This window comes from Durio zibethinus, chromosome 9 (assembly GCF_047325235.1).
Source record: "Durio zibethinus cultivar Kanyao isolate XHJ-2024 chromosome 9, ASM4732523v1, whole genome shotgun sequence".
Classification (NCBI taxonomy): Eukaryota; Viridiplantae; Streptophyta; class Magnoliopsida; order Malvales; family Malvaceae; genus Durio; species Durio zibethinus.
This window is the reverse complement of record NC_143170.1, coordinates 10,987,274-11,059,362: the sequence shown is the minus strand read 5'-3', so window position 1 is coordinate 11,059,362 and position 72,089 is coordinate 10,987,274. Positions and strand designations below refer to the sequence as shown.

Genomic DNA, 72,089 nt, shown 5'->3' with positions numbered 1-72,089 from the left:
CTCTTTTAACCAGGAGCTATGGCACTTGAAAAAGAAATTCTAAAAGTTCTTATAAATTATGCCTATAGTTTTTATAAATTATGCCTATAGGTCTTACAAATCATACCTAATTTTGAAAGAGTCCTCTATAAATAAGCTCTTAAAATTTAAAAACTCCTCTAACCAAAAGCTATAACACTTTGAGAAAAACTCCTTTAACTAGAGACTATAAAACTTTAAATAACTCTTCTAACCAAAGGTTATGACACTTTAAATAATTCATCTAACCAGAGGTTATGACACTTTGAATTTGAAATTTCACAGATCTTATAAATTAGTCCCTTTAGTCTTACAAATCATATCTAATTTTGAAAGAGCCCTCTAACTAGAGGCTTTTAAAGTTAAAAAGCTCCTCTAACCAAATTCTATGACACTTTAAATAACTCATCTAACCAAAGGCTATGACACTTTAAATAACACCTTTAACTAAAAGTTATAAAACCTTTTTAATAAAATCCTCTAACCAAAGGCAATGTTAGTTGAAGGATTCCTCTAAATAGAGACAATGGTATTTGAAATATTCCTCTAAACAAAGGTAATAGTATTTGAAAGATTCTTCTAAACAGAGGCAATGGCATTTGGAGTATTCCTCTAACCAAAAGTGATTTTTTTGAAAGGTTCCTCTAACAAGAGTTTATGGTATTTGAAAGATTCCTTTAAATAGAAGCAATGGTATTTGGAGTATTCCTCTAACCAAAGGTGATTATTTTGAAAGGTTTATCTAATAAGAGGTCATGGTATTTGAATGATTCTCTAAACAAAGGCAATGGTTTGTAGTATTCCTCTAACCAGAGGTGATTTTTTTAAAGGTTCTTCTAACAATAGGTGGTGTGTTTTTTTTTTTTTGAAATGTTGCACGGAGGTATTTTAAATCATGCCTAAAGGTATTTAAGATGATGCTTGAAAGACATTGAGAGTTTTGATATGATGGCCAGAGGACTTTCGAGTGATGCCAGAAGGACTTTTGAATGGTGTCCAAAAAACTTTAGAATAATGCCTAAAAGACTTTGAAATGATGCTTAGAGGACTTTAATATGATGCCTTGAGGACTTTTGAATGATACTTGAAGATCTTTAACATGATATCCAAAAAACTTCAATATGATGCCTGAAGAACTTTTAAGATTATGTTTAGAGGTCTTATAAATCTCGACACTTAAATGCTTATCTAAACAGAGGCTTCACAATTTTAAAAATTTAAACATTCTTCCTAAAGAACTTATGAATCTTTTCTAAAAATCCTCTTTTTCAAAAAAGAATGTTCAAATTTTAAAATTTCTTGAAACTTGGATGTTACCACAGAAAAATGAGATGACTTCGAATATTACCATTAAAGGAAAACTTGACGTCTTTGACTATCACCACAAAAAGACTTTGATAAAATTTTAGATATTACCATCGAGAATATGAAATCCAGGTTTTAATACTCAGCTGTTAACACCGAATGATTTAAAAAAGGCTTAAATATCACCATCAAGAATTTAATCTTGATTTTTCTTTAATTGGTGTCAACTTCCTTAACAATCTCATCTTGGTGCCAGCCAAACTAGCTTAGGTGCCAACTAATCTAGGTTTAAAATCTCATCAATGCTAGCTAAGTAGGGCTTGGGTGCCAACCAATCTAGGTTTAAAATCTCATTAGTGCTAGTTATTCTTGATTTGGGTGCTAGTTACTCTGGGCTTGAATATAAGCTAATATGGGCTTAAAACCTCATCAATGCTAGCTAAACCGAGCTTAGGTACGAGTCAATCTAGGTTTAAAATCTCATCAGTGCTAGCTGGGCTTAGGTGTTAGCTAATATGGGCTGAAAACCTCATCTCGAATGAATATAACCTTAAAAAAATCTCATCTCTTTTTTTTTTTGTCAAAAATTTTCAAATATTTTTCTTTTCAGAGAATCTTTTTTCATATTTTTGGATATTAACTTCATTTTTTCCCTTAAGCAAACTCTTTTCTTTTCACTTTATTAATATTTTCCTTTTTTTCTTTTTTTTTTCTCTTTTTTATTTGTTTTTTTTTCTCTTGATAGACTCTTCCTTTTCTCTCTTTTTTATTTTTATGAAACTTTTTCCTTAAAATTTCCTCTCATTTCTTGCTTTTATTTTCTTTTAAGACTCAAAATATTGTTTTATATCTCTTCATTTTCCTTAATATTTTCAAAATTGATGAATGTAATTATGATGCAAATTTTGATCTCAAGATAAATGAGGAAAATGTGAATAAATCTACACTAATACAAATGATTACTAATGCAAAATGTTTTTCTAGAATGTACCTATCAAAAGTATTTAACAAAGATGGGAATGTAATGATATAGATGCCAATACCTTTTTCATGTAGTTGCCCCTACAAATACTTTTCAATGATGCAAATGCAATGATACAAATGCCTTTATTATAATGCATATGCAATTATGCAAATATGAATGCCTTTATTATGATGTAAATGCAATGATGTAAATGTGAATGCCTTTCTCTTGGTGCAAATACAGGAGATGCAGATCCGAATGCCTTTCTCATGGTGTAGATGTAAAAAAAATACAAATACAAGTGATACAAATGTGAATGTTTTTCTTATGATGTAAATGCAATAATGCAAATGTGAAATCTATTTTTTTTCTTTTGAATTTTTCTATGATGCAGATCATTACCATAAAATCACTGCAAGGACTTTTATTTTTCAAAAAAGAAGTCTTTATTCAAATTTTCATAGTTTAAAATTTTATTTATCATAAAAAAATACCAAAAATATTTACAAAACTACGACACATAATTTCCTAATCAATAAAATATCCCAAGTGCATTAACTTTTGAGTTCCTTGAAAATTGGTGATTACTATTTGAAATAATCGTGGATGGGGTGATTGATAATTCAAGTCTTTTCATTGGAAGGGAGATTTCAATGAGGACTTGATAAAGGTTATAGTGAAAAAGTGATTATTGCTTCTTCCCTCTTTTGATAGGGTTTACAAAAGAAATAATTTTTCTAAAACACTTTTCTTTTCTTGAAAATCAAGCATAGCTTCGCACTTTTTCAGTTCCTTAACATGATACTTCAATGTGTGTCAAAACTAACCATTATTCTTTCACAAAGATTTGGAAGAGAAATAAAATTGGCTTTTGATTTTCACTATTTTGGGATATGTAAAGTCTTTAATAGGTGTTGACCTCTCAAAAGGATTTTCATCATGAATTTCTCTTTTTAGATAGAACCTTAGAAACTCTAGAATTCTTTTAAGGCATCAAGAATGATTATTCTAGCTCTAAATTGCACTTTTAAGGTTTTCATCATAGAGTTGCATTTTTTTCATTTGTCAATGGTTCCATCATGCACTCTAATACTCAACAGATTCACACCATCAAAAGTTTCTAACAAAAAGGAACTTGGTAACATCGTTGTAGTCAATAACAAGTATATACCAATTTTTAAATATATAACTCTTCAATTCAAATGTCCATATTTGATCCAAATAGACTTTTCAAGGTATGTAATGTAAGCCAAGGTTTAGGATTCTAAAAGAATAGATAAATAGGCCCAAAATATGTTTATAAGGATAATTAGACCAAAGATCATTTCATGTTTATGAAGCATTACTTCTGGATGAAAATACAAGTGTCTCTTTCTTTCTTTGGATTTTTTTTTTTTACTTTAACTTCAGTATTCTATTTTTTTGAATTTGATCTCCTTTCATTTGAAATTCATACTTGAACCTTAATTCATTCACTTTTTGCCCTAAATTTCATCTCTGTTGTGCATATCAAAATATCTCAATATATGATGTTTTTCCTTTAAACTAAGCCTTTATTGCTTATGATCTTTGAGGATATTCTTATTTTGCCCTTTGATGTAAATGATGATCCTTAATTAGGGTTTATTTTGAAAAAAAAAATTTAATAGGCTTAAATAGAAAGCAAGTGGATAGTTTTCTATATGTGAAGGATAGAGAAAGATAGCCATTCATTATTTCAAACAAGATCACTTGGATTAAAGAGTAAGTCATTGAAGAAGGGGAAGTCATTTAAAAAGTGATAAAAAAGGCTTTTTTTTTATTTTTTTTAAAGTTTTTTTCGTGTTAGAATCATTTGAATATTTCAACTACATGGTGTAACCATCAATAATTTTTTTTTTTTGCATAAATGATGCCCCATCTTATTTGCTACTTAAGGTTCCTACAACAATGAAAGTCATGTTGTGTGTGGTGTCCCAAATTTCATTGCAAAGTTCATAAAAGATTCATTTTGGCTCCAAATTGTTTAGCATATTTTCAAAAAATAAGGGAAAAAAGCATCATGGCATGAAACAAATTATCTTGGGCGACAAGGAAGTTTGTTTCTTTTAGTCAATGTGCTGTAAAATGAGAAACAAAAGTTGCTTAAGAAAGAAAGTTTAAGCATTTTTCGTGTCTATGGTTATCAAAAGGATTTGGATGGTTCAATCATTCAGCAAAATTTTGACACAAATTAAATTACCAATTAAAGAGTTTAAAATAGTATAATGCTTGATTTCCAAAACTCAAAATGAATTGTCAAAATTAATCTCTTTTGTTTCATTGCCTCTAAAAGCTTGGTTTTTGGTTATCATGGAAATTAGGTTTATGAAACTCAAATTCATACCCCTCAAGGTATTAGACACATTTAGGATCAAAATTTGAAAGCATTTAATGATGGCTGAGGTAAATTCATTTCCAATAATGATCACCAATTATTTGGGGACTCGTAAGATATTTTTCTTTATTCTCATGATCCAAAAATTAAATTATATGAAACTTTTATTCCAAACAATCTTTTTTTTTTATAAACAATCATTTTATTATAAAAAATTTATTTATACAATGTTAAAATCTAATGTTAAATATATATAATCTAAATTAAACAAAAAAAGCCTCTTTCATAAGTGTCAAAATTTAAATTTTATGTATCAACAGTGGAAATGTCCTTAAAAAACCAAAGGTGTATAAGGAAAGCAAAACTTTAGTCTTTCAAAATTTTCTTAATGTTTTTTTTTTTAAAAGTACTCTTTAAAGCATACATTGACAAGTGTACCCTTCTTCATTATGATCAAATGCAACAATATTCACAAAAACAAAACAAGAATGTATGCCTAGTTGATGATGTACATGAAACATAACAAGCTTTTTGGTGATGAGTCATGTGTATGCATGATTGATGGTGTACATGAAATGCCCATATATATTATATGCAAGATTGGTGGTTCACATAAAATACAACAAATTTTACAATGATGGTGCAAACATTTGCGAGATTTGTGGTGCACATAAATACAACAATATTTACAATGACAATCTAAACGTATGAAAGATAGATGGTGCACATAAAATATAACAATATTTATAACAATGTCTTCATACAACATGCAACATATCTGCAATATAAGCATGATGAAATCATTTTTTAGAGGAAAAAAATCATGTTATTTACAAATGTAAAGGTTATCTGAAAATAAATTGTACATTATGAAAATAAAAAATCTCAAATTCAAAAATTTATTTTTCTTGTTTTTATCTTATGCTATTTCTATACCCTTTTTTCTTAGATCACCTGTGCAAGGATTTTTTTAAAAATGAAATAGAAGTAAAAAAAAATTGTCTTTTTTTTTTTTTTTACAATTTAGCATTATTTTAAAACAAGCCTTGAAAATACTAGAATTAAAAAAGCAAAGGCAACTTGGATTAAACCTTAAAAAAATCATAAAAAAATTATTTCAATATCAATTTTTTAATCAAAGAAAAAATCTACTCTTCTTTAGAAAATGGAATGAAAAAAAGTAATTTTTTTCATTTTTTTAGCAAGAAAAATTACTTTTTTTTATTTTTTTAATTTTTGGAAATGTAATATGATAAAAAAATGATAAGACAATACAATTTTTTAAAAAAGAAACTTTACACATCCAAAAATTAATTCTACAACATAGACAAGAAAATATAGATAATTTTTTTATTACCTTTATTGACAATCTTTATGTTATGATACAAATCAAAATTTCCCTTATGTGTCCTAATTTAAGGTATAATCTACAAAAATGGTATGGCTCTATTTAAGGTTAGTTTCTTAAAGTTCACTATATGCATGATTTTGGGATTTAACAAAGGCTAAAAGGTTCCAAAATTGATCCTTACTATCATCCACTCTAGACTAGCAAGGTCCCCAATCTTCACCCATAATGAGCTACCAATGGAAAGGGTTCAATTTGAGTGGAAGTATTTTGCTAGTCTAAGCGGAGGCATTATAACCTTAAAAAAGCATAGGTACTCTACTCCCTCCTATATGGATAGATTTGGGAGCCCGGATATAAATTTCGTGCATGAATACAAATGTATACATGTGTGAGGTAACGTAATAATCGTTAATTAAAATAAAATCCACAATCCAAACATTTTATAATCTATTAATAGTAATAGAAATTAAATAGACAAAGTAACATAATATAACAAAACAAGATAATTAAAATTAAATATAAAAAAAACCATAAAAACAAAGTTTGGATAATATACACTTAATTTTTGGTTTGACTCTCACATATCCCCAATGGCATCGCCAAGTTGTCATAACGATTTTTTGTCTAGAAGGACTTGATCGTTAGACTTGATGAAGGATTTCGAAGTCGCCACCAATCTTTTTTAGAAGGTGTGATTGGCCAACCAAAAAATCATCTTTTAATAAACATCTTAAAATTAATTAAGATTTACTAAAAGACTATGAAAATTAGGACTGAGTTCAAGAATGTGGTTACAAGTGAGGAAGGTATTGGCATCCTCACGTTGCCCATTCAAAAAATGGTACCAATTAAGTATGTATCATCCTTTAATATTGATGATATGGTATGTTTAAATATTTGAAATTAATTCTTTTAAAATTTTCTTTATGAAAAATATTTTTTTAATTTTGAGAAATTATTTTTATTTTTACATTATATAAATTCTCCAATATTTTGACAAAATTTATAGAAAATATTTTTATTTAGAAAAAATTTTGACAAATTGACCATTCACAAAATTCCCTAAATTTCATCATAAGATATTTTATTTATTTATTAAAATTAATTTTAAGATTATCTCGACTTTTTGGCAAAATCTCAAAAAAATCATATTTTCTAGTAATAATTAAGAAAAATAAAACTTTTTAAATTTTCCATAAAATTCTTACTTAAGGGATTTTATTAAACATTTAATTAATTTTTATTGTTATGGTTATTGTTTTTTTTTTTTGTTTTTTGTTATTATTTTCATCTTTTTTATTATTTAAATAAATCTTAATTTAGTAAAAATAGCTTTTTGGATTATCCCAAATTTTTGGTCAAATCAAAAAATATATTTTTTGTAATAATTACGAGATTCATTTAAAATTTTATTTATTTATTATTATTTAAATAAATCTTTATTTAGTAAAAATAAAATTTAGATTATCCTAACTCATTAACAAAATTCAAAAAATATTTTACTTGCATTAATTAAAGAAAACTGAACTTTTTCAATTTTCTTAAAAAATCACGTTTTAAAATGTTTATCAAAATAATCAATTATATATTAATATTTTATTTTTTTAGCAAAAATAATTTTTTGAATTATTCCAACACTTTGACGAAATTCAAGAAATATTTTTAGTTGTAAGATTATAAGAAAATAGAACTTTTTCCATTTTCCTTCATAAAATTTTTAAAGATTTAATAATTTTTATTTTAGATTAAAAGTTACTTTTTACTTTTTATTTTATATTTTTCTATTAAAATTATTACTCATAATAATCCTTTTTTTTAATTTTCTTGTTAAAAATGATTGTAAAAATCTTAACAAAAAATAAATTAAAATAAAATCAAAATCAAAAAATAAAAAATAAAAAATGAAAAAAAAAACTTACTATTTAATACGAGTCGAGCACAAGTCAGATGTCCAAAACGACATATTTTTGGCCATACTATTTAAGGCCTTTTCTAATTTTCTGCTTATTTCTCTTTGCTCCATCGTTTTTTGCCCTCACTCTTTTTTAAATACTTTCCCTCTCTGTCAAATTTTCAACCGGCCAAAAGAAGAACCTAAAAATTGAGGATCAGCTACCAAGGAGGCCGCCGTCTACAGTTGTTGAATTTGGTTCCAAAATGCATAAAAAATTTCCTCTCTTTCTCCTGATCTGTATTTTCTAGCTAGTTTTGCCCAAAACTCACCCTAATGTCCTAGATTTGAGCCTAAAGTTTTGGACAAAAAACAACCCAAAACTTAAACGCCATCACTCCAATAGCCTTGATCTTTCAATATATTGTTCTTCTCCCTAAGGTCATCCTCTCCTCTGAAAACGCAGCCATAAAACCCCTATAAGAACCCAAAACTGAAGTCAACTTTTTTGTATGTTTGTTTTTGTTTTTGCTTTCTCTTTTTTATTTGGTGCTGATACTCCTTACCAAGGGATATTTGATAATGTTTGTTTTGTTGTTTTTGGCTTTTACGGGAGCTGTGGGTCTCAGGTAGTTTAGGCTTTTTTGGTTTTTTTTTTTTTTTTTTGTTTCATTGGCTAAGAAATGTTTGGTGCTAGGTTGTGGTGGGTTTGGAGCTAGGTTGTTGTCATTGGTGTGAGGGGTTTTTATGAGGATTCGACCCTGCTTAGTTTTTTGGGTTCACTCATTGGTGGTGATTTTAGTATTGGGTGTTAATAGTATTGATCGATGATGGACGGTGGTTTGTTGAATGGGTTATTCTTGGTGGTTGATGGGGGATTAATTTTTTTGTAGTCGATTTTTTGTTAGTAAGTAGGCATTGAGATCCTTTTCCTATATCTGATCCCCCCCTTTGTGTCATGAATTGCTTGGCTTTTATGAAGCTAATTTAGACTTCAAACCCCAAAAAATATTGGATTTAAAAAGACTTTTATAACCCTTTAATTTGTGTTGCAGAATTAGGTCTATGGCAGGATGAGAATTAGGTTTAATCAATGCATCGATTCTAGGAGAAGAAAAAAATTATTATGGCAGCTTGATTTCAATTGTCAAATTGAAATCAATCTTTGACCATTTTTTTTAAAAGATTAATCAATAATAATAATAATAACAATTAAAAATGACAATAACCAAAAAAAAATCTAAAATGACCCAATATAAAAATAATCCAATAAATTCAATTAAAGACTTTATCATATTGAAAATTGATTAAGACATATCTTGACACAAAATTTGATTTTTTGGACAAAATAAGTGTGTACAAAATTATATTAAAAATAATAAAAAAAGATAATGTATAACGGTGAGCAAGCCAATCGGGTCGATATAAAAAATTGATAATCTAACTAACCTATATTCTTTTTAAAAATAACAAAATCAATTGAAAATATTGATAGAACTAATTTCGGTTCGATTAGGTAACCTTCTTTGTAACTATTTTACTTGCTTCATTCCACTTAAAAGTATAAAATTTGGGAAAATTTGAGTTTGATAATTTATCCTAAATTATTACTGTTAGCATAACTTCTTTTTTTAGGGGATTTTAAGCCTGTTTTAAGTATAACGTTATTCCTCACGGAAAAGACTATAGGGAGAGAATCTAAAAAGCTTGGCTCAAGTTGGCAAGAGCACGTCAAAGTCACAACAAGTGGGAGCCCCATTCAACTAGAAAACTACTAAATGAATTTTACGAATGCATTTTACCCCAACTAATCAAAATAAAGGTAAGAACAATATTTTTTGTTGAAAGGATTAAATAGAAAATATTGCAAGAAAGCCAAAAGGTTTTCATTGGGAAGTTTCAATTAGCCTAAGTTCCACAGATTCATTAGATTTTGTTAAAAAAAATTATTAAACTTAACCATTTATAGTCTTTTGATTTTGAATGTTTCTAACATTACTTCTTTTTTACCTAAATAGAGAAATAAAAAAAATCTAAAAAAATGTTTTTCAAATGAATCATAGCTATTAGCCTATTCTAGTCTTATACTAGAAATGGTAGAAGAAACAAAAAATACTAGGTCAAAAAGTTTAAGGGTCTTTTTGTCATAATAATTCTATTTTTTATAGAATTATTATAGGGCTTATTTGACTAATTATTGCATTTACTTGATAAATTTAGTTTAATTCCTAGCAATTTAATTTAATTTTCACCTAATGTAATTTGATTAATTCAATTGTAAGTAAATTAGAAAATTAAAAGGCTAAGATGGATTAAAGACACTAGCTATTTAAGCAACGCAACATGGTGCTATGTAGAACAAGCATGACAAGTTTGCTACCTAGAAGTGGAGTTCATGCCCGTACTTTACTTTTCCATGTGATGGCTGAGGGTGAAAGCTAATTGACTACATTTCTAAGAAGAATGCATTCACTACATACAACTACATGAGGAATGAAAAGGAGAATTGTTGCCCTCCATGGTTTGACCAAATAGAACTTAGTTTTTCTAATTTTGGGAGCTCAAATTTGGACATTAATGAGTCACTAACTTGGCTCAAAGAAAAAAGCCATTGGATGACATTTGCATGAGGAGAAAAATGTCTTAAGAGAAAGAAAAAAATCTATTTATCTCAAAACAAATAATCCAAACAAACCCATCTTATTTTTAAAAAATCCGAACAAACCTCTAAATGCTCTTAAGGTCTATTTAGATGGATAGGGAGATTAGTTGAAATTTAAAACAACAATGGTGGTGAAATTAGTTACTGTAGTTGTGAGATTAGGTGTTGTAGTTGTAGACACCCCTTTTCATTCAAGCTTGTATTAGATTTCTCGATTTCAATTGTCAAGATTGTTGGGCTTTTGAGATGTCTATTAGGCCATTCGGACTTCAGATAGGCCTACTCCACTTGGTAATTTGGGTTTTGAGCCCAATAGAGAGCGTTATCTTGTTTGGGCTTTAAACCCAATATATTGTTTACTCAAGTGTGGGCTATAGCCCAGTAATTATTTTATCTTTATTTTTATTTCTATTTTGTTTATTTATTTTACAAAAACTAAGCTTAAAAAAGGGGAAAAAGGAAAGAAAGGAATAGAAAAGTTTCATGGGATTCAATAAAAAAAAATCAAATTTGTATAAAATGGGAAACTAAATTACAAAAGGTGATTGAATTTGTTTTTAAGGAAATGTAAAGAATGTTAAACGAGATTAGGCATGGGTTAAAACCCAAGCCAAGAATCACGTGATGATGGGAATCAACTTTGACAGATTTGATTAATAAAACCCTAAATAAATTTGGAAGATTTGGTTGAAAAGAAAATCCCTAAGTTTTCTAGTAAAAAGGGCATATAAATGGTACCCTAAATCACACAAAAAAAAAGAGGATACAAAGAGCAAGGTTAAGTTTTGGTGTGGGAAGATTTCTATCTTTCTTGCTTGGATTTTTTTTTTTTTTGCAAATTTAGGTTTTGTTTGTATGGAAGAAATTGCTTATGGGATTGCTTATGGGATTGGTGGTGACTCTTAAAGTCTATGTTTAAGCAGTAGGTCCACGTATTTATACATTATGATAGTTTGGCAACTCCTATGGGGAGAAAGAGAGTAAAGCTAGTAAATGATTTCTTATTATCCAAGCTTACTTAATAAACTTAAGTTTTTTTTCATAAGTTTCATGTATTTATTTTTTTATTATACTTCTCATTCACTTACATGTGTATAACATGGACTCTACACCTGAGTTCTATCCCTTAGGAGTGAGCAAAATAGCTATGCTTTTGTGAGATTTCATGTCTTCGCATGAGCTAATGAAATACTCCCATTCAAATTGAACCCTTTCCACTTATAGCCTATAATGGGCAAGGATTAGGGTGCTTTACTAGTTTTGTGATGGAAAATGATGTAAGGAACAATTTTGGAACATTTTAGAAGTGACCCAAGCTATATTGTTATTGTATTATGTTTCATTAATATGTGTATCCTTTATTTTATATTAAGATAATTAACCGATTTCTTTGTTTGTTTTTCCTTGCATATTTATAAACATACATATAGATTGCATATTATTCTTGCACTAAAGATACCTTCAACAAAAGCTTTTATGGAACCCACAGAACATCAAGTTTATGCCTCGTTTGTGTTCTTTAAGTTTGAGTCACTTGTTAATGTGAAGGTAGAGTTAGAAAGGAGGCAGTAAAAGGAAAAAGATTGTTTACCGTTTGGTTATGTCTCTACCTTGCCCAAAAATGTTTTATTGCTCCTTAAACAAAATGATTTGAAAGATCTATAGGCATATGGAATAACATAGTTCCTTCAAGACAACAAGCTTCTTGTCATAAATTTGGGCATGTTGCACACCTCTTATCGATAAAGGTTTAAAACTCACTCATTAAGGTAATGGTACAATTTTGGGATCCCTCCTATTATTGTTTCATTTTCAATGAAGTTGATTTGGTGCCAACCATATAGGAATATTCAATTATGGCCAGTATGTATCTCTAGTATCTAGATAGGGTATATGTGAAAAAACAAAAACCAGGATATCGCAAAATGTTGGCCCATGTTTTAGGAATAGAAAAGGAGTTTATAGATTCACATATTTGAGAAAAGGGAGGCCATAAAGGTATTCCTTGGGAAGTTTTTTTAGATTTCATTGTTAAACATCCTGATGATGACCAAGGAATGAACTAGTAATATATGGGATGGTGATCTTCCCTAAAGTCTTAGGCCATATTGAGATAGAACTGGTGAATTTTTTTGAGCAAATTGAAAAAAGATGTAATCCTTCACTAGCAATATTAGTAGAAACTATTAGATCATTGAATTTTTATAGACATAACAATAGAGCATGCTTTCTGGGTTGCACACCATTATTTTATTTGTGGATGACGAGCCATTTTGAATACAAGAATAGTACTTTGTCCAAAATCTATCTTCATAATCAAAATCCAGTTAAGGACTTTTATAAGAATGAATGGCTTGATAAGAGTATTTACTATAGAAGCTCACAACTTATCAAGTGAAATGGCTAGTTCCTTGGATGAATTGAGAACCCATGCTGTATTAATATAGAGATAAGATAGGGGTTCCACTTTTAGGTTCGTAAGGGTCAATAAGCTATGCACCATTAATGGTGAGACAATAGTATGTAGCTGAATAGTTTATTCCCATGACTCATTGGCTCAACCACTTTGATTGTTTATATGGAGAGCCTAAAACATTTCAAAAGATTGATAACATGATCCAGGCCTGGAAAAAGCCCAAGAAAGTGAGCCTGAGCCATTTACTGATAAAATCACTCATGGGTATTTCATGTGGAGAGCCAAAAGGGGGAAAGAAGTTGTATTTACTCTTAAAAATTATTGCCAACCAGTGAACCAAAAGTTGGATGAGATGCCTTTAGAGTTGGAATTTGTAAAAAAAGAATTCGAGGTTGAGAAAAACAAGATGAAGCAAAAGATTCAAAAGCTTTAATAAAAAAAAAAGCAATGGAAGGATAAAGCAAAAAGTTAGAGGTCAGAGTCCATAAAATTTCCAAGGAAAACAATATAATAGTTAATGATTTAACTAAACTTCATCAACAACATAGAAGGTTGGAAGTTAAGAGTAAAGCCCAAAAGGTTGTTAGGGAACAAGACAATGCCTTTAAAGAGTTGATGGAATTACGACAAAACCATAAGAGGCTATGTTTCCAGGTGAAAGCCAAAAAGATAAATATTGTTAATTTTACTTGTGAATGAAAGGTTGAAAAGAGAATGTTCCCAAATGGAAAAGGATTATGTTGAAACCTGAAAAAAGAATGAGATGCTTAGAAGGTATACCCAAACGTTGAAGTAAAAATTGAATGAATAGAGGGATCATACCATGGCACCCATAAAGGAGCATAAAGAGTTACCCTATCAAATATAGTTTGGTAAAAAAGAAGGGTTGGGAAGGCAAAGGTGTATAGAGCATCTTACGATGCAAATAAGGCAGTGGTTAAGGTAAGAGAAATGGTGAAAGAGGTTGAATCATTAAGGACTCTAGTCACACTAGTAGGAGAGCATGGGTAGCAACTATTGAACTTTATTGAGGAAGCCAAGGATCAATATGAGAAGATTAAACACTTTTACAAGTGGAGAATAATAGACTTAAAGTAAAACAGACTTTTGTGTAATAAATGAAAGTTCACTTTTGTTGAAATCTTTAAAGGGGCAAATATTTTTCTATTTTTTTTTTGTCCATTGCATCCATTCATTCATAATTAATTCTTAAGCATGTTAGTCCATAACAAGATCACTAATTTAAGATTGTGATACATATGGTTTAATGATAGCTCAACATCAGTATAACACTTAGGCTCAAGCTAAGAAAATGGAACAAGATAATGCAAGCCATGTTGAAAAATTGGAAAGAGCTTAAAAAGAAATTAAGAGAGAACTGAGTAAGATCTTTGAAGCTTTGGGTAAGCTAAATAAAAGAAAGGTAATAAAGGAAGATATTTTGCACAAAGTTATCGATCTCTTATATCCTTCAGGTTATGGCCTGTACTAAGCCTAATCCACTCAAAACTTCTTACCACAATAGCTTGCATTTCCAAGCTATAATTATACAAGAATGCCACCCGTGTCCAACCAAGGGAATTCTCAAAACTAAATCAATCCTACCTTTACTAAAAAGGTAGTTGAACTGATCTAAATCCCTAATTTGGATGATTCAAAAGAAAATTTGAAGTTAAAGGTGGTTAAGTCCATAGAGGACTTTAAAGTTGATGACGTGATGAATATACTTAAGAAAAGACTATGAACTATGGAAGGCATCGATTTTTATGATTTTATGGATGCCACTGGGCTTTGTTTGGTACCAGATGTGGTGATACCTCTAAACTTTAAAGTACTAGAGTTTGAAAAGTATGATGGTACCAAATGCTCCATCATACATATTACAATGTACTGTTGTAAAATGGTAGCCTACATTAATAATAAGAAGTTACTTATGTATGTATTCTAGGATAGTTTAACTAGTCTGCTACAAGATGCTATGTCTAGTGGATAGGATCACACACGATCAAGGAAGGATTTGACTATATCTTTCATCAATTAATACCGCTATATTATATATATAGCTTTTGATTGTCTTTCTTTGCAAAGTATGAAGAAAAAGGTGACTACGGCATTTAAGGAGTACTCTTAATGATGACAAAAACTAGCTACTTTGATCTAGCCTCCCTTAATTGAAAAGAAAACAATAGTTTTATTTGTGAGCACTTTGAAGTCACCCTATTATGAGAAAATGATAGGGAATATGATGAAAAATTCCTTGATATGGTGATCTCGGGCGAGATAATTGAAAATGCCATTAAAAATGGAAAGCTTGAGAGAGGAAAGCTTTCTGCTGCTAAGAGAATGCCCAAGAAAAAGGAAAGCAAAACTCAGGCTGTGAGTTTCAAAAATTCAAAAACTACATCCTTTACCCATAACCTGTCTACCCCACATATTATCCCACCATAAACAACGCCTCAGCTTTCCTATACCAACTAACTTCATGACCTTTTCATCCATCCACCTATCAACTGACATTCAAATCACCTACCCACACATACAACTTCAACACCTCGACTATTGCAAGACCTTCTATTTGTCCAACCAACCCAACAAGTGCTACACGAGAATCATGAAATAATAAAAAAAAGCCCACCTTTGATCTTATTCCCATAACTTATATAGAGTTGTACCAAGTACTCTACAAAAATCATTTGGTCACTTCTATCCTAACAAAACCACTTAAACCTCCTTATCTCAAGTGATATGTTCTACTGCTCACGGTGATTATCATTATGAAATAGTTGGCCATTCTACCAAAAATTACATTGCTTTGAAGCACAAAGTGTAAAATCTAATCAAGGAAAAGTTGATTAATTTTGATACAAGTGAGAAGGCAACACCTAATGTTAGTGGCAATCCATTGCCAAATCATGCAGTGAATACTTTGGATGAAGATAAAGAGTAGTGTATAAAGAAGAGGGTAGAGGAAATTAAAACTTCATTCAGTAAATTATTTTATGCTTTATATGAAGCTGGTATGGTACAATCGGTAGACCTACATACTTATCATAGAATATGTGTTTTGAATTAGAAGTGTAAATACCATAGTGGGGCTTTTAGCCACTTTATTGAAATTTGTAAAAAATTTCATAAAGAAGTGTAAAAATTAATAGACTCCTATTAAATCAAATTCTATGAGGAAAAGAAAACTTTTAAGAAGGCTGAGGTGTCTATAACTGATAAATCATCAAAATGGGTGCCAAAATCGGTAACCATTTATTATGGTGAAAAACCTAAATTAATCATAGACAAGCTCATCCCTGAGCCAGTAACTCTTAAGGTCTTGAGTCCATTCTCTTATAAGGATGAAAAGGCTATGCCATGAAGGTATGACTGTGAAGTAATAGTTCAGGGGCAAAAGGAAACTATGCCCAACTTAGATGCCGTCAACATAACTAGTGTAGGTGGCATAACTAGAAGTGAAAGGTGCTATACTCTAAAGATGCTAGAAAATACAAAAAAAAAGAGAAAAAGTAATAATGATGGAAAAATAGATTGGGCTAGAATTGATATAAAAAAAAAAACAGTCCAAAGCCCTTGTTTGAAAAAAAAACCTGAGAGTTCTTAAAGTTGGTAAAGCACAGCAAGTATTATGTGGTTGAATAGTTAAATAAAATGCCAGCCAAAATTTCTTTGTTGTCATTATCATTGAATTCAAAATCACAATATAACGCCTAGTTAAAAGTGTTAAATCAGGCTTATATGGCACATAATGTGTGTGAAATATGTGAACCATCTGGTAGAAAATCTAGCGGTACCACACTATATAGCCTTCAGTGATGATGAGTCCCACTTGAATGAAGGAAAAGTTCAAAGGCTTTTCATATCACTATTAAATGCAAGAGTCATACTATAGCCAAGGCCTTTATTGATAATGGTTTGGCTATTAATGTTATACCTATGTCCACTCTAGCAAGATGCCACTGATGTCTCCCACATAAAAAGTAATCATATGATGGTCCAACCATTCAATTAGACTAAATGTAAAGTATTGGAAGATATTGAAATACTTTTGTAAATCAGACCTTGTATCTTCAATATAAAGTTCTAGGTCATAGATATCTCCCCATCTTACAGTTATTTACTGGGTAGGCCATGGATCTACATAGAAGGTGTTATCCCCTCTTCCTTACATTAAAATGTCAAATTCAATGTGGAGGATTAACTTATGATCGTAGTTAGAGAGAAAGACCTACTAGTAACTTAGCCTATGAATGCTTCATATATAGAAGCAGCAAAAGACTCATTAGAGTGTTCTTATCAATCTTTTGAGCTTGTCAATACTGTAGGTAAGGGGTCTAAATTACACCAACCATAACTTTTTAAGATCGTGGTTAGTTAGATAGTTAATAAAGATTGGTACCCTAGTGTTAGGTTGGACAAAAATCTACAGGGGATAAAGGAATCACCAATGATAGCAAACAATAATGAAAAATTAGGTCGAGGTATGAAGCTAAGGAATGGGAAATAAAAAAGATGTGAGATAATAAAAGAGGAAGAAAGATGATGAGAGACATGCCAATGGTTAGCCCGCACCTACATGAAACATTTAGGCCAACAGGATATATGTAACCAGAGGCAGAGAATGATGCTGAAGAGGAACTAAGCATGGAAGAAGCTTTCATTGAGCTGTCTATTTAGATGATAGGTGAAAAAGTCCAAAAGGAAGAGGTGTTGTTTCGTCCATGTCCACCAGACTTTAAATTAAAAAACTGAAGTGTTATCCAGATGCTTACTATCCTTTATACCTTTCCAATGTAATTACAGCTCTTAATTGTTTATGCCCAAAAGTATTGGGATGGTCATTTTATGTATGGGCCTCTTATCATTCATTATCTTAATAAAAAATAAAAGTATGCATTTTTATTTATTTTTTCTATTCAATTTTCATTTTCTTTCCAATTAAAACATGTTGCTAATACTTCCTATTTCATTTAATTTTAGGTCCTCAAATGAATATGAAAATAATCATGATAATAATCAAGATTTAATTTTGAAAATTCAATTAATGCTCATGAACTTGACATTGAAGAGGACTTTGAAAAATATACTTTGCCTTCATATTTAAAGAGATTGATTGAACAGGAGAATAAATTTATTAAGCCTCATCAAAAAATTACTAAGATGATCAATTTAGGGGATAATGAGAACAAGAAGAAGGTTAAGGTTGGCACATTACTTCCATTAGCTGATAAACAAAAGTTAGAGGATATATTTCGAGAATTTGTATATGTGTTTGTCTGGTCTTATTAGGATATGCTTGGGCTTAGCACCGAAATAGTGGAACATAGGATACCCTTGAAGCCTAAATGTAGATCATTCAACAAAAGTTGAGGATAATGAAGCCTAAAATTTTGTTAAAGATAAAAAAATAGGTAAAGAAGCAATTTGATGCAGGTTTTCTACAAGCAGCCAAGTATCCTAAGTGGATGGCTAACATAGTACCTATTCTTAAAAAAAATGAAAAGGTACGAATATGTGTAGACTATCATGATTTGAACAAGTCTAGCCTAAAGGATAATTTTTCTCTACCTTATATTGATACATTGGTAGATAATACAACTCGACATTCGATTTTCTCTTTTATGGATGGATTCTCTAGTTATAATCAAATAAAAATGGCTTAAGATGATATGAAAAAAACCACCTTTATAACTATATATGGTGCCTTTTGTTAAAGGTTATGCCTTTTGGATTGAGAAATGCTAGGGTAACTTATCAAAGGGCTATGGTGACATTCTTCCATGACATTATATACAAGGAGATTGAGGTGTATGTTGATGATATGATCATAAAATCTTGGGATGATATGATCACAAGGAGAAAACCATGTAGCTAACCTTAGAAAATTGTTTGAGAGGTTAAGGAAATTTCAATTTAAGCTAAATCCATCCAAATGCACATTTGGAGTAAAGTGAAGAAAATCGATGGGTTTCATGGTTAGTGCAAGGAAAAATGTAGTTGACGCAGAAAAGATATGGGTAATCTAGAACCTATCTCTACCAAGTATGCCAAAGAAAGTAAGAGGTTTTCTAGGCAGATTGAGCTACATCTTTTGATTTTTCTCCCAACTTACCTCCAAATGGGATCCCATCTTTAAGCTCCTTTGAAAGAGCAACTAGGTAAATGGAATGCAGAATGTTAAAAAGCTTTTGATAAGATTAAGTAGTACTTGTCAAATCTTCTAATGCTAGTACTACCTATTTCATGGAAACCATTAATTTTGTATTTGATCACACATAAGAAGTTCATGGGATGTGTACTAAAACAACAAGATGAATTTGGTAAAAAAAAAAAAGCTATTTACTACTTGAGCAAAATGTTTATGGAGTATGAGTCAAGTATTCATCGTTAGAGAAAATGTATTACGCTTTGGCTTAGACAATTAAGAGACTTAGGCAATACATGCTTTACCATACTACTTAGCTTATAGCTAAACTGAACCCAATCAAATACATCTTTGAGAAACCATCATTGTCAAAAAAAGATTACAAGATGGCAAGTAATACTCTGAGTATGATATTGTATATGTGAGCCAAAACATAATCAAAAGAAGTGCTCTAGTAGAATTCTTTATGGATCATGCTACTGAAAGCTATGAGCCAATAAAACCTAATTTTTCGAATGAAGAATTAATGGTTGTTTCTGAATTAGAGGAAAATGATGATAATGAGAAGTCATGGAGAATGTACTTCGATAGGGCTGTTAATACCTTGGGGCATAGAATTGAGGCAATTCTGATATCTCTCGAAGGACGTTATTATCCTACTACAACAAGGTTAAACTTTAATTGTACCAATAATGTGGTGGAATACGAGGCCTATGTCATAGGTTTACAAGCTGCTTTGGACAAAAAATTAAAGTATTTAAAGGTGTTTGGGGATTCAGCTTTGGTTATTTATCAATTGAAGGAAGAATGGGAGACAAGAGATTTAAAGCTTATCTCATATCATAAGGACACTTCAAAATTGCATAAGCAATTTGAAATAGTCCAATTCAAACATTTGCTTCGTGAAAAAAATTAGATTATGAGTGCCTTGGCCACTTTGGCTGCGATAATCTGGATTGATAACAGTGTTGAGATTCAGCCTATTAAGTTGGATGTCAAGAACATGCCAGTGTATTGCGCCAATGTGGAAGAGGAAAAAGATGGAAAGCCTTGGTATTATGACGTTCTGCAATACTTAAAGAATTGACAATACCCAGATCAAGTAGCAGAGAATGATAAGAGAGTCTTAAGAAGATTAGCCATGGGATTTTTCTTAGACGAAAAGGTTTTTTATAAGAGAAGTAGAGATTAGGTGTCATTACGATGTGTAAATGCATTTGAAGCAAAGTAAATTATTGAGGATGTGCATGATAAGGTATGTGGAGTACATGCAAATGGACATATGATGACAAGATAAATTATAAGAGCTAGATATTACTAGTTAATAATGAAAATTAACTACATCGATTATGTTAAAAAAATCACAAATGCTAGATTTATGCCAATAAGATCCATGCTCCACCCACCGCTTTACATGTTTTGGCACCATCTTGGCCATTTTCTATGTAAGGCATAGATGTTATTGACCCTATTACTTCTAAGGCATTGAATGAGAATAGATTCATTTTCATGATGATTGAGTACTTTACTAAATAGGTTAAGGCAAGTTCTTATACAAATGTGACAAGATCCATGGTCTAAAAATTTATAAAGAGAGAAATAATCTGCAAATATAAACTCTTAAAAAAGATCATATAAGATAATGCTAAAAACTTAAATAGCAAGATAATGAAAAAAATATATGCTTAGTTCAAAATTAGGCACCAAAACTTGGCACCTTACTACCCAAAAATGAATGGGGCAGTAGAAACTACAAATAAAAACATCAAAAAGATTTTAGAGAAAATGACTAAGACATATAGAGATTGGTATGAGAAGTTACTTTTTACTTTACATGCCTATCAAACGTCAGTACGCACATTTATTTGGGCAACTTCATTTTTTTGATTTATAGGATGGAGGCTGTATTGCCAGTAGAAGTAGAAGTCTTATCTTTAAGAGTCTTAAAAGAAATGGGATTAGAAAAAATTGAATGGATTCAAGAGCGCTATAAGCAACTAAACTTCATTGAAGAAAAGATACTAGCAGTGTCATGGTTAACTATACAAAAAAAAAATGATGAGAGCTTATGACAAGAAGGTCTGACTTTATCAATTTTGAGAAGGAGAGTTAGTGTTGTTAGCATGATTATAGGAGAAAGTGGATTTTGAATTGGGAAGAGACATATATTGTAAAAAAGGTTTTTTCGAAAAGAGTATTAATCTTAACAGAGATGGATGGAGATGGTCTCCTTTGTAAATATCCATTTTGGTCCGGGCCCAATTGGGCCCATTTTGGTTTGAGCCCAACTAGGCCTATTTTGGTCTGGGCCCAATTCAGCCCATTTTGGTTCGAGCCTAACTAAGCCCATTCCAATCAAGCCCATTACGGCCCATTTTAGTCTAATTAGATGCTTTTGCTATTATTATTATTGTTGTTGTTGTTGTTGTTATTGTTATTTCTATTATTATTATTTTTTTTATTTCTTTTTTTGCTTTTCTTGGTTGCTTTCCTTTTCGATTCAACATGCGCGTGGGTGAGATAATCAAGATCATAATCTTAAGTCAAAGCTTTGATTGTAAATCATGTCAATGATTGAAATTTTAGACTCAAAAATCTCATTAGACAGAATGCAATCTCAAGATTCAAGCCTAGGATTGATTATGTCCATTTCTTAAAATTGTTCATAGGACCACCTATAAATTGGACTGATTCTAACACAAAAACACATAGAAAAACAGAGAGAAAATCATTGAAAGAAGGTTTGGGGAAATTTCAAGCAGAAAGTGTTTTGGAATTTGGTCTTGACATTTTGGGATTAATTATGGTTCTGGGAGTGAATTCAAGTTTTTGGAGGTGAATTCAAGGTTGTAGAAGGTTTGATGAAGGCTTAGAATCATTTGGGAGTTTTTTTGGATTTTTTTTATTTTTTTTGAATTTTTCTAGATTTTTTTGGGTTTGGTTGAATTTTCTGACAAAGAATGAATTTTTCGATGAAGTTTCCAATGATCGGTTGAATTTTTTGATCACATTCAAGCTAACTTCCCAGAAATTTATGGTTTTCCAGTCTTCGTTTGAATTTTTTGATAACTTTTCCAAAAATCGATTGATTTTTTGATCCTAGTTGAAGTTCCTAGTTAAGGTTTTTTAGAGAGAAGGCAGAGCATTTTAGGGTTAGAAAGAGATAGAGGCTTTGGGATTTATGAGAAAAAAAGCTGAAAGGTGCCTTATATACCACCCTTACATGACATCGTTTTGGATAAGCTAGGATTTGCACGTTGACCTGAAGAGTCACGTGTCAACCTGCATTTTGACCTGACTCGATCGCAGGTTTTCTTTTTTCCATTTTATTTTATTTTTTGATTTTATTTTATTTTATTTTATTTCTAACCCATTTATTTTATTTTATTTTATTATTTTTTGGTTTATATTTAAAAAAGAGAATTATTTTTGCCATTGATATTTTTGAAAAGAAATATATTTCAAAACAAAAACAAAAAAAAGGGTAAAAAAATCCTTCAAAAAAAGGGGAGAAAAATCTTTATGGATAATGCTTTCAAAATAACAAATAAATAAAAATTTTGAAAGATTTACTGCTCCAATAAAGTTAATAAATTATTTGGTAAAATATGATGATCAAGGCTTGGATAATTTAAAATCATACTGGTACCATCTACTGGATGGGTGTTATGAGGGTGCTGTAACCTTTCTCATGTGCAACCGACTTTCGAACCTAATCTCTATTTTGTAGACTAGCTTCAATAAAGTGGCCAATGACACTTAACCAAAAGATTGGTGGTGACTTCCTTTTATTCCAAGTCTAGCGGTAGGTCTATAGATCTATACGTTATGACAGCTTGGCAACTCCACTAGGGATGTATTATAGAGTCAAGCCAGTAAAAGATTTCTTATTATCCGGCGTTGTTTAAAAATTTTGAAATTACCTCTTTTCATTGCTTATATCTGCTTTATTATTGTTTATTTGTTTGCCCTATTATTCGTTACTTATATTTGCTTAAATATCTGTTTATTATATCTGTCATTTATTTCCATGTGCATAACATAAGCCCTCCACCCAGGCTCTACCTTTAGGAGGGAGTGAAGTACCTATGCCATTGTGAGATTTCATATCTCCGCATGGGCCTGCGAAATACTTTCACTCAGATTGAACCCTTTTCACTTGAAGCCTATGATGGGTAAGGATTGGGGTGCCTTACTAGTCTGTAATGGACCATGATGTAGGGAACAATTTGAGAACCTTTTAAAAATATCCTAAACCACATATAGTTGACTTTAAAAGCTCAACCATAGATAGAGCCTTATTTTTGCACCCTCTGTAGATAATCTAAAATTCTAGGTCATGTTGTTATCTCAACTATTATGTTTTCCCTATGTTTCATTAAAGTAACTAAATAATTTCTTTATCTTCTTTTATTTCTTCTTGTACACATTCATAAACATGTTTATAGATTGCATAGTATTCTTGCCTTAAAGCTATTTCAACAAAAGTTCTTATGGATTCCACAAAACGTTAGGTTTACGCCTCATCTATGTTGTCCAAATGTGACTTTCCCATAAAAGTGAGAATGGAATCAGAAAAGAGGTAGCTAGAAGAAAGAGATTGTTTGCCACTTGGTCATATCCCTACATTATCAGGAGACGTCTGCTTACTCCTCAAACATAATGACTTAAAAAGCCTATCAGACATATGGAATGGTATGACCCCTTTGAGGTAGGAGGCTTTCTATGAGAAAGTTTGGACATATTGGATATCTTCTATCAGTAGAGGTTGACTACTCACTTATCAAGGCAATGGTATAGTTTTGGGATCCTTCCTACCGCTGTTTTATCTTTAATGAGGTTGATCTAGTACCAATAATTGAGTACTTAACTTTAGTGGGTATGTATCTATTGTATCCAGATATAATATACATGAGAAAAAACAAATCAAGAAGTCGCAAGAAGTTGGACCAGATGCTAGGAGTGAGAAAAGAGACCATAGATTCATACATTTGAGAGAAAGGAGATCACAAAGGTGTTTCATGAGAGGTTATTTGGGATTTCATTATCAAGCATCCAGATGATGATCAGGGAATGAATGCATTTGCTATAGCCATATATGGGTTGGTCATTTTTCCCAAGGTTTTAGGACACATTGAGATAGAAGTGATGATTTATTTGAGTAGATTGAAAAAGGTTTTAATCTTTCACCGATTATTTTGACAGAAACTATTAGATCTATGAATTTTTATAGGCAGATGGACAAAGCATGTTTCATGGGCTGCTTACCCTTATTGTATGTATGGATGAAAAAGCCATTTCAAATGCAAGAAAAGTGCTTTTACCAAACTTTATTTCCACACTCAGAGTCCAATTAGGGAATTCTATCAGAGTACTTGGCCAAAGCTAAGAACTCAAAAGGAGTGGAAATGTCTACTACAAGGGCTCACAGTTAGTTAGGTAAAATGGTTAGCTTCATGGATGGATAGGGAACCTATATTATATCAATGTGGAGATGAGACAGGGGTCCCACTTCTAGGCCTATAGAGGTTAACAAGTTATGCCCCATTAATGGTAAGGAGGCAGCATGAAACTGAACAGTTTACTCCTATGACCTGTAAGCTCGATCAGTTCGACTGCTCATATAAGGAGCCTAAAACTTTCCAAAAGATTGATAACATGATTAGAGCTTGGAAGAAGCAAGAGAGTAAGCCTAGGGCCATTCATTGATCGAGTTACTCAGGGATATTTGGCTTGGAGAAATAAGAGAGGTCAGGAGATTGCATTTAGACCTTAGGATCATCACTTACCAGTAGGACAAGGGTTTGATAAAAAGCTTTCAGAATTAAAGCATTAAATGGATAAAGAGAAACTGAGATAAGAGGTCTTGAAGTTGTAGGAAGAAAAAGACTAGTGGCAAAATAAAGTAGAGAAATTAGAAGTCTAAGTTCATAGAATTTCCAAAGAATATAGCAAGATCCAGAAAGTTGTTAGAGAACGGGATGATGCCCTAAAAGAGCTGAAGGAGTTACAACAGGAGCATAAGAGGTTGCACATATAGGTACAAGCCAAAGAAATAAACATTACAGAGTTGGCTCGTGAAAATGAAAAGTTGAAAGAAGAGCGTGAACACATAAAAAATGCTTTTATAGGGGTTGAGCAGAAGAACCAATGGTTTTCAGACCACATTCTGACTCTAACATCAAAGTTGAGTGAAAAAAAAATCATGTCAGGTTCCTTACAAAAAGGCATAGAGAATTATCCTATTAGGTGTGATGCGACAAAAAAGAAGGGTTAGGAAGACAGAGATACATAGAACACTTCATTGCTCAGATAGGCAAAGCTATGAACCAAGAAGTGAAATGGCAAAAAAGGCTAAGGCATTGAGAACTTTGATTACACCAGCATGAGAGCATGGACAAAAACTGTTGAACTTCATTAAGGAAGCTAAAGACTAGTATGAGCAAGTTAGAAGTTTCTATAAAGGAATAGTATTAGGTTTGATATAAAACAAACTCATGTGAAATAAATGAAAAATTTCTTTTGTTGGATTTCTTTTAAAAGGCAAATATTTTTTTTTCTTTTTAGTTCCATGCATTCGCATTACATTCACTCATGCATTCATTATCATAACCTTATCATTGAATCTTTAATTTTGGTACTAAGGTGCAAAAGTAGCTACTCATCAACATAATACTCAAGCTCGAGCTAGAAAGATGGAACAGGATAATGCCAGTCGCTTTGAAGGATAAAAAAAGCCTAAGAAGCATTAGAGGAAAAGCTAAACAAAATTTTGAGACCTTGGAAAAGATAAATAAAGGGAAATCAGTGGAAGAATATACTTCACAAGAAGCTCCTAATTCGACATATCTTCCAAGCTTTGGTCCATAACAAACAGCACCACTCTTCCAACCTTAACAGGTAGCTTTCCAAAATACAACTACCCAAGAATGACCTATCCACTAGGTCATGAGAATATCCAAAGTTATGATAATCTTGTCTTTGCCAAAAAAATAACTGAGCCTATTTAACTCCCTACTGCATATGAAATAAAGGAGAAAGAAAAGCCACAAGTAACTATGCCCTTAAAAAATTCTAAAACTGATCAGGTTATGAACAGGCTTTAGGAAAGATTAAGAGTGGTAGAGGGGATAGATTTTTATGGGTCTATGGATGTTGCGAGACTTTGCCTAGTACCAAACATGTGGTACCGCCCAAGTTTAAAGTGCCAAAGTTCAAAAAATATGATGGTACTAAGTGCCTTATCACGCATATCACCATGTACTGTCATAAGGCGACACATGTTAGTAATGAAAAATTGCTTATGCATATGTTTCAAAACAGTTTGACTGAATTTACAGTAAGATGGCATGTCCAATTAGATGGGACTCACATCAAGACATGGAAAAATCTGACTAGATCTTTTATTAATCAGTATCATCACATCATTGACATGGCTCCCAACTGTCTTTCCCTACAAGCCATGAAAAATAAGGCATCTGAGTCATTCAAGCAATATGCTCAAAGATGGTGGGATATGGCTACCCAGGTATAACCTCCTTTAATAGAGAAAGAAACTACTGTGTTGTTTGTGAGTACTCTAAAATCACCTTATTATGAGAAGATGATCAAAAATACGATTAAAAATTTTATTGATATGGTGATTTCAAGAGAGATCATCGAAAATGCCATTAAGAATGGTAAGCTTGAAATAGGTGAATCATCCAAAAGAGCACCTAAAAAGAAAGAAAGTGAGACTCAAGCTGTAAGTCTTGAAGAATAGCAATTTAGAAGTTACCTTCGGCCTACTTACCCTACATACCACACAGTAAATCATATTTTTAGATCTCCATACCAATAAACTACTCGACCATCTTATCCATTTTCTTCAAGATCCCCTGCTCACCCAGTCAGCACGACAAGTAATACCAGAGAACCATGAACTAGAGAAAGACCAACCTTCGACCCTATACCCATAAGCTACACGGAGCTATATCAAGAGCTCTACAAAAACCATTTAATAGCCCCTATCCCTACAAAATAGTTTGAACCTCTTTACCCTAAATGGTATGATTTTAATGCCCATTACGACTACCATTTCAGAGTGGTAGGACATTCTATTGAAAACTGCATTCCCTTCAAACATAGGGTACAAAGTTTGATTAAGAAAGGACTAATAAGCTTTGATACCAGTGGGAGCTCTACACCTAATGCCAGTCGGAATCCTCTGCCCAGTCATACGATCAATACTTTGGACATAGGTGAAAGATATGTGAAAATGAGAATAAAGGAGCTCAAGATGGCATATGAAGCCTTATACAAAGTCGAAATGATACAACTAGTAGCTCTATGCATTTATATGGAAAAACACATCCTAAATCAAAGATGTAAATATCATGACGGGGCACTAGGTCATTCTATTGATGTCTGCAAACAATTCTATGGTACAATTCAAAAATTAATGGACTCCTACCAAATAGACCTGTATGAAAAATTGAGAGCCTTGAAAGACACCGAAGTGGTTATGACAGATAAGTGGGTGCCAAAACCTGTCACTATACGCTGTAAAAAGAAGCCATAATTAGCTGGGAATAAGTTTGTTCCCAAACCAGTAACCCTTAAAGTTCCACGCCTATTTCCTTATAAAGATAACAAAGTAGTGCCTTAAAACTATGAATGTGGAGTGACAATGCAAAAGTAACAAAAGGATATGTTAAAAGCTGAAACTACCCATATAATAGAAGTAGAGGGCATAACTAAAAGTGAGAGGTGTTACACTCTAAAAACTTTGAATAAAACAAAAAAAAGGAAAGAGAAGCAAACTGAACTAGAGATCACAAAGAAGGATACATCAAAATCTATGCCTGAAAAAGAGGCCTGTGAGTTTTTGAAGTTAGTCAAGCATAACAAGTACTTTATGGTAGAGTAATTAAATAAGATGCTAGCCAGAATTTCTTTATTATCACTTCTTCTGAACTCTAACTGCATCATAATGCCTTGTTAAAGGTTTTGAATTAGGCTTATGTGGCTCATAATGTTTTCGTGGAGTATGTGTATCATTTGGTAGGTAATCTAGTAGTGCCATACCATATCTCCTTTAGTGATGAGGAGATTCCACCAGAAGGTAGAAGAAGCACTAAGGCAATGTATATCACTGTTAAATGTATAGGTCATATAGTAGCCAAAGTCTTTATTGATAATAGGTCAACCATTAATGTTATGCCCGTCTACTTTGGCAAAATTGCCCTTTGATATGTCTTATATCCAAGACAATCAAATGGTAGTTATAGCATTTGATGGGACTAAGCGATAAGTATTAGGAGATGTTAAGCTACCCATATAGATTAGTCCATGTGCTTTAATATAAAATTTAAAGTTATGGATATTCTTCCCTCATACAACTGCTTATTAGAAAGACCATGGATCCATAAGGTAGGCACCATCCCTTCTTTATTACACAAAAAAATCAAATTCAATATAAAAGGGCAATTGGTGATTGTGGCCAAGGAAGAAGATTTACTAGTAACCCAACCCATAAATGCCCAATATGTAGAAGCAACAGAAGAACCATTAGAGTGTTCATACAGATCTTTTAAACCAATTAATGCAATGGGTGACGGCCTTAAATTCAGTCAGATTATGATTAATCAAATGGTTAACAAAGGTTGGAGTATTAGATTTGGCCTGAGCAAGAACTTTTCAGGGATGAGAGAATTCCCAAAACTTGAGGACAATAATGGTAGAGCAGGATTGGGTTATGAGATGGAAGAAATATCAAACCTTAACAAGAGGGTAAGGAATAAGTCGATAGTTGTCCTCCACTTAAATGAAACTTTCACTCCTGGCAGATACATGTTTCCAAAAGCTAAAGAGGACATAAAAAAAAATTGAAATGAGAGGAAGCTTTTGCCAAGTTATCCATTCACATAATGGATGGAAGCCAAAATGAGTAAATGATGGTTTAACCTTGCCCATCGGGATATGAATTACAGAATTGAAAGGTCATCCAAATGCCTACTATTTTTTATTTTCCTTCAATGTAATCACATCTCCTAATCGTTTATGCTTAAAAGTATTAGGATAAGATCTTATGTTTGGGCCTTTTATTTTTTGTTATTTCAATAAAAGTAAAAGCATGCTTTTTGTTCATTTCTTCCATTCCATTTATTCCACCATCAAAATTTCTTACCAATACCTCCTATTCTATTAACTTTTAGGTCCCTAAATGAATGCAAAGATAATCATGACAATGATCTGGTGTTTAACTTTGAAAATTCAATTAATACCAATGAACCTGATACTGAGGAAAATTTTAAGGAATATACTTTGTCTTCAAATTTAATAAGGCTTATTGAACAGGAAGATAAGTCCATTGAGCCTTATCAAGAAGTGATTGAATTAGTCAATTTACGTGATCTTAAAAATAAGAAAGAAGTCAAAATTGGCACTTCACTTTCAGTTATTGACTGACAACAATTAGAGAATTTACTCTGAGAATTTACAAATGTATTTGCCTGGTCCTACCGAGATATGCTTGGACTTAGCATCAAAATAATGGAGCATAAGTTACCATTAAAGCCAAAATGTAAACCAGTGCAGCAAAAGCTAAGAAGAATGAAACCAGAGATGCTGTTGAAAACCAAAAGAGAAAGTTAAAAAGCAATTTGATGCAGGCTTCTTGCAAGTAGCTAAATATCTCAAATGTGTGGTTAATATCGTACCTATTCTAAAAAAGGATGGTAAAGTGTGAATGTATGTAAACTATAGAGATCTGAACAGAGCTAGCCCTAAAGATAATTTTTCTCTGTATCATATTGACACTTTGGTGGATAATACAGCCTTACATTCGATATTCTCTTTCATGAATGGATTCTCTAGCTATAATCAAATAAAAATGACCCAAAACGACATGGAAAATACTACTTTTATCACCATGTGGGGAATCTTTTACTACAAAATCATGCCCTTCGAATTAAAAAATGCTGGGGTAACCTATCAAAGGGCTATAGTAACACTTTTCCATGATATGATGCATAAGGATATTAAAGTGTATATGGATGACATGATCACCAAGTCTCGAAAAGGAAAGGATCATGTAGTCAACCTTAGAAAATTATTCGAAAGGTTACGAAAGTTCTAGCTTAAATTGAATCCAACTAAATGTACATTCAAAGCTAGGTCAAGGAAGTTGTTGGGATTTACAGTCAGCAAAAAAAGGATAGAGTGGATCCAGACAAGATCTGGGCAATCCATAATTTATCTTTGCCAACTACACAAAAAGAGGTTTGCGTTTCTTAGGCAGATTGAATTATATTTGTCGGTTCATTTCTTAGCTCACTTTTAGATATGTTTCCATTTTTAAACTCCTTTGAAAGAATAATCCCGATGAGTGGAATGAACAATGCCAAGAAGCTTTTAACAAAATTAAATAATACTTATCAAACCCTCCAATACTAGCACCCTCTGTCCCTGAAAAGCCATTGATTCTATACCTAATGGTACATAAAGGCTCGATAGGATGTGTGTTAGGCCAACAAGATAAATCCAATAAGAAAGAAAAAGCTATTTATTATCTGAGTAAAAAATTCACAGAGTATGAGTCTAAGTATTCATCACTAGAGAAAATGTGTTGCGCTTTGGCTTGGACAGCTAAAAGACTCAGGTAGTATATGTTGTAGCATACAACTTTGCTCATAGTTAAATTGGATCCCATCAAATATATTTTTGAAAAGCCTTCATTATCAGGAAGAATCGTAAGATGGCAAGTGATGCTTTCTGAATATGACATAGTATATATGAGTCAAAAAGTAATTAAAAGAAGTTCCATTGTTGAATTCTTGGCAGATAAGGCCACTTAGGATTATGAGCCCATAAAGCTTGACTTCTTAGATGAAGAATTAATGGCCATCTCAGAATCAAAAGAAGATGATGATGAAAAAGAAACATGGCAGATGTATTTTGATGGGGTCGTTAATGCCATAGGGCATGGGATTATAGCAGTTTTGATATCTTTAATAGAGCACTACTATCTTATTACAGCAAGATTAAATTTCAACTGCACCAATAATGTCACTAAATATAAAGCTTGTGTCATAAGGTGCACTGGACTTTGGATAGGAAAATTGAAATATTAAAGGTGTTTGGGGACTCAGCTCTAGTCATTTATCAATTAAAAGGTGAATAAGAGACAAGGGATTATAAACTCATCCCTTATCATAAATACATTTTAGAGTTATGCAAACAGTTTAAAATAATTTGGTTTGAACACTTGCCTTGGAAAAAAAATCAGATTGCAGATGCCTTGGCTACCTTGACCATAATGGTATAGATTGGTGACACTGCAGAGATTTAACCTATCAAATTAGATATCAAAAACATACCAATACATTGTGCCAACTTGAAGGAAAAAGAAGATGGCCATCCCTGGTTTCATGATATTACACGATATCTAAAGAACCAACAATACCCAGATCTAGCCATAGAAAATGATAAAAGAATCTTAAAAAGATTGGCCATAGAATTTTTTTTAGATGGGGAAATTTTGTACAAAAAAGACAAAAACCAAGTGTTACTATGTTGTGTAAATGCATATGAAGCCAAAAGAATTGTTAAGGAGGTGCACAATAGTGTATGTAGAGCACATACAAATGGGCATATGTTGGCAAGACAGGTCATGCGAGCTGGATATTACTGGTTAACAATGAAAAAAGATTGCATCGATTATGCTCGAAAGTGCCATAAATACCAGATTTATGCTAACAAAATTCATGCTCCACCCAGTGCTTTACATGTCATAGCACCACCTTGGTCATTTTCTATGTGGGGAATGGATGTCATTGGACCTATCACACCAAAGGCCTCAAATGAAAATAAATTCATTTTTGTGATGATTGATTACTTCACTAAATGGGTCGAAGTTACCTCTTTCACAATTATGACTAGATCCATGATCTTCAAATTCATCAAAAGAAAAATTATCTACAAATATGGGTTCTTATAAAGAATAATCTCAGATAATGCAAAAAATTTAAATAGCAAGATGATGCAGGAAATATGTGCTTGTTCAAAATTAAACACCATAATTCGACTCTATATCACTCAAAAATGAATGGAGCAGTAGAAACCAAAAAAAAAAACATCAAAAGGATTATGGAGAAGATGGTTGAAAAATACAAGGACTGGCACAAGAAATTACCTTTTACTTTACATGCATATCGAACTTCTGTGCGCACCTTTACGGGAGCAACTCTTTTTTCCTTGGTTTATGGGATGGAAGTTATGTTGCTAGTAGAAGTAAAAATCCTGTCTCTGAGGTTCTTAAGGGAAATGGGACTAGAAGAAGCTAAAAGGATTTGGGAACGTTTGAGCAATTTAACTTTATTGAGGAGAAAAAATTGATGGCCCTATGCCATGGCCAATTATACCAAAAAAAAATGATGAAAGCTCATGATAAAAAGGTCAGACCTTAGCAGTTCCGAGAAGAAGAGTTGGTGTTGAAAAGGATTCTTTCAAGTTAGCATGATGATAGAAAAAAATAGACTCTGAATTAGGAAGGGCCTTATGTGGTAAAAAGAGGTTTTTCAGGAGAAGCTTTGATCTTGTCCGAAATAGATGAAGATGAACTTTCTGGTTTTATCAATTCTAACATAGTAAAAAAGTATTTTGCTTGATTCAAAATACAAAAATAAAAATAAAAATAAAATAAAAATACAAAAAAAAAAGAGAAGTTCAAGCCAAAAACCTAGAAGGGTAGCTTGGGTCCAAAAAAAAGGGTTCGAATTGAAACTCTAAAAGTAAGATTCAGTTAAAGGCATATCAGGGATAGTAAATTTTGAAGAGCTTTAAAGTATTGGGGCATCAAGTTTTAATTGAACTTTTGAAAGAGATTTAGGATTTGTTGTCATAGTTATCTAATCATTTATCTTGAGGCACTACTACCTCAAAATAGTCGCTCCTGTGCATTCTTTTTCTTTCACACCATCATTTGTAACTGATTATCCAAATAAATGAAAGCCATCTTATTATTCTCTTCCTCTTTTATATCTTGCCATGAATGGAAAAAATGCATAACTTGCATCCTCATGCTTTTAAATTATGATAATGATTAATAATTGAACAAAATCATAAGAAGTGTGTTATTTTGAAGGATTGAAGGATTGAAGGAGATAAAGGCAAAAGATGAACCTAAAAAAAAAAAGAATTAACTTACATGGCTTTCTTTGGGATAAACAAACAAACGGATGAAAAAGTTCTTTTACCAAAAAATGCCTCCAAGATGATGAAATATGTTTCTTTGCATGCCTCCGGGCTGATGAAAAATAATTTCTTTGCATGCCTCTAAGCTGATAAAAGATGATTTTTTTGCCAAAAATGCACCTCTAGGTTGATGAAAAATAGCTTCTTTGCCAAATGTGAAAGAGAAATTTTTTCGCTAAAATGTACAGTGAAGATAAACATGTAAGATAATATCTGATGTTTCTCTACTAAAGGTGTACAGAAATGAAAAGGGTTAGAAGCCTTAGTATCACAATTAATGATTCATTTGCATCATAGATAAGGCATGTATTTACATCTACCTGATTTTGGCTCAATCTAAATCATTTCTTAAAATTTGTGGTTCCGTCTTAATCATTCATTTTCGATCTCGCCTCGGTCCTAGTCACTTTATTTTAATTTGTGATTTCATCCTGATCACTTGATCTTGGCTCAGTCCATATCATTTTTTATGATTCGTGGTTTCGTCCTGATCATTTATTTTCGACCTCGACTCGGTCCTGATCGTTTTATTTTGACTTGTGGTTCCGTCTCGATCACCTGATCTTGGCTCAATCTAAATCATTTCTTATAATTCATGGTTTCATCTCGATCATTCATTTTCGACATCGACTCGGTCCTAATCACTTTTATTTCGACTTGTGGTTTTGTCCCGATCACCTAATCTTGGTTCAATCCAATCATTTCTTATAATTTGTGGTTCCATCCTAATCATTCATTTTCAACCTCAACTCGGTCCTAGTCACTTTATTTCGACTTGTGGTTTTGTCCTGATCATCTGATCTTGGCTTAATCCAGATCATTTCTTTTAATTCGTGGTTTCATCCTGATCATTCATTTTTTACCTCGACTCAGTCCTAGTTGCTTTATTTTGACTTGTGGTTTCATCTTAGTCACTTAATCTTAGCTCAGTCCAGATCATTTTTTATGATTTGTGGTTTGGTCCGAAATATTCATTTTTAACCTTGACTCGATCTCGATTACTTCATTTGACTCATGATTTAATCTCGATCACCTGACCTTAGCTTATTCTAGGTCGTTTTTCAAAATCAAAACCAGATTAGGTGTCCAGGTCTTTGCAACATCCTTGTTTGACAAAAATGTGCAAAGAGAGACAACTATAGACACCCATTGTGATCCGGACCCAATTGGGCCCATTATGGTTTGGGCCTAATTAGGCCCATTTCGATCTGAGCCCATATTGGTCAAGCCCATTATGACCCATTTTGGTCCAATTAGATGCTTTTGCTATTATTATTATTATTATTATTATTATTATTATTATTATTATTATTATTATTATTATTATTATTTCTATTATTATTATTTTTATTTCTGTTTTTATTTTTCCAAGATGCTTTCTTTTCAGATTTAATATGCACGTGGGTGAGATAATCAAAATCAAAATCTTGAGTCAAAGCTTTTATTGCAAATCATGTCAATGACTGGAACTTTGGACTCGAAAATCTCGTTGGACAGAACTCAATCCTAGGATTCAAGCCTGGGATTGATTCTGTCCATTTCCTAAAATTGTTCCTAAGACCACCTAAAAAATTGGACAGATTCTAACATAGAAACACACAGAAAAATAAAAAGAAAATCACTGAAAGAATGTTTAGGGAAATTTCAGACAAAAAGGGTTTTAGAATTTGGTCTTAGGATTTTGGGATTAATTTATGGTTCTGAAAGTGAATTCAAGTTTTTGGAGGTGAATTCAAGGTTGTACAAGATTCAGAGAAGGCTTAGAATCATCTGAGAGTTTTTTTAGATTTTTTTTGAATTTTTTCTAGATTTTTTTGAGTTTGGTTGAATTTTTCGGTGAATAATGAATTTTTCGATGAAGTTTTCAACGACCGGTTGAATTTTTTGATCACATTCTGGCCAATTTCCTAGAAATCGATGGTTTTTCAATTTTTGTTTGAATTTTTTGGTAACTTTTTCAGAAATCGATGGATTTTTTTATCCTGGTTGAAGTTTTCAGTTGAAGTTTTTTAGAGAGAAGGCAGAGGATTTTGGCATTAGAGAGAGAGAGGCTATGAGATTTTTAAGAAAACATGCTGAATGGTGCCTTATATACCGCCCCTATACAACGTCGTTTTGGATAAGCTAAGTTTCGTACGTTGACTAGAAGACCCACGCGTCGACCTGCGTTTTAACCCAACCCGATCGTAGGTTTTCCCTTTTTCCCTTTTATTTGATTTTATTTTATTTCTAACCCATTTTTTATTTTATTTTATTTTATTATTTTTTGGTTTATATTTAAAAAAGAGAATTATTTACGCCATTGATATTTTTGAAAAGAAATATATTTCAAAACAAAAACAAAAAAAAATCCTTCAAAAAAAAGGAAGAAAAATCTTTGTGGATAATGCTTTCAAAATAACAAATAAATAAAAATTTTGAAAGATTTTACTGCTCCAATAAAATTAATAAATTATTTGGTAAAAAATGATGATCAAGGCTTGGATAATTCGAAATCGTACTGGAATCGTCTTCTGGATGGGTATTGTGGGGGTGCTATAACCTTTTTCATGCGCAATCGACTTTTGAACCTAACCTCTGTTTTGCAGACTAGCTTCAATTAAGTGGCCAATCACACCTAACTAAAAGATTGGTGGTGACTCCCTTTCATTCCAAGTCTAGCGGTAGGTCTACATATCTATACGTTATAACATCCTTAATCTCATAAATGCTGATGTCATAAAAAAGTATTTTGCTTGCAAAAAAGAGTTCAAATCGAAAATCGAAAAGGGTAGTCTGAACAAAAATGAGGTTTATCTAAGTTAAAAATTTGAAAAAGGTGACTTGGATAAAGAAAGTGCAGTATCATTTAGGGGGTGCACCAAAATGAAATTTGGTATATTTTGAAAAGCTCTAAAGTGTTGAGGGCATCGTATGGTTGAGTTTTTTAAAGAAATTTAAGATATGTTTGTCATGATTATCTGATTGTTTGTCTTGGGGCATTGTTATTCCAAATTGCCATCCTCGCACACCTTTATCTTGTCTTGTTGCAATAAAATTTGTCCTTAATGGCCATCACTTGTAATTTGGTCTATTCTCCAAATAAATGATATTCATTTCATTATATCTATATCTCACTTTCAATCCTTTTTCTTTCTATTTAAATGCTTTGTAATGAATAGAAGAAATGTGTAATTTGCATCTTATATTTGGAAATTGAGATAATGATTAATAATTGAATAATGTCATGAGAGATTGCATATTACTTTGGGAATGTTGAAAAAGATAAAGGCAAAGGATGAAACCCTCAAAGTTTGGTAATGACATTGGCATTAGTTGGCATTTGCATCTTAAACAAGGCATGCATTTACATCCTGTAATAAATATTTAAATAATAAGTGTCATTTGTTACATTTGCATTAGTCGTAATATCACTTATTGCATACAATATTTTGACTTTGGTGAAAATTTTTGAACCTATGATTTTGAGAATATTCTCTACATTGTAGGGCCTCTATTTTTAGAGAAATTTTTTCTTGAAGACCTCTAAATATGATTTATAAGGCTTTTAGCCATGATCTTTTGGCTGTTATTTCCAAGAATATTTGATCTCATATTTCGATTTAGACTCAAACTTAATTAATTGTGACCTTGGCTCAATTTAGGTCATTTATTTCTTAAACTTGTAGTTCAATCTCAATCACTCATCTTTGACTTTGGCTCGTTCTAGGTCCTTTTATTTTTTTGACTTGTGATTCAATCCTTGTTACTCATTTTTTTTTTATCTTGGTTCAGTCTAAATCATTTATTTTGATCTATGGTTCAATCTCGATCAATCATTTTTTACCTTGACTTGGTCCAGGTCATTTTATTTTCTTGACTTATGGTTCAATCTCGGTCACTAATTTTTTATCTTAATTCAGTCCATATCATTTATTTTTCTAACTTATGATTCAATCCCAGTAAATCATATTCAATCTTGGCTAAATCTAGATCATTTAAGTTTTTGACTTACAACTCAATCTCAGTTATTTTCATTTCTTTATTTTGGCACGCCTTAATCACTTTTGACTTTGTTTTTAAGGAAACAAGATTAGGGCACGGGTTAAAGGGCATGCCAGGAATCATGCGGCGATGGGAATCAACTTTGATAGATTTGATTAATAAAACCCTAAATAAATTTGAGAGATTTGCTTGGAAAAAAATCCCTAAGTTTTTTTGTAAAAAGGTCCTATAAATAGTGCCCTAAATCACACAAGAAATGAGGATACAGAGAGCAAGGTTTAGTTTTGGTGTGGGAAGATTTCTATTTTTTTTGCTAAGATTTTTTTTTGCAAATTTAAGTTTGTTTGTGCGGAAGAAATTGCTTCCAGGATTGCATTTTGGAAGGGTTTGGTTTTTGTGATTTCTTTTCTTTTTGTTTTGGAAAGTTTGGATTTTCTGGAAAATTTTGGGAAATCTAGAAATTAGGTTGAACATTGAAGTTTATGGTTTAATTTTTAGGCTAAAGTTGAAGTTTCTAGCCAGATTCCTACGAGTTTTTCAAAAATCGATGACCAAACCCAATTTTCGGTTGCCTAGATTTAGAGGGTAAAGAGAGAGGTAGAAGGAAGGAAAAGTGTAAAGAGAGAAGAGAATAGGCAGTTCTAAGGAAAAACAAAAAAAAATTAGTTTTTATACAAATTTGGAACAACGTCGTTTTAGGGATAAGCTTTGACCCATTCGACTCATGGAATCTGTGCATTACCTGCTTGCAAAACCTGAACCCAACACTGGCATTTTATTTCCTTTTTTCATTCTATTTTTTGTTTTGATTTGATTATTTTATTTTTATTTTATTATTATTATTATTCTTAATTATTATTTTACTCATTATTTTAAATTGAATAATACATTATTTTATTCTTTTTAAATGCCTTTATGAATTTCATTTTATTTATTTGTTTATTAAAAAATAACCAAAAAAATGTTTCTAAAATATATTAATGAATCTTACTAAATTATTAGAGGATTTTTCATGAATTTAAATTTTTAAGAATTATACTTAACTATTAGAGAATTTCATTAATCAAATTTTTTATAAAAAATAATTATTATTAATAAAATATATTTTTTTGATCTCACCAAATAATTGGAGGATTTGCATCTTAATTAAATCTTACTAAACAATTAGAAGATTTAATGCATCTTCTAAAAATAAATTTATAAAAAAATCTCATCAAACTATTAGGAGATTTGTATTAAAGTAAATCTTACCAAACTATTGAAGGATTTAACTAATTATTTTTTTGAATAAAATATATTAATGAACCTAATGATGGAGCCTTTTTAGAGTAGGTCACTAATCTCCATGAATACTTCTGAAGTAAGAAAATTATCTTAAATTACTACCAAACTATTGGAGTAAATTTAGGATTAGTTTTCAATAATTAAATGATTTGCCAAAATTATGATAATATTTTAAGGCTTAGATAATTTGAAATCAAACGGGTACCGTTTATTTGATGGGTGCTGTAAGGGTGTTATAACCTTTATCACACGTAATTACACTCCCGAACCTAAAATCTATTTCGTAAACTAGAATATACTGTTTAAAGATACCTAAGTTAATCTTGAGACTTCTCTTCGAATGAGATAGATTTAGTTAAGTGGTCAATTACACCTAAACAAAAAAGGTTGGTGGTGACTCCTAAAGTCTATGTTTAAGCGATAGGTCAATAAATCTATATGTTATGATAGTAGTAGTAAAATTAAAATCAGTGGTGAGATATATGCTTGAATGCAAACATAGCAGTAACAGTAAGATAAAGTGTAATGAGAAAAGGAAATTATCATTAAAAATATTATATTAAAACTTGTATATAATAAAATTTATAATAAATATTTGATATTTTTTAAATTAATAAATTATTAAAAATTATTAAAATTAATTTATATCAAAATTTAAGGTTAAATATGGTTAAACATTTGGGATGGTGATAGAGAACAAGAAGAAAAAAAGGAAAAGAAACAAATTTAACATTTTTAAATAAAAACTTATTTAAGGGCACGATAGGAATGAAAAAAAAATGAAGGTAAAAGGGTCAAGTTGGGACATCGGTGGTTCACTAGACCTTTAAAGCTTATTCAAATGAATCATAAAAGACTTATGGTGAAAAAACAAACATGGGATGCCTAAGATGTAAGACATAAGTGTAGATGAGAATTGGTCAAATAAGAAGAAATAAAACATAAGTCTGAAGTGTAGATAAGAAGAAGTAGAACAATGGTAAATGGTTTGGGTTTTTTGTGTTCAGATTTAGGAAAAATGGGAATAGGTGATTTTAGATTTAGGTTGGGGACTACAAGATACTTCATTGCATGTATGATTATCTTAATTCAATTGCTCTGTTGTCAATTTTAGATATTGAAAATTGATCAACTTAATTAATTTAACTATCAAAATTAATCTATGAAAATTGAAACCGACTATACCTAATTGAATTGACAAAATTCAATCAATTCAAATATGTTAAGTCATTCAAGCTGATTTTTGCTTGCCCCAATAATTAGACCTAACAATAACATGATATAAAAATAAGATACAAAAGTGACATAGCTTAAAATTGTGGCAATAATTATATATGGGTTTAATAAAATCAAAAAATATATATTTCATGTTTTCATGTCTACACGAATTGTGACATGTAATTTTCGTGTAAAACATAGTATGAATATATAAATTTTAATATTTTACATAATACAAATATATGAATCACCAGATCTACTAATAATAAAAGCCCAAATATATATTTCAAAAAAAATTTCTTAAATCCTAAAATGACCTCAAAATTTGATTCTCGGTATTTCGAAGAAAATGTCAATGCTCACCTTAAATATTGATGAATTCCTATTTTATCCATTGTGAATACATGTCACCATCACACAACATTATGTCACTTGTAACTAATTTTCATTTTATGACAAATTTCTTCATTTTTCGTTTCTCTCATTCTTCAAGGTTAAACCTAATTTTCTCAACATAGATTTTTTTCTTTCATTTCCACAATTCTTTTGCTCTCTTTGTTGATTTTTTTTTTACTCAAAAGATAAAAATTCACCCTTTTAGCACTCAATTTCCACTTTTCTTTTTTTGCTCTCATCCATTTTTATTCCTTGTATTTTTTATTTTACAATGGTTTCTTTTCTTCTTTTTTTAATTTGAACTTTTAAAAAATAAATCAAAATAGTCACCAAAATATCAAATGATCTTTCATATTTTCATAAATTCCACTTGTTAAGGGTATTTTTTGGGTCTAGAGGATAAATTGGTTTTTTTCCTCATTAGAGATTATCAGCAGATAGTCAGGGGTATTTTTAACTTTTTAGTCAACCTGACTTGTTAGACTGACCTAACATATATAGTGTCACGTCAGCTTGGCTTGTCACTATCTTGCCTCATAAACCCATCACTTTCTACCTAAAAATAGAGCCATTCAGATACTATCTAATCTAATTTAACTTTCTCATTTACTTTCTTATTTTTCTTTCTTTCTGACCTCGTTTAACTGACTTCTGACTTGAGTGTTGGAGTGTAAACGTAGAGAAATTTTTTTGCCTTTGCTCTTAACCATTATTTTTCTCTTGTGATTTCAAGATCCTTACTTTTAGCTCGGAGCTCAACGCCAACACCATTTCATACTCAATAGGTGTCAATCACCTATAAGCCGGTAATAAACTTTTTGTTAATGATAATAAATCATAGATACATCTTTTTATATATTTCTATTAATGATAGATGATAAAATATTTTTATATGATATATGATATTTAATTTATTTTATAATTATAATTTCATTAAAGAAAAGACACAGATGCATTAGAATAAAATTTTAAAAAAATAGATAAAAAAATAAAGTAAAATTATTTGATTATTAGTTATTAATTTATAATGTTGTTTGCTTTTATCAATGAAGTATTAGTTTAATGGTAAAGAAAAATTTTAAAAATTTTAAGTTTTCAAATTCAAAATCCCACCATTTATGAGTGATATCGATTAATACTTGATTATGATTATAATTTTTTATATTTGGTTTTAAAAAGAAAATTTCTTATATTTTAACTTTATTAAAAAATAATATTTTTTGCCTTTTATTTTATACTAAATTAATTGAATTTGAATTGTTGTGGAAAATTTTTTTAAAGGTTGTTAGCTTTTTTTGTTTTTAGATTATTATTGATTAAAATTTGAAAAATAGTCTTTGCGAAAAAATATTTTGGCCAATTTTCTTGGATACCTTTTCAATATACTTGATTTGAAATATTAAACTTTTAGTAAGAAATTTAAACAACGCAAACAAATTTGGACTCAATGACGAATTTATGTATTTATTAAGAAAAGATTCAGAATTGCCTTTTTTAATAAAAATAAAAATAAGACAATTATAGTACTATTTCTTTGCTGCATTGATGATTTAGAGCAGTACTTGAATAAAACATTATGAATTTGTCGTGTACCATGGTGGTACCCAACAAAAACTACAATAATTGGCCAAAGAAAAACAGAAACTGCAATAAAATGACAAAATTCTTTTATAATATTAGATTGATGGGGGCCCCACTCACGTGTTGGGTGCGATACCCCTTTACTCAAGGTCCCCTCCCCTCTCTAAAAACCCAAAAGCCAATTTAATAGGAACCATTTGGTTTTAATAAGTTTTTATTTATTTCTTTTTAAAATTAAATATTCTCTGTCACAAATTATTTTTTGAATTGTTTCAAAACTATTTTCACTTTTTTTTTAAAGAATTAAACTTAATCAATAAGTCTAAAAAATACTAGTATCTTGTTAAGTTATTTATAAAAATTATTAAATGAATACATATAGATTAATATTACCTTTTAATTAAAAAAAGTGATTCAAATTTTATTTTTTAAAATGAAAATCATATACTAATTAATGAATAAAATATTTGGGTGCATAACATTTTTTAATATCTATAACAAAAAGATAATATTTTTAAATATTTATAAAATTTTTACCGTGAGCCAAGATTTAAGGTGTACATCATATCGTGGTACACGCTCCCTTGCACAGAAAGAGTTAAAGCGTGTGGGTATAGTTACATAAGATTTTAATTTTATTAAAATTGTTATGAATTTAAAGTTGAGAAATGGTGATACAGTTTGCAAGAAATTATTGGATGGAGATTAAGCAGAATCGCGTTGCTGGGAGACATAAAGAGAATGGTACTGCACTAAAGTGGGAGCCACCACCACAAGGACAAGTGATAATCAACTTAGATGGAGCTCTAAAACTACAAGAGGGAATAGGGGGGTATTGATGTAGTTGCAAGGGACAAAAAGGGGGTGGTACTACGAGCGGCTTTAGACAAATTACGCCATGCAAATGATCCAAAGGTGGTAGAGATTTTTGCTGCCAAGAGAGCAATCGATATGGCCATGGCAATGAGGTTGGAAACTTTCACACTTGAAGGTGACGCAATGCAGGTTATAAGAGGGATCCAAAGTGTGGAGGAAGATTTCAACTAGTACTAAAAATATTATGGTAAACATCAGGAGAAAATGTGACAACTTTAGATCAGTGCGGATGAAATTTGTTAACGCAGTGGCCCATACATTAGCAAAACATGCTTTGACAGCGAGTGCACGTCAAACTTGGGTTGGGGAAAGGCCCCACTTTCATTAGAAACAATGTCGATTCTGATATCGGTAATTAATGCAAAACAGTCCTTTATTTCAAAAAAAAAATATTGATATGTTATGGAAAAAATAGCTATAATTTTCATTTTTACATTATATTAATTTTTCATAAAAAATTATAGTTTATTATTATCAAAAATATTAAAAAAAGAAGATAGATTTTTTTTGGTAGCAAATAGGGGTATAAATGATATATTAATACTCGCAAGTTATTCGGATTCGATTCGAAGAAAATTCGAATTCGGTTCGATTATTATCGAGTCGAGCTCGAGCTCGAGTAATTCGACTTATCGATCGAGAGCTCGCGAGTCTAATCGAGCTTTTATATTTAAATATATTTTTATTATTTTAATTAATAAAATATTTCGAGTCCGAATTCGAGTTTGAGTTCGAACATGAATAATCGAACTCTTATTGAGTATACGAATCGAGCTTATTTTTACATATTAATTGAGCCTAATCGAGTAAGCTCGAATAGCTCGAATTCGATCACGAATCGAACTCGAGCTTGAAAAATAAAATTTGATCGAATTTAAATCGAATATCGAGCTTCGAATTGTGAGTCGAGCTCGAGCTTGAACTTCTCATTATTCGATTCGACTCGACTTGATTATACTTCTTACGACGAGACATATAATTTAAGATGAATATGAAAAACTAATAATTAAAAAATATAAAAAGAAGCCCATTACCCCTCTATGGCTCTATAAAAGGCAGGTGAACCAAGCTTTAAATCCCACAACAGAAGGAATAGAAATTTGGAAAGTATTGTATTTCTGTTATGCTGCAATTTTGTGTGTGATGCAGCAGAAAGGGAGGATTAACAACGGCAGATCTAGGTCATTTTCAAGATCCCGTGTTGCCATTGAGGGATTTTAGCTCTTTTTCCTTTCTTTTTTCTCCCTTCATCATTTGAAAAAAAAAAAAAAAAAGCAAATTTCAAATCTCCCCTCCGAAAAGCTAGCTAGAGATATTGCGCATTAACAATGGCGACTAACGGTGAGATCCCTTGCTCCATCTGAAATTTGTTGCAATATTCATAAACTTCAACCAAACCAAAAATTTGAAAAATGATGTATAGACCAATTTAATAAACATTTGCGAGAACGTGGAACTTTGATTGACGTTTAAGTTATAAAAAAAAAACGAAATTGATTTTATGAAAATGATAGGAGTTGTAGGGGATGAGCGAGATATTCAAAAGAACTACTGGATGGAGCACTCAGTTGATTTGACAGCGGAGGCCATGATGCTTGACTCCAAAGCCTCTGATCTTGACAAAGAAGAACGTCCCGAAGTAATCTTGCTTTTTGTTTTATTTACTGTTTATTTATTTTTTTACTGTGTTATATATATTATGTTTATTATGTTATTTTTAGTGTTACCTTACCCTGTTCTTACTGTTTACTTAGAAGGAGTTTTCATGCCTAAATGTACCATTAAAAGTCCAAACAAATTGTTAGAATTAGGAAATTAAAAAAAAAAAAAGAAATGATTTGGTATCGGATTTTTTTTTTCTTTTTTTCTGCCTTTTCAAAATCAGTGAAGAAATTGAAGCTTCTTGTTTGTACTTGTTCTCAGTGTCAAATTTTCCACAATTTTTTTAATTGTACTTAACAAAAAAAGTTAAGATTGCTCAATTCTGAAAATTTCAGTTGTTATTATGATATGATAGAGTTAAATGTCCTTCATTTATTATTTTAGATTCCTAGTTGTTCATTGTTGATATATGCAGGTGCTATCCCTACTCCCACCATATGAAGGGAAATCCATTTTGGAGCTAGGAGCTGGCATTGGTCGATTTACTGGTGAATTAGCTCAAAAGGCTGGTCATGTTATAGCTTTAGACTTCATTGACAGTGTTATAAAAAAGGTGATTGAAGCTCAACATGACAGAAATAGTTTAGTTTGCTATTTCATAAGGGGCTTGACTAGATTTTCTCTTTCGATTTCCTTAATTGCAGAATGAAAGCATCAATGGACATTATAAAAATGCCAAATTCCTCTGTGCTGATGTGACTTCCCCAGATTTGAAAATTTCAGAAGGATCACTGGACTTGATATTTTCAAATTGGCTGCTGATGTATCTTTCAGATAGAGAAGTAAATTTAGTTGCAAAACTTGATTCTTTGGTTTTTGTCTTTTTGGTACGTACAAGGAAGTCCAGAGGAAGGGGGGAGGCTGAGGGAGATTCTAATTAATAATATTGTTTAGTGATAATAGTGTTTAGTATTTTAGTGATTAGCTCTAATGCCATTTTAAGTTTTAAATAATAGTGTTTGTGAATGAAAATAAGTAAGAGAAAATGCAAGAAGACTAGTACACAAAGAAATATGTGTTTCGACCATGGTGACCTACATCCACAAGAGAATGACCCAAAGAGTTACATTTTTAATATCCTGACTTATATGAAAAGTACATAGAACCCTATTTATATATAAAGGATCCTAAATACTCAGGGAAAGAATCTCATATGATATCGTAATAGTATCATAGTCCTAGATATTATTCTAATTACAATATCGTAACCCCTAATATTATCTTTGACTTACATGATTATAAAATATTACAGAATATTTCTTTTAACATGAACCTTGGGACTTAACTCTCTGATAGATGGATAACAACCACCAGACCTAAAGTGGATCTTTTAATTCTTTGTTTTAGTTGTTTGAGATGATTTTCAATAGGAAAGTTCCTTTTTATGGCCTCTCGCACTGTTGGGGCTTAATCCTTCATATTATGTAAGACATCACACAAACATACACAACCACTCACACAAATATGTCTATGTGAGATTCTTTGAGGCAAAAACCTTGTGCTAATTTTTTTGCCTTTTTATTAAACTGGATGTTTATTTGGATTTGATATAATGCATGCTCAACATGTATAGATACTCTCTTGAATAGAGTTAATAGCATATTCTCCAGTAAAAAAGAAAAAAAAAAAGTTCACAGAGACATGTTAGCTGTTGATTTTAATTTTTCCCCCTCTTAGTTTGGCATGTACATTTCTGGCTTTGGATTCACAAATTAACCAGCTTCCTTGAATATCTTTCTGTCTAAAACATCATTTAATGCAGGTTGAGAATTTGGCAGAAAGGATGGTGAAATGGTTGAAGGTTGGTGGACATATTTTCTTCAGGGAATCTTGTTTTCATCAATCTGGTGACTGCAAGAGAAAGCATAACCCAACTCACTATCGTGAGCCCAAATTTTACACCAAGGTTTTCCTCCAATATATCTTTTATTCGATGTTCTCTGAGGATTGAAGTATTTATGAAAAAGAGTAAGCTTATCTTTTTTTTACTTTTCTAAACAGAGGTTCTTCATGTATGTTATCGCAGATCTTTAAAGAATGCCATGCAACTGATGATTCAGGAAATTCATTTGAACTTTCTCTAGTTGGCTGCAAGTGCATCGGAGCTTATGTTAGGAACAAAAAGAATCAGAATCAGGCAATAAAACATGATCTCTTTTATTATTATATTTTTTTTGTCAGTCTTGAATTGATTAACTGACAAAATGAACTATCTTGTTTGTATAATTCAGATTTGCTGGATATGGCAAAAAGTCAGTTCAGATAATGATAGGATATTCCAACGCTTTTTGGATACTGTTCAGTACAAATGTAGTGGCATACTCCGTTATGAGCGTGTCTTTGGACAAGGATTTGTGAGCACAGGAGGAATTGGTATCCCTCTTTGACCAAAGTTTTGTATTTGTTTATTTAAAAAAAAAAATTCACTGCACATAAGTAGAGAAAATAGGGAAAGAAAGATTCAACAATTGCTTCAACATGCATATTAAACATGAAAACTATTTTATCTTAACTGTTTTAAAATTTAATACTACATACAAGAAGCATTGCGTGGGATTTGTTTATCTAGTAGCAGAAATGGTTTTAAAGTAGAATTTTCATCCTTTCCACTGTAATGTTTGAACCTCAAAGCAGCATCTCTGGCTATAATCAATGCAGCTTGAAAGTTTATATGTATCAGATAATGTTATTATACTATAGCATCGCTTCAATATTTTTCCATGTTAGGTAAATAATGGCTTTTCTATATCTCAAGGTCCTTCCATAACTCCCTATTGTTCCTGGAGTTTAACACTTTGTTTTGGTTCCAACTTAGTCTAGTCAGTCTTTCACTATGTCATCCCCCCTAAAATGAAACTTGTTTTTGAGCAGAAACAACGAAAGAATTTGTGGGGAAGTTGGATCTTAAGCCTGGCCAAAAGGTTCTAGATGTTGGCTGTGGCATTGGTGGAGGTGACTTTTATATGGCAGAGAAATTTGATGTCCATGTTGTGGGCATCGATCTCTCCATAAATATGATTTCTTTTGCTCTTGAACGAGCTATTGGACTCAATTGCTCAGTGGAATTTGAAGTTGCTGATTGCACTAAGAAGACATATCCCGACAACACATTTGATGTTATCTACAGTCGTGACACCATTCTACATATTCAAGTAAGGGGACTGGACACCTCATCTACAGTGAGGCTTTTGTTTGTTGAGGATTTTGATCAGCTTCTTTATAATTCTTGAAAGTTTTCCCTTTGAAACGATTTAGAGGTTTAACATAAGCTTCAAAATGAGGATTTCTAGAGGGAAAGCTGCTATCTAATGTACAATTAAACAAATTTGATGTAGTAATCCTCATGATTATTGCTTTTTCATTTCATTTGGTTCATTCATTCTATTTCATATCCTGATCACCTGCATAAAAAAGTGTCAATCATTTTGGGTTTTCTAGATCCAGTTTGTCACTCTCTGACGTTCTGTATCTAAATTTGACTTTCAGGACAAACCAAATCTATTTAGAGCTTTCTACAAATGGTTGAAGCCGGGGGGCAAAGTTCTTATAAGCGATTACTGCAAAAAAGCTGGAACTCCATCATCAGAATTTGCTGAGTATATCAAGCAGAGAGGGTATGATCTCCATGATGTAAAAGCATATGGCCAGGTATGGTCTAATTCATGATCATTTGTTGTTTTCTTTTCATATACTGCTTCTCATTTTATTAACAATTTCTGACATATGATGAGTTACCTTTTTGCCTTGTTTTGTTGTTTGCAGATGCTAAGTGATGCTGGTTTTGACGAGGTTGTTGCAGAGGATCGAACTGATCAGGTTCAGATAAACCTACCCATTTTCATTTTTTAATCTTTTTTTGTGTAGTTGTGAAATTACGAACTAAAGGAGTGGTTTGGTTGTGCTTAAGTTCATACAAGTTCTGCAGCGTGAATTAAACCAAGTTGAGAAGGACAGAGATGCATTTGTGTCTGACTTTTCTCAAGTGAGTTTGTGTTTCCATCATTTAAAATTACAAAGGGTTTTTTTTTTTTTTTCACTAATTATTTTCCAATATTCAGGAAGACTATGATGATATAGTTGGTGGATGGAAGGCAAAGCTGATAAGGAGCTCATATGGGGAGCAGAGATGGGGCCTTTTCCTCGCCAAGAAAAACTAATTCCTGCGTCTCATCTATATGTTACTTTGTGTTGAAAGTTTCCTTTCTATAATAATAATAATACTAATAAGAGAACGCAGTTAATAGTATGTAAGTTGAAACTAGCTATTTCAAGATGCAATCGTGAGATGTTTGCATTGGACGGCTGATATTCTGATATTATGATCTATCTTAATTTGTTAGTACCTTCAACAACTACTCTTTCATAAGTTTCATGATAGCCTCTATGGTATTTTGTGATTGTAGTGTAAAAAAAGAAAGGAACTCCATAGATCATGATTCTTATTTGGAAAATGATCCGACTAAAGAAGTTCCAATCCAGTGCTTTGCTTTGTGTAATTTGCCTCAAGTCCAATGCTTCATTGAACTGTATCAGTTTCCATTTTCTCATAAATGGGCAAACCATGGCTGCTAGACCTGGATTGCTCCCTTTCTTTTCAATTTTATTGCTGAATCGGCTTTAGCCACGTGAACCAGAGATTAAATTGTAGAAATCTTTTTTCCTATAATTATTGAACAAGAAAGAAATTATAATTTAGATTTTGTAAATGAAAATTTTTTAGCCACGAATAGAAAAGTGGGAAACAAACAAGTACCGTGATATTTTTGCAACATCATCACATCAACAGACATAAACCATCAGCATTTTATCAATGATGATCAATGAATTAAATCCATTACACATGAGACAATTTTTTTTTAGATAATATCGACACGGGAAATTTGAATTTTCCAGATAATGACTTTTGCTATTGATGGAATCTTATCTTTTAGGTTAAATACCAAAATAATGAATATAATATAAATTGTTTTTTTGTCAAGTTTGATATTTAAATAAATAAAATTTATAATATTTAAAATTTTTATTCCATCATATATTTTGATATTTCAGATTAATTTTTGTTAATCGATTACTAATGTGGCATAAATATTCAATAAAATCATAACTTATGTCAAAAACATCTTATCATTGCAATATCATAATTATTAAGTCAAAAAAAAATTTAAAATTCCAAAAAATCTAAAAATTTAGAAAAAATATGAAAAATTTTTAAAAATTAAAAACGGACAAAAAATTTAAAACAATAAAAAAAACTTTGTGAAAAATAAAAAATTAATTTTTTTAAAGAAGTTAAAATTTTCAGAAAAATTAAAAAATCCTAAAAATTTCCAAAAATCTTAAAATTTGAAAACAAAATTCCCAAAAAAATGTTTAAAAAATATGAGAATTTTTTAAAATTTCTTAAATTTGAAAAAGGAAAAAAATGAAAAGTAAAAATAAAACAAATTCTAAAAAACTAAAAGAAATTAAAAAAATTAAAGTATAAAAAATCAAAAAAATTTCAAAAAAATCACAAAATCTCAAAAAAAGAGAAAAATTTTAAAAATTCATACAAAGTAAAAAAAAAAGAAAAAAAATCTGAGAAAAAAAACAAATTTACTCTAAAATTTTTAAAAACTTGAAAACAAATCCTAAAAATTTTCAAAAATCGAAAAAATTAAATAAAATTCATAAAAGCTTAAAAAATTCTAAAATTTTTTATCAAAAATTTTTAAAATGGCGAAAGAACTGAAAAATAAAAAAAAAACATATTTTTAAAAACTATAACAAAAATCTAATAAATTAAAAATCGTAAGAATATAAAAAATCTTAAAATTTACCAAAATTTAAAAAATTTTAAAAAATTCCAAAAAAATAGTAAAACATGAAAAAATGAAAAATAAAAAAAAATAAAAAATAAAACATAGGAAAATCTAAAAACTAAAAAATTATACAGGGCCACTCTTTACTTTTCATTTTTATATATTGATAATTTTCAAAAGTTTTTCAGTTTTCAAAATTTTTAAAATCTCTTTTTTTTTTTTAATTTTTGAGAATTTTACAAAACTTTTTCCGTTTGTTTAATTTTTAGGATTTTTTAAAAATATTTTAGATTGTTTTTTAAAATTTTTTAAATTTTAAAATATTTTTAGTTTTTATATTTTCAAAATTTCTTTTTTGGTTTTTTTAATATTTTTTACTTTTTTTCGAAAATTTTAAAATATTTCATATTTTTAAGAAATTTTCAAAATGTTTACTTTTTTTTTAATATTTTAGTATTTTGATTTTTTTTAATTTTTCTTATTTTCTTTCTTTTTTAATTTTTTGTAATTTTTTTAAAAAGTCAGATTTTTTTGAAATTTTTTTGATTTTTTTTTATTTTTAGAGATTTGTAAGATTTTTTAAATTTTTTAAAATTTTTCAAGAAATTATTTTGAATTTTTTGGATTTTTAAAAATTCTTCAAACTTTTTTTTTCTAAATTTTTAATTTTTTAAAGAAATTTTCTGATTTTTTTTTTTTTTGAAGTTTTCTTCTATGGTAACATGGCAAGGATAATGTGAAGATTACTAAAGTTTTTTTTTTTTTTTTGCTCGAAGGAAGACAATTCCTATTACATAAAAAGGGAAAGAGGGTGGCTTGGCTCGAATCAAAACTCTAATACTTTCCTTAAAGCTTGTTTGCCACTAAACCAAGAAGTGGGAGACAAGATCACTAAAATTTTTAACACATGATAAGATTTTTTGGGGTAATGATGTCATGTCCGCAGTTTGATTAATAAACTTATTTAAAGTATCAAAATATATGATAGAATAAAAATTTAAGTATTTAATTACAAATTTTATTTTATTTTTAAATATCAAAACTAACAAAAAAAATATATAATACAAAAACTATTTTTATATTTAACTTTTCTTTTCTGAGAGTACTTTTTTTTCCACTTTGCTTCACTTTGATTCACGTGTCTCAATTATCGATTAGTCTTAGAGAAAATATTGTTCACATTATTTTACTATCAAATACAAATGACAAATATCCTGTGTTTCATAGATTCATTTTATTTTATTTTTGGTTAATTGAAATGTCGTTTATCTAAAAAGTAAATAGGAGTTTCAGAAGTTTTGCGGACTTTAAAAGAGATTTTCTTTCAGTTACAGGAAATGATTGATAGATGAATGTAATGCAGCAGGTTACCAAAATATGGCCAAAGTCTAAAGTAATGCTTTTTTGATCTGAGCGTGAGCATGGTACACATTTTTCATACCACCATCAGACCACCCACAACAAAAGCAACAATTGGATAAAAGGCCCTTCCCCTTCAGTGAAGTGTCAAAAGTTAATACCAGTAATGGTTAACAAAGTGCACGTTACTAGGAAGCCTTTAGGGAAGTACTCAAAATCATTAATTATAAGATTTGACATTTTTCAATGCTGATTAATTGCCGCACGAAACATACGTAGCAGCAAGTTTGTTGAGCACCTTCAATTCTCACCGCCGCCATCATCCTCTTCATACTCGACATCTTCATCAGCTGTTGCATCCTGGTACTGCTGATACTCGGCAACAAGGTCATTCATGTTACTTTCTGCTTCGGTAAACTCCATCTCATCCATTCCTTCTCCAGTATACCAATGCAAGAAGGCCTTCCTCCTAAACATGGCCGTGAACTGCTCGCTAACTCTCCGGAACATCTCCTGTATTGAAGTTGAATTCCCAATGAAAGTTGAAGCCATAGAGAGCCCTTCCGGAGGGATGTCACATACACTGGATTTCACATTGTTTGGAATCCACTCAACAAAGTAGGAAGAATTTTTGTTTTGCACATTCAAAATTTGCTCATCAACTTCTTTTGTGCTCATTTTGCCTCTATACAAGGCTGATGCTGTAAGGTAACGACCATGGCGTGGATCAGCTGCACACATCATGTTCTTGGCATCCCACATTTGTTGTGTCAGCTCAGGAACCGTGAGTGCACGGTATTGCTGCGATCCTCTAGATGTTAATGGAGCAAACCCCACCATGAAAAAGTGAAGTCTTGGGAAGGGGATCAAGTTCACTGCTAGCTTTCTAAGGTCAGAGTTAAGCTGACCGGGGAATCTCAAGCAGCAGGTTACACCACTCATTGTTGCAGAGATCAGATGGTTCAAGTCTCCGACTGAAACAAGATGAGGAAAAAGGAAATAAAATATCTATCAGATGGAGTACCTGGCAAGCGTTGTAGTTGTACATAAATTTGTTTGGGATGCTATCTTGAATATGACCGACCAAACTTTAGAGAAACATAATTTAAATGCTTTAAGATTGCAGCTGAGTATTTGGCTCACCGATTGGTGCAAGCATCCGCAATCTTAAGATGTAATAATTTGCAATAATTCAACTTACAACTTGGGGTACTGAGCCTTAGAGTCCTAAGGCAGATATCATAGAGTGCTTCATTGTCGAGAACCATACACTCATCAGCATTTTCCACCAGCTGATGGACAGAAAGAGTAGCATTGTAAGGTTCTACCACTGTGTCTGACACCTTTGGAGATGGGAAGACAGAAAATGTAAGCATCATGCGATCTGGATATTCTTCTCTTATCTTTGAAATAAGCAGAGTCCCCATTCCAGACCCTGTTCCTCCTCCAAGTGAATGACATACTTGAAACCCTGCATCAAAAATGGAAAAGTGTCGTGTTTGTGTCCCCGAAATAAGCAAATGGCTAAAGGATAATATGAAATCGCACAATATTAAAAAAATATAACTATTACTATAATAATATCATCCATTCTTGTTTTTTAATTAATGAGAGTTATTTAAATGCTAGTTTCTTTTAGAATGACTTTTTTATTTTATTTTATATTTGAGACTATAATATTTAAACTCTTATTACTGAAATTAAAAGTTCAGTGTTTTTTGATGCAGTTGTTGGTTCTTTTAAAATGACTTTGAGAACCTAACAAAATACCTTGTAGGCAGTCACAATTCTCGGCCTCCTTCCTAACAACATCAAGAACTGAATCAATAAGCTCAGCTCCCTCAGTGTAATGCCCCTTAGCCCAATTGTTTCCAGCCCCAGACTGGCCGAAAACGAAGTTATCAGGCCGGAAAATCTGCCCAAACGGGCCAGTCCGGATACTGTCCATGGTGCCAGGTTCGAGATCCATGAGAACGGCCCGTGGGACATACCGGCTACCACTGGCCTCATTGTAGTATACATTGATTCTTTCTAGCTGCAACTCTGAATTTCCAGTGTACCCACCAGTTGGATCAATCCCATGTTCACCACAAACAACTTCCCAAAACTTTGATCCAATTTGATTCCCACATTGCCCTCCTTGAATGTGTAGAATTTCACGCATTTTGACTAGTATGATGGATACTTCCCAGTAGCAAAATGGTAATAAAAATGTAACTAGAACTCTCCTTTTAAGGGCTTGGAAGAGAAAAGGGCTGTGCTAGCTATTTATACCATGACATTTCAACTTTCAGAGTATGTGATTAAGGAGATTTCAATTGTAAATGAAGGGTTAAGATTGGGTTTGGGAATGATGATCCAACGGCTAAGGGGTGTCCGACCGGTGAAAGAGAAAGTATGTCTATTAGTGAGATGGCTTGGTTTGAGCATTGGGAAAAGTTGCCATTTGGACTTTGTTTAATTTAGCATAGCCGGCTATTTAGCAGTAAGGACTCTTTTCATTTGTTATTAGTTAATTAATTTGCACTTTCACGTGGAGAAAGGGTCAAGAAGGTAGAAACACATAGTGACGCATCAAGTCTCAAACTAAACTTATCTTCTAAATTTTCTTTCGGGTTGTAATTGGGGAAAAGATCCTATAAGTTTTTACATTTTAGTATATTTGGTTCATGAATTTTTAAATTTTAATAGAGAAAATTATTTTGAAAAAAAAAATGATATTGAAAGAAAATGAGTAATTTTTGAGATTTGTTGATCTTAATTAAGATATATCAGATTTTTGTATTTAATTAGAGGAATGTAAAATTACATAATGAAATCTTTTCTTATATTATCCATAATTACATGTGAATAATACATAATTGTCATAAAAATATGAAAATAATGCATGACATATAACTATATTTCAATTACTTATTATTTATTTAATATGTTAAATTATTTATTTAGGGTGTAAATAATTTATCTAATATTTATTTGAAATTAATAAAAATTAGAAATTACTAAAATTATTTATATATATCAAATAATACTTGTGCAAATAAATATTTTCAAAATATTTGTATATTTATTTTGTTCAATTGCATGAAACCTAATATATTTTCAACAAAAACTATGGTTTTAGTCTTAAAAATATTAATTTTGTTGAAACTTGTAATTCTAAGAGATAATATTTTTCATAATATAATTTTTACAAAGATTATATTTTTAGTTTTAAAAATATTGTCTTTGTTGAAAATAAACAACAAAGATAACGTTTCTCATCTCAAAACATTGTCTACGTTGAAACTATAGATACTTGAAAAAACCATACATACATTCGTCTCTAACCATTAGCCGTAGTCTTTAACTTTTCTCTTCACTCTTTCATCAATTTCTTCTCAACTTAACTACCCTTTATTTTTCTTTGAGTCTGCTGCTCTCTTGCTTTGCTCCTTACAGAAAATCTGGAAAAAAAAAACCCAAAACCAGATACCTTATCAATTGTCAATTACTCTATTCACTTTGACAATGCAATGACCATTCAAATCCACTTAAATGCCATCATAGTCATATCCCTTTACTCACAAAACTCACAAGTTTCCACTTCTTTTTTTGTAATAAATAAACAATAGAACACACACTTCCAATCTTGTCTCTGCTTTATTTGATGGCTGTATTTTTCTTTTAAATTGAGTTTTTTTTTTTTTTTTTCTTTTTGGATGAGAACGTAAATGGGTTCCTTAGAAAGTGTGATTTAATTGAAAACATACGGTAGTAAAAACGAAAGAAACCCATTTTGAGTTCAACGAGATAGAGATTTTTTTTTCTCATAAAGAGCTAGATTATCTCCGATGGATTTGTACAATAGTTATTTTTCTATTCTTTGTAGTGTTCTTTAAGATGTTTTACTCGGTTCGGGAATGGACAAATTCAAGATTCCTTTTTGGATGATAAAGATTTTGTATTTGGATAATTGAAGTACTTAAAAGAGATGGGTGAATTATATTTTGGTGAAGACATCATATTGGAACCATGTAAGCTTTTAATGAACGGAGAAAGACCTTAATGGAAGCAAAAACTATTTCAAAATAAACAAGGGGAAAGATGACTTTTTTTAATAAAAAAAATGTAGTATAAAATTTAATGACTACGGCTCTTATGGCAAACGTTGTCTAATGACCTAGCAAAATTTTTTTCATATCTAGTAAAGATCATGTTTTAATCTTAAAAATGTTATCTTTATTGTTTTTTTTAAAAATAATATTTTTCATATTTTCAACAAATATCGCATTTTTATTTTAAAAGTGTCATCTTTGTTGAATTCCGAAAAATAATTTTTTCTCATATTTTTAACAAAAAATTATGTTTTTATTTTAAAAACTTTGTCTTTATTAAATTTTGAAAATTAAAAAAAAACATATAAAATAACTACATTTCTAAGGTAAATATTGATGTCTATGTAGTCTAAAAATACAATTAAAAGAGGGCAAATGAGGCAAAATTTTTGCTTATCCTGTAGAATCTAAAACAATTCAGGGAAGGAGAGTTTTTGGTTCCTCGTACTTTTTCCCTTTTTGATTCTGATAAAAATCTTAAAAAATCTCAAAAATTATATTCTGCAAACCAGACTAATGAATCAAATTACTTAAAGTAAGATTTCAACCAAGAATCTTACTTTCCCTCGAACTAAACATCCCATTTTAATCAAGGGTGGTTAATATGCTTTTACTTAAATTTAGAGTTAATATTTGTTTAAATAATTTCAAAAAAAAATTATTTAACATATGCTCAATTTTAAATTATTAAAATTTGAATAATAAATTTAGATGAAAATGTATTACTCACCTACATAAAATAGTAGAAACTTTGAGTACTTTGTAAGTAGTGGAGATTGGAAACGATCTTTTTCTTGATGATTAGAGGTGGAAAAATCATATTGAATTCAAACAATCATATGGATATATTTGAGATTGAATATGATCTAATCCAGATTGACCAAATAAAATTAAAGATTTAAATATGACATTAGAAAAAAATTAAACATAATTATTAGAGATCACAAAAATTAATTGAACTTGAAAAACAGTTTAGATCAATTCAAAATCAAACTTGATCATATCCAGATTGATTGAAAAAAGAAAAAGTCAAATATGCAACCCAAACTTGGAAATTTTGAACTTGAAATAATTTGAACTGAAAAAGATTCGAACCTTAATATAGTTTGAACCTAAAATGATTTGGTTTCAAAGTTTTTGAACCCTAAATGGCTTGAATACTAGATCTATTCAATCCAAAACACATAAAACCTTTGAAATTTTAATCCGAAAAGAGTCAAATTATAATGAATCCGAGATTGATCAAACCCAAAAGGACCAATTTGAAATGGATTCAATTTAAATTGACCTGAATCATAAATAATCTAAACCTCCAATACAGCTCACACCTAAAGTAGTACAAAATTGGAATGGTATAAAACATTTGTACATATGGAACCTAAACCTAAGATAATCTAAATTTGAAGACCAATAGATCAAAATTTACCAAATTGTTACCTCTGAAAGTGGCCTAAGGTGATAGTGGTTCAAAGTTTTTTTTTTTTTTTTTTAAAGAGAATAGACTTATAGAGTTTGATGGTATAAAATAATGCAATAAGGAGTGATAAATAAAAATTCACTCTACAAATAATAAAAATCTTGGTTTGATTGTTGTTTTTGTTACTTATTATTTTTCTTTAGAAAGTAAAAATAAAAATAAATAAAAATGTAATTTTTCTAAATAATAAAATATATGATCTTTAAAGATGGATCGGATGATGTAGTAGGGTGTACATTAACACACTAAAAGATTGGAAAACAAGAAACTTTGAAGGAAAATTTTCATTGGGACACCTTTAAAATTTTTCTTCGAACACTATTTTTATTTATAAATTTGATAAATTTGTTGATAATTTTTTAAATATATTATAAGTGGACATCCTTGAAAAAATCTTGAATCCACCATTGATAATCATATTACTTCTATTTAGACAAAATTATGTTATAGTTGATCTTACCATATTTTAGTTATTTCTCCAATTTTAATTGATCATAATTTTTCTTTTGATCTTTTGCTTATGCTATCTAACAACTTTTAACATTTGCTTTCCAATTTATAGAAAAAAAAAAAAGAAACTTTATAAAAAAAGTAAATAACAACAAATAAATACTAATGAGATCTTTTCATAAATAGATTAATGGTTAATGAATTGGTTTCGTCAATGAAAAATATAATCAATGACTAGATTTTATTGTATCCATGAAATTATTGTTTGAAATCCTTTTGGATGCCAACTAAATAATCGGTGCGGATTGAATAAAATCTTAAAAATTGACATTGATGCACATACATTATAACCTTTAATCTTTTCAGTTTTCCATTATTATGTTCTAACATAAACTAATGGTTGAATGCTAAATTTAGTCCCCAAGTTTTAGGAGTTATTCAATTTAGGACTTAACCTTTTAATTTTAATAAATTAGTACCCAATGTATTCAAGATCTAACAATGTAGTACTCCAATGGATGAAATATGGGATTTATGAGACATGGGTTGTTAGTTGTGCCAATTGGCTATTTTACTTATCAAATAATACAAACAATATTCCACGTAAGATGCTTACATTAAAAGGAAAAGTAATTCAAAACCATATGATAAATTAAATTAAAAGTTAAATAAAAACCCATAAATTTTCTTTGATGAAAAGTGAAAACTCATTTACCCCAAAAAACCTTCTCCATATTAATTTTCTTGTTTAAAGCTCATGGTTTCCTTTAAATTTTGGGTTTAAAGTTTTGAAATAGAGGGTTTTTTCAAGCTTTGGGTTTCTTTCAAACTAATTTTGGATTTACTTTAAAAAGAATGGGTTTCTTCAAAACAATGAGCGACTTAATTGGTTTTTTAATGTATTTTTTAATTTGCTTCTATGTCTACGTATTTTCTAATTTTTTTTTGATTGTATGGATTTTACAATACAAACAGTGATGGATTTGTTGATTTTCAATCATATAAGCTAATTACATTAAGCTATTGAATGGAATGGTGTTATGAAAGAGCACCCATATTTTGTCTCCACAATATAAAGGCACCTATGAGGACTTCATGGACTACCAATATTCCTCGTAGAAGATTTTACAGATGTCCATAATACCAAGTAATTTTTTTGTTAAAAAGAATATAATTTTGTTTTAAAATGTTGAATATTGATTGATATAGTATATTTATAAATTTGTTTACGTAGGTCGCTGTCTTTGGATTTCATGCATGGTATAACTTAAAATTTTGTGATAGAGTAAAAGAGATTATTATGGAATTAAAAAGAAAAAAAAATTGCTCTATCGTGAAGTAAACAATTTGAAGAATAGGGTGTCATATTTAAAGGAAAATATTATGAAACATGTTCAAGCAGACGTGATTGAAAAACATTTCCAACTAAAGAGTAAAACTCAAATTGCTAAAACAGTGTAGTGTCAGCTAAATAAGATGGAGATGCATTTATTTGAAAATTGATATTGTTTTATGTCATTATCATTGTATTTATATTTATCTTTTTTTGGAATTACTAAAAAAATGATAGGAGACAATGCATATTTAATGTATTACCTTAACATGCTGTATTGATTGTTATTTAATGCCTTAATTTAATATAAAGTTATGGATGAAATTATGAGATTTGGATGGAAAATGAGTTTATGTATGAATTGTTATCCAAAAAATTGTTGAAAAAATACATTCATGTAATTTAAACCTGAACATTAAACATATACACACATACACACACACATATATAAATTATATATAAAAAAAAAACTCATTTAAAAGTTGAGATACTTATTTTGTATAAGGGTTTTATTTATTACTTTAAAATAGTATAGACAAACAATACCATATAGAATAATCATCCACAAAAAAGAGTTTGGAGTTGCCTTTTATACAATAACCAAGACAAAGACATTTAATGTTAAACCCAAAACTTAAAACATCACCATTAAAAGATTACATCATTTTTTTTGCCTTTTTTTTAGAACTTGTATTTTGACTTTTTTGAATAGAAATCGAATTAATAACTATTCTTTTTCTTGCTAAAATTGCCCTCTTCCTAACATTTGCCTTTGATAATGGACTTCTTATCCCATCATCCATGCTATACAACCTTCTATTAGCATCTGCAAAAGATCTATCACTAGATGTTGGTGCATTTGAAAGTTGTAGTTGTGCATTTGCATTCTTTCTTACATCAAACAATAGACCTAGTAGCAACATGTGGAGAGGTAGAGGCTTGAACAAAAACTAAAACAAAGGTTGACACAAGGGCTTAAACAGAGGCTAGAATAGAGACTAAAACAAAAGCTAAAGCAGATCTGCTACCAGACGTAAAAATAAAGGCTAAAGAAAATTCGTTACCTTGGAGTGAAGCTGATATAGATGTAGAAAAAAAAGCTAAACTTGAAATGGTACACAAGCCAAAATAAAAGCTTTTATTGAAAATTTACAAAAGTAAAAGCAGATACAAAAAATGAAGCAGAAGCTTGGTTAAAGTTAATTTCTCTAGACATTTCTCTTTTAAATGCTTGTTGTCATTGAGATAATGTAAATATAGATGGTTAGTGACTAATATAAAGACAAAGAAATTTATTTTGTTGTTAAGATTAAGGTGATATAAAATTACCTTATTACCTTTGAAAGGACAAACTTTCTTGTTGTATTTTTTTTATGACATAAATGACATTTCATAAGCATACCCTTTATTGACAAATTTTATTAATTCTTGATAGATTTCGTAGGCTCATTAGGACCTTTTCTTCTACATATTTTAGGCCTTTTTGGCATATTTCTAAACAAAGGTATCAAGACTGGTTCTTTTATTTATGATTTAGGCAAATACTTTTTACTATGTATAGACTACAATGCATTACCATAAGCCAACAAATAAATGTCCTTATGGAACCAATTATATAAATAGTGCTTTACATTTCCTTTGATATTTATGATTGCACAGATGGCATGAGCATTTGGGATACCATAAAGATAAAAACTTCTACAATTACATGATTTTTTATCCAAATGCACAATGAACCTATCATCACCCAAGTCAATTTAATGCCCAACATTTCCATTAAATCTAACAAAACATTAAGAAGAAAAAATGAAAATTTTTTCAATTACTTTCAAAATATTATGACCAATGATACATTTCCACTTACTACATTTTGTCTCTTTCTAACTATCTAGAACATTAGATTTCTCTTAATATCTTCAAATAATGAGATTTTTTGTTTATTTTTTGCTTTCAATAAAGTCCCATTGAATGCCTCATAGAGGTTGTTTTCTACCAATTCACTATGTTATTGGTCATAAAAAAAGCTTTATACCATTTTTTAGGTGGAACTTTAACTATGTCCTTACCTGCCTTAGTGTTCTTGTTAGATAATTTCTTAAAGTTATCTTCAAAAATGCTAATTGTGAAAGATTTAGCAATCTTCTAAAACCATTGCTTCATTTTTTCACCTTTATAAGGTCTTTTCTTATACCAATTCATATAAACATGTTGAGCACTATATCTATACTCAACATCTAGTAGTTACTCATCAATTGCATTGACTAAACCCTACATTGTACAAGCAATATAAAAATTCATTAACATTTAATTGACTATTTAATATAAATGTAACAAATGAAACAACTATTAAGAAAAATGTAAATTGATTTACCTTTTGTTAGTCTATCACAATTGGTCATCCTATTCCATTTTTTATATTAATATTTAACTTCAAGAGATCAAGAAACCATCACCAAGAGGTTGCGCTCTACACTTCCCATAATGCCCAAGCAGATGGAAATTTTTTATTATTTTCATCTTTATCCATAGCACAGAATAATTCACCTTTAGTCAAGCTTTTTAGCTAATAGGCATCTAGTCCTAAAAAAAGTTTATAACCATTCTTTAGACCTTTTTTAAGTGAACTAAAACAAATATAATATCTTTCAAATACAATTAAAGAAGTTGGAATCTATCTATGCATTTACGTTTTCACTATACTGCCAAGATTGACATATTTGATTGCATTTGCACACTCTCACAAATGACTAAACTTTTCATTACAATTGTTAACAACCTTATCAACAACTTTTTTTTTTTTTTTTGCCCTTCTAATTATGCTAATATTGATCTTAACATTATAATCATATTTGATTGTTGTCCACACCTTTGCATTTTTAATAAAATGATCTTTCTTGAACTTTTCAAAGTACAATTCAACTAATAAAGATTGGGTTAGCCTTGGATTTTCAAACACCTTGTTACAATAATGCTTATCTTTATAAGTTTTCACTTGAAATGAATGTAACTTCTTATCATATGTTGCATAAATAACCCATACGTAATTTTTTGCAACACATTTAGCTTTGACTTGAGTGTTATTATTTTTAACCCAAAAAGTTACCCTATTTGTCTTAAGAGATAATAATAATACAACATAGTTTAAATTATTTAGAATTTTCAAATAACATACCTAATTAAATATAAGGGCTAACTACAAATGGATTGTACACTGAAAATTTAGTTTTCCTCCTAATTGCATCATCAACCATTTCTTCCTCATCATTTACAAGATTACCATATAGTTATTTGACTCATAGTATTCACTATGATATCCTTGTTCAAGATAATTATTCTTTCTAGCTCACTTTGTTCAACCTTAAATCTCTTACTCTCTTCTTGAACATTTATAGAAATTTTACGCCTTCATCCTTCTCTTGAATATTTATTGGAATGTTCACTCCATCACTCCCTTTTTGAGCATCAACCCTATTATTAGAAGTATTCTCAATTTGATCTGCCCTATCATCAGAAGCATCCCTAAAACTATATATTTCTTTAGTAATCACTACATCATTCACAACTTTTTCATTTTCTACCTCTTCACTCTGAGTAGGTGGTGGTAAACTTAAAACATTAGGGATTAAATCATATGGGGCTCATCTATGCCATGATCAATATAATATCGACCAACCCATTGTTTATCTTAATCCCTATTATATCAAGAATGCTCTCATCATCCCAAACTAACCTGAACCTATCTCCAAGTGGTCTATCAAGCTTTAAATAAAACATCCTTCTAATATTGATAAAACTAGCTTCTTCACATGTTTTTAATAACTCATAAAACTAAATTTATCAAGGTCAAATGTAAGGTCATCAATAGTCTCATTTACATATTAAAGATTCTGACCAAATCCAACAAATTTTCCTTGATAAAGAAATCTTATCATCCCTAATTCAAAACTCATCCTTGTCAAAAATGAGAAAGCTTTGATCACTATTTGCTTGCTTACTTATATACTAATTAAAGATAAAAGTATATAATTTATGTTATTTATATACTAATTCTTATGTAATAATTAGGGTTAAAGTACTAAATCAATACATACACCTAAATTTCACATCCATTTTGCAATCACACAATAAGCACAAAATTTTCGCACCTATATTGCAAAGAGTAAAAGATTTATTTGATTTTGTTGTCAAAGAGTGAAAAATTTACCACCACCCTCCTCACCAAAACTTGTATGAGTCAAAATGATGACCTTGAAATGTCACGATTTGAGGTTCTTTCCATGTAAACAAAAATGAAGGGTGAATCAATCAAGAAAGGTATGGTTAGGGATTTTAGTTTATGGTGAATCATTTTGGTTGAATCGATCGGGAAAGATAAGGTTAGGGATTTCAATTTTTAGGGTGAATCAATTTTGGTTTAGGGTTGGTTCCAAGGTTGGTTCCTTTTGTATAGATTTAAGGTTGGGGGTTAATCAATTTTGGGTGAAAGAGATTTATTGTTGATAATTGATTTTATATGTTTTAAAGAAATTTATCAATTAAACAAAAACATAATTTCCATATTAGATAAAAATGAAATGTAAAAATAACCCATTTAGTGGTTCACGCGAAATTAACAGTGCATGTCTTACATATCCCAGATTTCATCCATTCTAGTACTATATTGTTAGACCTCAAATACATTGGGTACTAATTTATAAAAATTAAAAAGTGAGGTCCTAAATTAAGCAACCCTAAAACATTGGGATCAATAAAATTAAGATTAATAAAATTAAGATTAATAACTAAAAATTAAGATTAATAAAATTTAATAAGTAGATAAAAATATATAAACAATTAATTAAATTTGTTTTAATTGAACCACTAAATGTATGTCCAGATCTCTAATCTGATAATTGAAAGAAATTTTATCTATCTTTATAATGTGTTGACCATGAATAATTTTCCTATACACAAGATAGAAAAAAAAAAAAAAAAACCGTAATCTATGTCAACCCCCAAAACAGAAATAACATTAAAAAAAAAAAAAAAAAAACTTAATAGTCTTTCCTATTCCTTTACCCCCACCCCCACCCCCCCCCCCCCCAAAAAAAAAGAAATAATTTGACAGTTAATTTTTTTTCTGTTCAATCATATGCAAAAGCTTAGGCTAACTAGAAAAAGAATTAGCTCAAGTCACTGTCCTACAGAAACAACTAATAATTAAGCAATAATGAAAAATTTCCTGGTAACTTGAGAATTGGAATCATTTCATCATAATGACCAATGGGCTATACCATATATCCTCAAGGAAATAGAAAATATTGGACACCCAATAAGAAATGAATTAATGAATGAGGTAATTGGTAAAAAGTGAAGGAAAGATCCCAAAACTTTGACACTGTAAATTTCTGATAGTACATGAGAATATATGGAAGCAAGCATGTAACAAACCCCACATGCATATCCATCACGTAAAAGGACAACTATGATACATCATATTCCCTTGGATATTAGCCTTCAAAACAAACTATACATACAACATTTCCAAGCACAATTTTGTGTCTATGTGTTGTTTCTATTTATGTCTGAATGCACGCATATGTGCAATGGTCAATACAACTTTGCATACACAAGGTCTACATATTACAAATATTTTGTCGTAGGTTTACATGTTTTAAAATCAACGTATTATCTAAAACGTCAAAAATATATATTTATGATACCTTTTTCAAGTCCAAATTTAAAAAAAAAAAATTACGAGTAATTAATGAAAGTCAAAATTCAACCTAAAATTTTTTAAGTTTTGTATTAAATCAAAATTGCACATGATATATGAAAAGAGGGGAGTAATAATTTAAAAGAATTGTCTTTAAGAATAGCGAAATGAATCCAATTAATTGGAAGAAAGATTAAAAAAATTAGAGACTTTCAATAACGGATCCAAGATTTTTTTGGAGTGCTTATTTGTAATATATATATATATATATATATATATAATTATCAACAGATTTTATTGATGTAAAAAATGTCCAAGAAAAATTTTCTTTTAAATTTCCTTTTATTTTTCAATGTTTACTCATTGTGCCATTTGACTCATGAGATTTTTAAGGCAGAAATAATCTTATATGTATAGATGTATAGAAGTATGGTTATGCATGGATGTATAGATGTGTCATGTATGCATGAGAGAGAGAGAGAGAGAAGGGTGTGCATTGGCAGGAGAGAGGAAATATAGACAAAGAAAAGGGTAAGGGGGCAGAAGGAAGAGAGGGGCAGTTCGGATTGAGAATAAGTGCGAAAAGCACGAGACATGAGAAGAGAAGAACAATAAATTAGAGGGTGATGAGGCTTACAATAACCCTCATCGTCGTCACGTCGTTTTTCATTCGCAGAATTCCACGCTTCCCTTCCCTCCTGCCTGATTTCCTCTCTTTACTTTTTGCTTTTGTCCTCTCTCCTACACTTTCTCTCTCCCTCTCCGATCCGATCCTTCCCAGGCAGGCAGGCAGGCACTGCCTAGTCATTAGTCAACCTCATGTCTTCCCTCACTTTGTTCCATTTTAAACCATCACCAACTCATCTCTTTTTGCTCTTAAAGTCCTCAAAACTCAAAAACTACTCACCTCTCGCACCCTTTTCATCATTTACTATATCAATCCCTTCTATATATATCAACTCATCTCTACTACCTATGTTTTAAAAGTGGGGATTTCTTTTCTTTTTCCTTGAACCTCTTTTGCCTCATTCCTTTGCATGCTTCATTTCCCTTTTCTACAACTTCAGCACCATTTTCTCAACTCCATCATATCAACTCCGATTACCCTTCGCAGCAAGGTATGAGACTGAAAGTGAGTGCGTTAAAGCCCTTTTGCTTTGGCCATCCTTTTATAATTACAACCCTTTTGCATTAAAACTTTAAACCCTTAAAGATAATTAGTATTTTTGTTTCTAAGAGCAAGTGATCTTCTCCTAATTTAGTAGTTAGTACTGCTCACCAAGATGTGGATGATGGGTTACAACGACGGTGCTGAGTTCAACATGCCTGATTCCTTCAATGGCAGGAAACTTAGGCCTCTGATTCCAAGGCCAATGACTTCTGCATACAACTCTCCTTGTCTAAGCCGTATCAATGGCACCGAATTTTTTGCACTAAATCATCACCTAAGTACGTCGTTTTCTGATTTCCCTTTATATTCGACATTGAAAGTTTGTTTGTTTTCTGAATTTCGTCTTCTTCATGGCTATATGCATGGGTTTCATATCATTTTCCATTTTAAAAACAGCTATAGGAGATCAAAACAAGAGGGATTTCAATACCCAACCGGCTGTTGTCGTCAGCTCAAGGTGGAATCCAACGCCTGAGCAGTTAAGAACTCTTGAAGAACTTTATAGAAGAGGAACTCGAACCCCATCAGCAGACCAAATTCAGCAAATAACAGCACAGCTGCGCAAATATGGTAAGATAGAAGGAAAGAATGTGTTCTATTGGTTTCAAAACCACAAGGCAAGGGAACGGCAAAAACGTCGCCGGCAAATGGAATCAACTCAAGATGAGCACAGTCGAGACACCGATATCTTTGAAAGAAAAGATTCAGGTGTGAAAAACACATACATTAATCTTAATCTTTGTATTGCATATAAAATATATAAATATATGTGTATGTATATGTATATGAATTAATATATTGGCGAGGACTATGGAGAGATAATTAAATATTGTTTGATATGGATGTACTTTAGCTACACCAATTTGTTTTCTTTTGAGATATATTGGTTATGAGTTTTTTTTTTTTTGTTTTTTTTGCATTATTCTATTTGCTGCTTAGAGATGTTTAGTTTTCACCATTCCATTTGTTTGTTAGACAAATGTAAAGTAGCATTCTCTTTCGCTTTTCTTTTTCTCTACAGGAGGAGCAAATAGGACAGATTATGAAGTTGAACAGACCAAAAACTGGGCACTTCCTACAAACTGCAGTACACTAGCAGAGGTCTACATTTATCTATTGTTTTTTTTTTCTACTTTTCCTCTCTTCGTAACCATACACACACTATGAGACGTTTGATCCGGGAAAGTAAGATTTTTTGTTGAAATTTTATTTTTTATATTCTAAATTTTTTAGTTTGATTCATTAAGCTTGATTTTTGAAATTTTTTAAAATTTTCAAGAGTGTCCGAAAATAGAAAAAGTAGGGAAATAAAACCTCTCATAGATTTTATTAGATTCCAAAGAAAAAATGAAAATTTTTTCTTATTGACTCTCACTTAATCGTATATTAGATTACATGTAACATTATATCATATATTAGATTACATATGACATTATTTACCTTAAAAACGTAATAATTTTATATTTTACATTTTATAGTTTTAATAATGAAGTGGTTTTTCAAAAATTAAAAAAATGATTTTATTAAAAATATAATTTTTTTTTTAAATTCAATAGAGATGATGATTATAAAGATAAAAAATCACAATTTCTGTTAAAATTTTTAAAAAAATTATTTTTCAAAATTTTTTAATTTCAACAAAAATAATGTGTTATCAATGTGTTACATATTCACATATCATTTATTATAAATGTCACATATTATTTGTCATTAAAAATAATATAATAAAAAATTTTATTAAAAAATTTTACTTTATTCTAAATCATATACAAAAATTTTATATTTTTTAAATCAACAAAATAAAAAAATCATATATATTTTTTAAAAAATTATTTTACTCTAAAATAATTTTTTCTCAAAATCAAAGAAACACGATGGAAATAACCTGTAAGCTCCCCTTTCCGATCGTAATTACCTTTAAGCAATTAAGCTATAGCCCTAAAAAGATGATAGCATGCTACTAATTAGACAATGATAATCTCGAATGATTCCATGTATGTAAGATTCATTTTTTAGGTTTAGATTTAAAGTTTTACTATATTATACACGGAAGATATCCAAGAAAGCAAGAAAAGCCTTGTTTGTTGGGAAATGAAAAGGGTTTAAAAGCTGCATTCCCTCCTTTCTGTCGGGGGCTGCTGCTATGGAAGTAGCCTGGGTTTTTTGGGACCTGTGCTCGATACGCATTCATGGCATTTGGGCTAGGTATTGATTTGAGCACTCTCTTTAAAAATATTCTGAAGAATTTGGGCACCCTGACAGTGAAAAGACTTGGTGACCCAATTAGTACAATTTGTCATCCCACCAAGCCCTTGCCTTGGACCATTTGTCCTTTGATTTGAATGGAATGTAACTTAGGCTCATTGAAAAAAAAAAAAAAAAAAATAATAGGGGAGTGCCCAAACTTTTTATTTATTAATATGCATAATATCTATTTACATCCATGGGTTTTATTTTATAATATTTCAGGAATATGTTTCAATACAAACAGCAGCAAAAGCAGCAGTGGCAGAACGTAGAGCAGATGGATGGATCCAATTCGAGGAAGGGGAATTACAGCATAGAAGGAATTACTTTATGGAAAGGAATGGCACGTTGCAGAAGATGCTATTGTCTTACTCTTGCCCCCCTCCCACCTCCTCTACCACAGCAGCAGCGGCGGCTAGCACTGCCACCACTCGCACCCCAGCGCCAATACCAACAGCAATAAGAACAATGGACCCAAAGCAGCAGCTCACTAAGGCTCCTTATGATCTCAACATCTTTATAGCTCCCTGCAGTCAAAACATCAATATACTTGACCCTTTCAACACTGCCAGAAACCAAGACGATGGTCCTGTGGAATCTCAAACCCTACAGCTCTTCCCTCTTCGTAGCGGCGACGGTACCCATATCGCTAAGGCGAAAGAGAATGAGATATCAGCTGCAGCCATGACCGCCAACCTCACTCCTTGCCAGTTTTTTGAATTCCTTCCTTTGAAGAACTAAAAGAAAGAAACTTTTTTCACTAATTTGCTATCTATCTATGTATTAATTAAGTCAGAAGTTGGGAACTGTATTTATTGTTGTGATTTTATATTTCATGACCTAACAAAAGGTTGGCTCAATTGGTAAGGATTTTTCATTTAAACGTAAAAGTTTTGGATTCAATTAGTGATTTTTTATTAGAATGAACTTGAATGCATGACTTTTAATTATTATTTTTAGATTACAGATATAATAAATTTTATTTTATTTTAAAAAATTGAATAATTTATCTACTATTAAATTTTTCTTAAAAAAGAAAAAGGATGTTACATTTCGTGGAATGAGTGCATTGGGAAGCTGTAGGGACATGAAATAAGGGTTGCCTTAAAATGCATTTGGACCATGTTTTAGGATTTTGTCAATTAAGAAAACAAAACAACCATATTTAAGACAACATTACAAAGAGGAATTAATTGACAGAATAAGGCCTTGTTTGGGTTCCCCAATGAAGATACGTTTTAAGCATTGATGATGTTGAAATACAAGGGACCTGAAACTGGGAATTAGATTAGAAGACTGGTGTTGAAGTGACTAAGAATATGGGTTGGAGAGAGTTTTTGTTCTTTTGTTACATTTTTGGAGTACAACATGGTATCTGTTAGTAAAACTTTTCCACTATAATGACAAAGATAAATCAAAGAAAAGCCATGCATGAAGTTTCGTTTCTTTATTTATTTTAATTTAATTGGAAGGCTTTCATGATAATTTATAGTCAATGATTTAAATCGCAGTTGTGGTCACTTTTTGGTCGTGTCACATTTATCTCGATTGCGGATATAATGAAAATAATTATGATTATTACAATCATTGCAATCATTGTGGTCGTGATTTTTTTTAATTTTTACGTAATTTACTATAAAATATAATAATTATAATTATAAAATTATTACTTTATAATTTTTAAAATAATTTATGACTTTTAATTTTTTTACTTATAAATTAAAATAAATTTTTTCATATTTTGTAGTTATAATTCAGAATTAAATTGCATATTATAAATGCTTTTCATTATTATACCCATTAAATTCATGGACATAAATGTTATAAATACATATGACAGAAAAAATATATCTTATATGAAGTTAATTAAGACTATAATTAATTTAATTAGAAAAATAGTGATGAACATTTTAGATATTTTTATAACATATATTTATTGTGGGAAGATAATTAAAATTAACTTTTTGACCATGGATACATATACTTGACCAATAGATCAAAATTTCTAGTGCAACATATTAAATAACTAATTAACCAAAATAATATAATCGTGACAAACTAATCTTTATTAACTAATAAAAATATACAATTAACAATAACATTAGAATATTAAAATATTGCGATTTTAAGTTAACAAAGACAAATACTATGATTGGTTAGGTTGAACCCAAAACCACCAAACATTTCCTATATCCCTACATTCTTCAAAATTCATGATTAAACCTCTCTGAATCTTCATCTTTCTCCAAAAATCCATAACATCTCCCATGCTTGCTTTATCTTCTAACCTCTTCTAATTTTTAGCCACACTATCTCTCCATTCTTCTTTAACCCAAGCCATCAGCCACACTACTAGTGAACCCAAGCCCCTTATCTTTCCATTTTGGATGTTTTGTTTCTTCTCAACTCTCATGGTTTAAGGTGGTCATTGATTAACTTCAATAACATTTTCTTTGATCTTGATTTAGGTTTATATTTGCTGATTGAGTTGTAGACTTAAAAGGTTTTTCTTGTTTCAAATGTGTTTTTTTCTTTTGAAATTCTATGACTGTTGAAAAAAGTAATGGGTTTTCAAATTACATTTTGGGTTGAAAATGATGAATGTGGCGGTAGCATCTCGCTATAGCCATTATTATCTGCTACACTATTGTTTTATGGTCACAAGCTGTCGTTATAAGCGTGAATTCCTTTCACACCCTAAATTTAGGTATGTAATAGTGGTGGAGGCCATCAAAACCTTAAAATAGCGACCGTAATACTGCTATGCAACCGTTATTAATTTGAAACCCTATTCATAATACTTATATACAAGGATCCCAAATATACATATTTATTTTAGATATTTTTTTTTCTTATACTATATCTCACCTATATAAATATATATTGAAATCAAATAATCATTTTTTACTAGTAATAACTATTTTTTCTTTCTTTAATTTCATGTAGTTACAAGGGTTACATTAAGTTGTTACTATTTACTTTTTACTTTTATAAAAGTTGTTATAAAGGAATCGAAAATGTTAAAAAATAATAATAATAACATCATAATCATATTTATTAGTATTAGAATGAACAAAAGATTAAAATGTAGTACTAATTATAACATAAATAATCCATATACAAGTAAAATCATGTGATCCTATTATTGAGAAAGGCACTTTTATTTTTATTTTTATTTTTACTTTTATTTTTATTCTTTCAAAATTAATTTTTTTATGCCAACATATATATATTTACTTCCACAAGCAAAAACCAAGTTGCAAAAGGAACAAGCAACTGCAATGATTTTCATAATTTTTTACAGAATAAATCTTAAATTATTGTTTGAAAATCTCATCACTTTTTTCAAATGATTAGATATCCTAAAAAATCAGCCTCTCTTTTACCCTTAATTTTAGTGTAGGAAAAATATTTTTTATTAAACTTATGACATTTTTGTTATGAACCCAATATCCTTCAAGGGTTTTAGTCGGGGATATATAAGTACTACTACGATATATGACTTAAAGGATTCAAATGAGTGGTTTCTTTTATTTTTTTTCTTTAAAGTTTGTTTAAATTAGGAAAAATAAAATTTGAAAAAAAAAGGATATATACATAGACGTGTTAAGTCAAGAAAAAACTTTTACAAGATATTATTTTTTGCAAAGGGAATATTAGAATTTAATTCTTTGAGCTAAAAATACATGCATTTTATCATTAATGAAAGAAATACTCAAGTGAAAAATGTTAAAAAAAAATATGTATAAAAGACAAGAATGCCACTATAAGAAATGGAAGATTAATGGCAGTTTTATAGCGGTGTTTCATTTACAAACGCCATTAGCTTCCGTGTTTTTATAAAACTTAAGGCGTTTATTATCAAAACGCCACTAAATATTCAAATAGTGATGTTTTTACTTATAAACGTCACCCAAGACTTGATATTAGCAGCATTTATAGACGAAAATACCTTGAATAATTCTGTCTTAAAAATTTGAGTGAATACTAAAAGCATTTTTGGCAAAAAATGACTTGAATAATCCATTTAAAAAAATTGATAGAGGATGACGAAAGGTATTTTTGACAAACAATGCCTTGAATAATCCCCTCATAAAAAAATGTATGCG

The 72,089-nt window shown here is 30.5% G+C and overlaps 3 protein-coding genes across 4 annotated transcripts; 2 read left to right on the top strand and 1 right to left on the bottom strand.

The window, feature by feature from the left end:
* The first annotated feature begins 43,768 nt into the window (after positions 1 to 43,768).
* On the top strand, positions 43,769 to 48,720 carry LOC111317013 (phosphoethanolamine N-methyltransferase 1). Of its 2 annotated transcripts, none has more exons than XM_089765825.1 (12): positions 43,769 to 44,029; positions 44,212 to 44,327; positions 44,766 to 44,903; positions 44,995 to 45,132; positions 46,113 to 46,256; positions 46,377 to 46,487; positions 46,582 to 46,723; positions 47,222 to 47,502; positions 47,837 to 47,998; positions 48,113 to 48,166; positions 48,258 to 48,332; positions 48,409 to 48,720. In XM_089765825.1, the coding sequence occupies exons 1-12, from the start codon at positions 44,017 to 44,019 to the stop codon at positions 48,505 to 48,507; spliced, it is 1,473 nt and encodes a 490-aa protein (XP_089621951.1). In that variant the 5' UTR covers positions 43,769 to 44,016; the 3' UTR covers positions 48,508 to 48,720. The 2 variants fall into 2 exon arrangements, with proteins under 2 accessions (XP_089621951.1, XP_022775046.2); XM_022919311.2 differs by having other exon boundaries at positions 44,203 to 44,327.
* A 2,853-nt stretch (positions 48,721 to 51,573) lies between these two features.
* LOC111311248 (tubulin beta chain-like) lies at positions 51,574 to 53,829 on the bottom strand. Its single transcript, XM_022910624.2, has 3 exons — positions 53,281 to 53,829; positions 52,712 to 52,981; positions 51,574 to 52,484 (listed from the first exon to the last, which is right to left on the bottom strand). Exons 1-3 carry the CDS (start codon positions 53,672 to 53,674, stop codon positions 51,811 to 51,813), a joined length of 1,338 nt encoding a protein of 445 aa, XP_022766359.2. The 5' UTR covers positions 53,675 to 53,829; the 3' UTR covers positions 51,574 to 51,810.
* An 11,896-nt stretch (positions 53,830 to 65,725) lies between these two features.
* Positions 65,726 to 68,869, top strand: LOC111317009 (WUSCHEL-related homeobox 1-like). The gene is made up of 4 exons (XM_022919297.2): positions 65,726 to 66,011; positions 66,130 to 66,441; positions 66,758 to 66,834; positions 68,203 to 68,869. The coding sequence occupies exons 1-4, from the start codon at positions 65,846 to 65,848 to the stop codon at positions 68,719 to 68,721; spliced, it is 1,074 nt and encodes a 357-aa protein (XP_022775032.2). The 5' UTR covers positions 65,726 to 65,845; the 3' UTR covers positions 68,722 to 68,869.
* Positions 68,870 to 72,089: the final 3,220 nt, after the last annotated feature.

Excerpts from the sequence above, each read along its gene's own strand:
- LOC111317013 (XM_022919311.2), top strand. Across the intron at positions 44,328-44,765 it reads ACAAAGAAGAACGTCCCGAA|GTGCTATCCCTACTCCCACC; the intron begins GTAATCTTGCTT and ends TGATATATGCAG. Across the intron at positions 48,333-48,408 it reads TTGTGTCTGACTTTTCTCAA|GAAGACTATGATGATATAGT; the intron begins GTGAGTTTGTGT and ends TCCAATATTCAG.
- LOC111311248 (XM_022910624.2), bottom strand. The coding sequence starts at position 53,674 with ATGCGTGAAATTCTACACATTCAAGGAGGGCAATGTGGGAATCAAATT. Across the intron at positions 52,982-53,280 it reads GAATTGTGACTGCCTACAAG|GGTTTCAAGTATGTCATTCA; the intron begins GTATTTTGTTAG and ends TTTTTGATGCAG. Across the intron at positions 52,485-52,711 it reads AAGGCTCAGTACCCCAAGTT|TCGGAGACTTGAACCATCTG; the intron begins GTAAGTTGAATT and ends ATCTTGTTTCAG.
- LOC111317009 (XM_022919297.2), top strand. The coding sequence starts at position 65,846 with ATGTGGATGATGGGTTACAACGACGGTGCTGAGTTCAACATGCCTGAT. Across the intron at positions 66,012-66,129 it reads TGCACTAAATCATCACCTAA|CTATAGGAGATCAAAACAAG; the intron begins GTACGTCGTTTT and ends TTTTAAAAACAG. Across the intron at positions 66,442-66,757 it reads CTTTGAAAGAAAAGATTCAG|GAGCAAATAGGACAGATTAT; the intron begins GTGTGAAAAACA and ends TCTCTACAGGAG.